This window comes from Lactuca sativa, chromosome 2 (genome assembly GCF_002870075.4).
Source record: "Lactuca sativa cultivar Salinas chromosome 2, Lsat_Salinas_v11, whole genome shotgun sequence".
Lineage (NCBI taxonomy): Eukaryota > Viridiplantae > Streptophyta > Magnoliopsida > Asterales > Asteraceae > Lactuca > Lactuca sativa.
Window position 1 is genome coordinate 172,629,617 of NC_056624.2, and position 72,089 is coordinate 172,701,705.

The following is a 72,089-nucleotide window of genomic DNA, read 5'->3' on the forward strand; positions in this document are numbered from 1 at the left end:
GAACAAACGGAACACTTGGAGAAGGAATAGAAGAGAAGTCTGAAATAGCGGGCTGTTCAGTCGCCCTGTTGATCCCTTCGAACTATTGCTTGTCATCATCTGGGATCACTACCACACCAGTTAGTGTGGAACTCACAGAACTCAGCAGGCGAGAAAAGCTGCGCCTAGTATGTACCCTCTTGGTAGCAGTGGGCGCGCCAATAACTGGCTCACCAATGGCTTGTACAGCTTTTCGTTTCGCCTGCATCCGCCGGTCATCAGCGATGATTCCCTCTTTGCTGTCCTCAGTATCCTCCATGGAGGAAGAAGGAATGCCACCTAGGGGCATGACAGCAGAAATAGGGCGAGCATGCAGCGGATTCTCCTCAGACACCGATGAACTTGTCGGAGGAACGGGAGGGGCAGCGGTTAAAGCAAGTTAATCCATCCGGCGAGGTGAAGGAATCCGATCGACCAGATCCACCTTGCGAAACTCCAACTTGCCCCGATAACGTTTTCGCAGCACCTCATCCATGGACAAAGAAGACTCAGCACCTAGGGAAAGCAGAACGGTAATATAAATAACACAGGAGTAATAAGGGGACGAAAAGGAAAAGAGGGATACAACACTCGCCGTCAACGACGGAAAAGAACACCGCCATTTTGCCATGCCACCTCCAAGAAGGGCTCATCTCTACCCCAAAAATAAGCGCCTTGGAGTAATCTTCAGCGGATACCTGCACACTCTTCAAGTAGTCGGCGACACCCTGGTTGTGGGGGAAGAGCTTAGGGATGGTATCGGCGAAAGCATTGGCATGATAGCGACCACTCCCAACCAGCTCCTGATTCACCCATAACCATTTATCTTGCTAGTTTTTTGGGGTACGCCCGTCGGGAACTAAGGCGTGCCCCCCTCGCCGGACCGAGAAGGTGCATTTATCTCCGGTAACACGTAATCGGAAGAAAAACTTGAAGACGAAGTAATCCGAAAGATACCCGTTGGCCCTGCAGATCATTTCAAACACAACCACATTGTTAACTGCATTGGGAGTCAACATCTGAAGACTGCAACCATCATTCTGGAGGACCTCCTCCTGAAAATCCGTTAGAGGAAAGCATATACCAGCATCTAGGGTTTTCAAGTAAACCTCAATCTTACCAGGGGGAGGGGAAGAAATGCTAGAGCCAGGAGAGGGAAACTCCACACCCTCTAAGGAAGACAATCCATAAGTGATTTCCAATTGACGATACTCGGCGGCGGATGGAATGACTCCGGGAAGGTTTGCCATGAAAGAAAAATGGAAGATAAACACAAAGAGGAGAATGAGGAATAGATGAGGCAAGAGAAACCGTGTAAATACCCTTATAAAGAAGTGGAGGAGGCGGGACATTTAAATGTCTGACACAATGACGTAACTACCAGTCATCATGCGCAGTCACATCGCCATTAAGGACGGAGTGGCGGATAAAGAAAATCGACACGCGTCAGTTAATTAAGCCCAGAAAGGCGTAACTCGCGCTGCAACGCTACAGCTACTAGACTGGGGAACTTGATGGCGTGCCTAGAGCCGCACAGCATAACCGCATCTAGCCCAAGAGTCGGGCACGCCAACTAGGCTTAGCGCCTGCTGGCGTCCCCGGGAGCGAAGCGATCAGGCGGAAGGCTCGCGCCCGCTAAGAGGCGTTCCTTGCTCCAAGAAAAAAGATACGGTCAGAAGACAAACAGATGGATCAGAGCATTACCTTCGGAGCCAATGAGTGCACTCTAGCAGTTGAAGGCGCACGACCCTCCAATCAGCGCCTCTGATCCTGTCTCCCCAAAAGCGATCCTGTCTGGTACGGCTCAGGCAGGAGCGCTAGGTATAAAAGGATGTGCTCTCAGACCTGCGAGGTAAGTTCTCTGGGCTTTCTAGAGAGAATACACACAAACCCTAAAACACCCTTTAACTTGACCATCAGAGCGTTCTTCCAGGAGCTCCTCCCGGAAAGCGGCTAACAACCTCTGTTCTTTGTGATCTTGCAGTGATAGCTAGACGTTCGAGAGAAGTTTGCGGATAGAGAAAGAGCAAGGTCGCATCAATAGCCTTCATTCGTCACATTGAAATCCACCATGAGGCGTTGAGTCGGCCTTTGAGGGTTTCTATAACAAATGAGCATGCGGTTTTTGCTACCGAGGTGTTCCGAGGTTGCATGCTGGAGATTTTTGGCGTCAAGTTTCCGATTGACCTGGTACCAATCGCGATGGGTGATGTATGTGTCACCGTGGGCATGGATTGGTTGATCCGTTTTGGAGCAGTGATCGACTGCGAGCGCCAGTTGGTGACTATACGATACCCTAGTGAGGGAGTTCTTACGGTGTATGGAGAGGGTACCAGATCTGGGTCAGCTTTCTGCTCTGCCGCTAGGGCAAGGCAGAGTTTGCAGTAGGGTTGTATGGGATTCCTGGCGTATGTGATGGATTCGTGAACTGTATCAGAGAGGTCGAGCTCTGTATCTAAGGTTTCGATAGTATGCAAGTTCCCTGATGTTTTTCCCGTGGAGTTACCGGGTGTGCCTCCCGAGAGGCAAGTGGCGTTTCGGATTGATTTGGTTCTGGGGGCGACGCCTATCGCCAAGGCACCTTATCGCCTTACGCTGCCAAAAATGCAGGAGTTATCCTCGCAGCTTCAGGAGCTGATAGGGAATGGATTTATTCGACCGAGTAGCTCGCCATAGGGAGCGCCGATCCTGTTTGTCAAGAAAAAGGATGGTTCGCACCGGGTGTGCATTGATTACCGGGAGCTGAACAACTTGACGGTCAAGAACCATTACCCACTTCTGAGGATTGACAATCTATTCGACCAGTTGTAGGGGGCATCCTGGTTCTCCAAGATTGATTTGAGATTCGGTTATCACCAGATGAGAGTGTGCGAGGAGGATATTCAGAAGACGGCCTTTAGAACTCGTTATGGGAATTACGAGTTTGTGGTGATGCCTTTTGGGCTCACGAACGCACCAACAACGTTCATGGACCTCATGAACCGGGTGTGCAGGCCCATGTTGGATCGATCAGTGATCGTGTTCATCGACGATATCCTTGTGTACTCGAGGTCCAGGGAACCACATGAGGAGCATCTTAGAGAGGTTTTGGGAGTTTTGAGATCGGAGAGGCTATATGCCAAATTTTCCAAGTGCGATTTCTGGTTATGAGAGGTCCAGTTCCTAGGGCATCTCGTTAATCATAATGGGATATTGGTCGACCCGACCAAGATTGAGGCAGTTATGCGATGGGAGGTGCCGAGATCCCCATCTGAGATCTGGAGTTTTCTGGGCTTGGCTGGCTACTATCGGAAATTTATCTGGGATTTCTCCAAGATTGCGGTTCCTCTTACCAAGTTGACCCGGAAGGGCGTTACTTTTGTTTGGGGGCCTGAGCAGCAAGCATCTTTCGAGACCCTTCGCTAGAGATTGTGCGAAGATCCGGTGTTAGCCCTTCCGGAGGGAGTAGAGGACTTTGCAGTCTATTGTGATGCATATATCTCGGGGTATGGGCGCAGTGTTGATGCAGAGGGATCATGTGATTGCATATGCATCGAGGCAGCTAAAGCCTCACGAGACGAGGTATCCCACCCATGATTTGGATTTAGGGGCGGTGGTGTTTGCCCTCAGGATTTGGTGCCACTATCTTTATAGTGTTAGGTGTACCATCTACACGAACCTCAAGAGCCTGAAGTATCTCATGGATCAGCCCAACTTAAATATGAGACAAAGGAGGTGTTTGGATGTGGTGAAAGATTATGACTGCGAGATCTTGTACCATCCGGGCAAGGCTAACATGGTAGCCGAAGCCCTGAGCCGTATAGCAGAGAGTTCTCCGATCCGAGATGTGTGCATGAGGATGATAGTGATGACTCCAGTCTTAGATACCATTCGAGAGGCCCAGGTGGAGGCCATGAGACCAGAGAATCAGAAGAGGGAGCGGGTGATTGGGCAAGTGTCCGAGTTTTTTCCTAATAGTCGAGGGCTTATGACCTTCCGGGGGCAGATTTGGGTGCCCTACATTGGCGGAACTCGCCGTATTTTGATGGAGGAGGCGCATAGATCGAGGTTCTCGGTCCATGCAGGAGCCACTAAGATGTACTTGGACATGAAGAGAGATTATTGGTGGACTTGTATGAAGAGGGATGTGGCTTGGGTAGTTGAGAGGTGCTTGACCTGTCGTCAGGTTAAGGTTGAGCACCAGCGTCCTCATGGTCCGTTGCAACCTCTGGAGATTCCCCAGTGGAAGTAGGAATAGATTTCCATGGACTTTAGCACCAAGTTGTCGAGGACCGCGCGTGGAGTTGACACGATTTGGGTGATTGTAGACCGGCTGACGAAGAGCGCTCATTTCCTCACCATTAGCGAGAGCTCTTCTGCAGAGAGATTGGCCGAGATTTATGTGAGGGAGGTGGTAGCTATGCATGGAGTGCCAACCTCGATAGTGTCAGATCGAGACGTGTGTTTCACTTCCAGATTTTGGAAGAAATTTCATGAGGAGTTGGGTGCCCGTTTACACTTTAGTACCGCGTACCATCCGCAGAAAGACGAGAAAAGCGAGCGGGCGATTCAGATGCTTGAAGACATGCTACGTGCATGTGTCTTGAATTTCGAGGGAAGTTGGGACACTTATTTACCCTTGGTTGGCTTTTCTTACAACAACAGTCACCATTCCAGCATTGGTATGCCTCCTTTTGAGCTCCTTTATGGGAGAAGGTGTTAGAATCCTATCTGTTGGGGAGAGGTGGGACAGCGAGTGATGGGTAGCACTGAGATAGTGCTCAAGACGAACAAGAAGATTCAGCGGGTCAGGTAGAGGTTACTGACGGACCAGAGTTGCCAGAAGAGTTACGCAGACAGGCGACGATCCGAGCTTGAGTTTCAGGTTTGAGATTTTGTCCTTCTGAAGGTATCCCCTTGGAAAGGGTGATCCGATTCAAGAAACAGGGCAAGCTTGGGCCCTGATACATCGGTCCTTTCAGGGTGACCGCTAGAGTGGGTAGGGTAGCGTACCATTTGGAGCTACCTGCGGAGTTGAGTCAGATCCATAACACCTTCCACGTGTCACAGTTGAGGAAGTGTGTAGCCGACGAGACGACAGTGTACCACTGGAGGACATTTAGGTAGATGCAAGCCTGAATTATATTGAAAGTCCGATCGCGATCTTGGATTGAAAGGTGAAGGTTCTGAGGAACAAGGAAGTGCCCCTAGTTCAGGTCCAGTTGCAGCATCAGAGAGGGTCCGATTTGACTTGGGAGCCGGAGTCAGAGATTCGGGAGCAGCATCTAGAGTTATTTGCGGAGCATGACTTCGAGGGCGAAGTTTGATTCTAGTGGGGGAGAATTGTAACATCCAGATTCCTAGGTATATTATTTTAATTACGTATTTTTGAGGTTCATTGATCTACTCGAAGAGTTGGCACTATAACTCACTGAGTAGAAGCAGGTGTGGCCATGTGAGTTTAATGATCTACTCGTCAACTAGGCAATGTGAGTGGAAACCCTAGATCCACGGGTTTGGGGCCTGTTTAAAGGCACTTATAGCCTCATTTGTGGCCACACATCACTGAGAAGAAACCCTAATCGCCCCCATTGAGCTTTTGAGAGAGTTTTGAGCCTTACTTGAGATTTGTGGGTGCATTTTGGTAGAGGAAATGAGGATTCCAAGCAAGGATTGTGAAGAGGTTGTTAGATCTGCTGCTTATACGTCCAAGATCTTCTGTTTGAGGTATCAAATTCAAACCTTTCACTTTTGTTTGTGTAGATCTCTCATTTTGAAGATTAGGGCTTCTTTCATTTATATTTTGGGACTTTGAGGATTTGGGGTTCTTGAGGAGGCTTGAACTCTAGATCTGGACCTTAGGAGGTCCCTAGCATCTAAAGGTTCCTACTGGTGTATTTGAGTGTAAGGAGAATATTAATTAGCAATATTATCCTTGTGATAGGAGGAGGTTAGATCAAGGATTTCGAGCACGCAATTTTACTAGCTAGCTTACGAGGTGAGTCTGCTCACTATACTTACCAAGAGTGGTATCTTTATGTGATTGAGATGTTTTATGTGTTTATTTGTGTATTGTAATATTCTACTTTATGTTTTGTGATTATTGTTGAATATTGTTGCTATGAGTTTACTGAGTTGGAACCAGAGGGTTCCACTGAGACACATTTACCAGAAGGTCTTATTGAGTTATGGCCTAGAGTGGCCGATGAGCAGTGTATGGTATTTTGGGGAACTCACTAAGTTTCGTGCTTACCGTGTTATGTGTTATGTGTTTCAGGTACTTTTGATGATCGTGGGTAGGCCCAAGCTTGATTGTACACACACTCGCTTTGGAAACATATTTTGGAGGATCCTGGTTTATGTGATAAACAACTTTTGATAAATAAATTGTATTAATGTTGATACTAAGATTTTTTGGGAAATATGACACATGATGTTTATGTTTGAAATGAAAATTTTGGTTTGAAAAATTTACGTCGTTACACCAACTTGGCTAGTCAAGTCAACCAGATGTTGACTTTGACCAAAAGTTGGCTTTAACCAAGGATTTGACTTTGATGCTGACTTGGATTTGAGCGACTCTTGTATGTGTTATGAGTATGAGTTGATAACTTAGAAAAGTTGTCGCGTAGAGATTGAGGATTTGGGGAGAGTCGATTTTCACACCAAGGACAGTGCAGACACTATACAATGTTGAGGTGAGTTACCCTTCTGTAGAAATGGGTCTAAGGCACCAAGGCTGACCCACTAGTAGTTGATTACAATTGAGATGATTGAATTTGTGATAACTTTCTGGTTTGCTATTACATGATGAGTTCTATGTGCTAGTATGATATGTTCTATGTGATAGAGGTAGTAGGAGGGGAATAGTCTCGTGATTCGGTCGTTAGGACCGAAGCATAGGTCGGACACCCCAGATATGTCTGACAACATGTTTATGATATATTCTTATGTTATAGTATTAGGAGTGAAATAATACCCGTGACCGGGTGAGATAGACCGGAGGGTAGGTAGGCACCAGAGAATGGCCTGACACGGGTAAGTCAGCACCCCAGAATGGTTGACATGGGTAGGTCAGCACCCCATAATGGTTTGACATGGGTAGGTCGGGCACCCCAGAATTTGCCCATCAGTATGTATGATTGTATGGTATGTGGTACGATGGGGGAACTCACTAAGCTTCGTTCGTACAGTTTTTAGGTTTGGTTTCAGGTACCTCTTCAGCTAAGGGGAAGGAGCCTACAGGGTAGCAGCGCATTGCACACATATGATTTCCGCTTTGAGAACCCTGGGATTATACTCTGATATTTTACTATTTGATGATATGGTTTTTGAGACTTGTGATTTGTGACTTGCTGTTTGAAATGATAACAATGATGTTTTCCGTAAACTATTTTCATAAGTAATATAATTAAGCAAAAACTTTTGGGTCTCGATTTTGGGATGTTACAAGTTGGTATCAGAGTCTTGGTTTGAGGGATTCGGGAACACCTTCGGGTGTTTCTGAACTCAAATCGAGGGCTTGAAGGATTTTTACAAGAGAAATCTAAAATTTGAAATAAGGAGTTTTGAGAAAGAACAAGGTGTGTGATGCATGTGACCGGCTGAGCTCAAGTAAGTTTTCCACAAGATACCCATACATGCTATGTTATGTTATATGATATGATTATGAGAGCTGCATGCTAGATTAGTGCTAAGGATCTAGGAAGGATGTCTTATATCCCTGTTGTATGAGTGTACTGAGCTATATGCTACGACTGGTTAGTTAGCAGTATGGTAGCCTGGTTAGGTTATGCTTGGTATTGGTTACTCAATGCATGAATGTTGCTTGCTTTGTGCTAATAGGGGTTCCGTCTAGCTTTAACTAACTAGTGAGCGGATATGTAATAGTGTCTGCAAGCTTGTTAGGGAAAGATGGTAGGGACTCCTCGTGCAACTGATGGCAGAGAGTAGGTCGGATAGTTCCCTAGGACAAGCCTAGGATGCGATTAGTTGGAAAGTAAAAAGGTACTTGGTGAAGTCAAGGAAATTCTTGAGGAAAGTATGGATAGATGAGGAAGGTAGTATGGGCTCGTACTACTGGAAGTAGAGGATCCGTACTCGAATCAAGGAGGGTTGAGATAGAACCAGGAAACTTGGAGAGTGTGTGAGACCTCTCGAGATTATATATGATCTTGACATCATTGTGTTTATTTTCAGTATGGCGATTACGCGACATGGAGCAGGATCAGGGTCAGGCTTGGGTGTGGGATCCGAGCAGGTTGATGACGGGCTATACGAGTTCATCGTGTCTGAGATCATGAGAGGTATCCTTGAGGCGATAGGGGGATATCAAGGAGGGTATTATTGAGCTGATGGAGGATCGCCTCCGAATATTCAGGAGTGACTTGGCATCCAGCTAGTTAAGTACGCGCACACTATCCTTCAAGGACTTCCGCGGGAGTGGTGCACCAAACCTTCACGGGGCGAAAGGCCCCATTACTGCTAGGAGATGGATCAAAAACATCGAGTATGTGCAGTTGACGAGCTTCTGCCCGGAGGGGTCGAAGGTCCGCTTTGTTATGGGTTGTTTGATGGACAAAGTTAGGGATTGGTGGGAGTCAGTCGGTGACTCACTGGGAGCCCCAACCATTGAGGCTATGACTTGGTCAGACTTTGTGACCAGGTTCAGGGCTGAGTTTGCGCCAGATGTGGAGCTTTAGCAGTTGGCCATGGAGTTCCTTGATATGAGACAGACTACGGAGTCAGTGGCGGAGATCACTTCCAAGTTTTGGGAAGAGGGCCTTGTTGGTACTTCAGTATGCAGGAGATGAGGACATATGGAGGACCCGCTATCACGACATGTTGAGGGGTGATATTCGAGACCATGTCAGCTTCTCAGCCTGTCCGACCCTGGAGTCCATGATTGTCAGGACGAAGGAGAGATAGATTGACTTAGAGCACCTCAGGAAGAGGAATGGAGAGACAGAGCAGAGTATTGGGGTTTCGGGGAAGAAACTGTAACATCCCCTCTGGCACGTATCACAATATTGTCCGCTTTGGGCCACTCGGCACGAGGACTTCCCAGGGGGTCACCCATCCTGGTACTACTCCCACCCGAGCACGCTTAACTGCAGAGTTCTTATGGGATCTGCTGCCCTCACGGCTTTAAAACGCGTTGTGATAGGAAAGGTATCCACACCCCTTATATGGAATGCTTAGTTCTCCTTCCAAGCCGATGTGGGATCAGATCTAACCCACTTTGTAACGCCCGGGTTCCAGGGCTAAGCATTTTTGTCAATGTAATAGTCTAGGTCAACTCTTGTAACTCTTTTTGAAGTAATAAAGATGAAATATTTGAGTATTATGTGAATTATATGTGTTTATTATTTAATTATAAATGTATAATTAATAAAGAATAAAAATGAGCGTCAAAATTAAAGTGTGAGATAATCCCGATATCTCTACATAAAGTTGTAGAATATGTCTCAAGGTTTCCGTGCATATAAGGAACGCCGAAATCCGAGTTATAACGAAGAAGTTATAACCCGTCGAAGTTTCACGACAGAACCGGCACGATACCGGGAAGCGTGAATAGTGAATTTACGATAGAGCGAGATTTAGCCTTAGTGATCTAAACGAAAGTCGTAGAATATGTTAAACTAAGAACATCGATAAAAAGAACGTCCAAATCTGACTTCGTATGAAGAAGTTATGAGATTTTAAACAGACCAATCCTGTCCCGGCTTGTTAAAAATATAACTTTAAAAATAAAGTCAAAATTAGCCGACGGAGTCTAAACGAAAGTTGTAGAGTACGTCTTCACCTACGCCTGGATATAAAGAACGTCAAAAACGGAGTTCGTATGAACGAGTTACAAATTATAATAGCATATTTACGTATTAAAATAAAGTATAAATCATGTATACGTACACATATATATATACATATGTATATATCATTAGAAAGGTATCGACGATGCGGTCATTATAAGACTAATGTTGAGTTCTTTCGACATTAGTTTAGTACAAATATCATTAAATCCATTTATAATAGTATTATAGAGGGGTGTTTAGTTGTTTATATAACTAAAAGGTCATTAAGTAATTATGGAGGGTAGTTTTTGAAAATTCAATTAGTATAAATAAGAGCCTTGGGCTCTCATATTTCTTGCACCATTCTCTTGATTCAAGAGTCTTTCTCTCCTTATCCCCCGAGCATTTCGGTCCCTCGTGATTCGACTTCTCTTTCTGTAGCTTAGTATAGTAAGGTGAGCGCTGAAGCGCTGCACGAATCTTTCTTAGAAAGATTCAGCGACGAAGTTCTGCCCCTGCAGAGCCCGACTCCTAGCTAAAACCCCCTTGTAAGTAAGTTATGATTACCTTATTTTAATATAGCTTATATTTAAAATTAGTATTGTTATTATGAACTTATAATAAATATTTGAGCTATTATTATAACTTATATAAGTGTCGTTATAATATTTTTTTTTAACTACTCGCGGTACGGGGAATCTGGTTTAAAGGGCCGCATAGGGTTGTTGGATTTCAGAAGTGCTATATGCCAAAATGGTCCTGCCCTCCGGTGTTGTATGTCTGGCCCCTGTCTGTACATAGTGGTTGTAAAATATTGTTTAACGCTTATATAATAATAATAATACTAAGACTAATAGTTGGTCACGGTAAATATTAGACTAAAATTTAGCGATAATAATGCTAGGTTTCGTCGAAGGAAAATAGAATCTTTAGAAGCAAGCGCTGCCCGATTTTGGAATCATCACCTTAACAAGTGAGTGCATAGTTACTTTCAACTTACACATAGATATGAAGTATTTTATATAAATTACGTGCTATGTGTGCATATTATCTGAATACTTGCTATCTATGCTAGATGAACGTTGTTATACATGTTTTCAATGATTTAAACTGTATATGTATTTTATATCTACGAAAATGTTGGGGTAAAACATGGGTAGATGTAATAGCTGATGTGTGATAAAATGATGAGAGGCCTCGATGTTGATGTTGTTGTTTCTGTCATCTAGCGGAGTATGGATGACGACCACGGACTCTTCTAGACAGTCCAGTGGAACGCTAGCAGGCTCGCAACCTGTAGGTGTTTGTGAACGACGTGTTCACCGGTGTACTCCATCCCCCACATGGTTGCCTTTAGGACATTTATTGCTGAGGAATCCCCTTAGCAGTAGTGTCCGTCCTGATGATGATCCTTAGGCTAGGTCCCTTATGATAGGTGTTTAGGGACGTAAAGTGAGGATAACGGGAACGGGTAATCGGGTTATTGTTGATTGAATTAGTAAACTTATTTATTGTGGGTTGAAAACCCTATGTGCTCACCAGGCTCCCAAGCCTGACCCACTCAGTTTTATGTATTACAGGTAGTGGCGCATGAGCATAGGTGTGATGTTTTGGACGAGGGATTACGGATATAGGCCTGTAGATATGAAATAATGTAGTAAGGCTTATATTGTACTGTTTATGCTTTTGATCTGTACGAACATGACATCCCGAGTCTTTTAATGAAATACATTTCTATGGAAATGCTTTTGATAAATCTTTATCATATTTTTGTTTTGGGACAAATTCCGCAACACTTTCATTTAAAATGTAACTCTGATTTTTAAACAAAGCATAAACAAACCGGTCTTTTGTCGCCGTGATTTTGGGGATGTCACAGTTGGTATCAGAGCATTAGTTTAAGCGAACTAGGAATTTGTAAGATTTCTAGACTTAAACTTAGAATGCTAAGCGATGATTGTGAGGTGTGAGCACTAGCTTATTTTAGGAATTGTGCCTAAAATGCTTTTATGTGCTAAATGCTTTGTGCATAATATGCTGTTAATTGTTCGGATCTATGGTCTGTTGCCGACCGGATCTGGAAACCTTATGTGTTTAGGATTCTAAACATACGACTATGATATTAGAACTAGCATGTAAATGTTTCGAGGAGGATTTAAACGTTTATCGTAAGTAAAGATTTCCCTATCTTAATATTCTCGTCTCAAACTTTGGCTTGGTGCCTATCGAACTCTCAAAGATAGAGAGGTTTGCTAATGGATTGTCAGCTGACTTTGGCCCAATGGTCAAAATGGCAACTACTTTGAAGACAACTGTTCGAGCAGCTAAGAACGTGGAGACCCAACAAAAGGAAAGAGGTCTGGAGAGGGCTGAGGTTGGTGAGAAACGGAAGTTCAATGGATCCTCGAAGTCCAACAAGAAGAGTAGATTCTCGAAGTCTGGTTCGAGGGGAGGAGGATCAGAAGCGAAGTGGTGTGACAAGTGCAAGAAGAAGCACTCTGGGAAGTGTGACGGAGGGGTCACTTATTACAAGTGCGGAAAGCCTGGGCACTACGCCAATGAATGCACCCTCAACCAGAAAGCCTGTTATGGGTGCAATGAAGAAGGGCACATTTTGAAGGACTGCCCGAAGAAGAAGGAGACAGGAAGACCCAACATACCACCGAAGCCGAAGGCGAGAGCCTTCCAGATGACGCTCGAGGCTGCAAAGGAGGCAGCAGACGTCGCTTCAGGTACCTTTCTTGTAAATGGTTTGCCTGCAAATATACTATTTGATTCCGGAGCCAACTACTCCTTTGTGTCGCATAAATTTGGTGGGAAATTAGCATTGCCTGTAGAAAAACTAGATAATGCCCTGATTGTAGAAGTTGCCAGTGGCAAATTCGTACCTGTTAGTAATCGTATTAGGAACATCGTCATTGACCTAAACGGAAACGAATTCCACGAAGAGCTATTACCCATAGAGTTAAACGGTTTCGACATTGTTTTGGGTATGGATTGGCTTAGCGCCAACGATGCTGAGATTCAATGCCGAAAGAAGATAGTAAAGGTAAACCCACCCGGAAAAGAATCATTTATGGTGTATGGGGACAAATGCAGAGTGAATTCTGGAATCATCTCCCTGATGAAAGCCAGGAAATGTTTGTCCAAAGGATGTGCATCATACTTGGCATTCGTAATCGATGCCAAGAAGGAGAAGAAAGAGGTGCAGAATATACCGGTTGTGTGTGATTATCCGGAAGTCTTTCCCGAAGATCTTCCCGGATTACCACCTGATAGGCAAGTGGAGTTTCGTATAGACTTGTTACCAGGAACAACACCGATAGCAAAGACACCTTACCGATTAGCACCGACGGAGATGAAGGAGCTCATGACGCAACTTCAGGAGCTGTTGGACAACGGTTTTATTCGACCTAGTTCATCACCCTGGGGAGCTCCGGTGTTATTCGTGAAGAAGAACGACGGAAGTATGAGAATGTGTATAGACTACCGAGAGCTGAATAAGGCAACGGTGAAGAACAAGTATCCATTGCCGAGGATTGATGACCTATTCGATCAGCTGCAAGGTTCGAGCTACTTCTCAAAGATCGATCTTAGGTCAGGATATCATCAGCTAAAGGTGAGAAAGCAGGATATTGAGAAGACTGCATTCAGAACGAGATATGGACACTACGAGTTCTTGGTTATGTCATTCGGGCTAACCAATGCTCCCGCAGCATTCATGGATTTGATGAATAGGGTTTGTAAACCATTCCTCGATAAATCCGTGATAGTGTTCATCGACGACATTCTCATCTACTCAAAAAGCCAAGAGGAGCATGGAAAACATCTACGGGAAGTATTAGAAGTGTTGAAGAAGGAGAAGCTTTTTGCAAAGTTCTCCAAATGCGACTTTTGGATACGGGAAGTCCAATTCTTGGGTCATGTTGTTAACCAGGAGGGAATAATGGTTGACCCCGCAAAGATCGAGGCTGTGATGAAGTGGGAACGTCCGAAAAGTCCCACAGAAATTCGAAGCTTTCTAGGATTAGCCGGATATTATCGACGATTTATCCAAGGCTTTTCTTCGATAGCTGCTCCATTAACAGCTTTGACTCATAAAGGAGCTACATATACCTGGAGTGAGAAACACGATGAGGCATTCGAGAAACTAAAGAAGAAGTTATGTGAAGCACCGATACTTTCTCTACCCGATGGAGTCGAAGATTTCGCGGTTTATAGTGACGCTTCTGGAGTCGGGTTGGGTTGTGTTCTGACCCAAAGAGAAAAGGTGATAGCATACGCATCTCGACAATTGAAAGAGCACGAAAAGAACTACCCCACTCATGATCTGGAGTTGGCAGCGGTAGTTTTTGCCTTAAAGATATGGAGGCATTACCTCTACGGCACGAAGTGCAAGCTCTTCACTGATCATAAGAGTCTCCAGTATCTCTTTAATCAGAAGGAGTTGAACATGAGGCAACGATGCTGGCTAGAACTTCTCAAGGACTTCGACTGTGAGATACTTTACCACCCAGGTAAAGCAAATATTGTTGCTGATGCTCTCAGTCGGAAAGTCAATCTGGAAAGGAAAAGGCCAAGAGCGTTAAGAATTGAAGTCGTCTCGACGATTGTGGAAAGTATCAGGAAAGCTCAAGAAGAAGCTTTAGAGAAAAATGACCGAAAGGAAGAACGTTTGGGAAGAACGTTAGTGTTTGGTACAAACAGTCGAGGACTGAAGGTATTCCAAGATCGAATTTGGGTACCTAAGACGGGAGGAATAAGAGATCTTCTGATGGAAGAAGCACACAAGACCATGTACTCGATTCATCCCGGTAGCACTAAAATGTATAGGGACCTAAAACCCTACTACTGGTGGCCGACGATGAAGCTCGATGTTGCGAAGTATGTGGCCGAGTGCGTAACATGTGCGAGGGTTAAGGCACAACATCAGAAACCGTATGGGAGTTTGGAACCTTTACCTGTACCCATGGGTAAATGGGAAGACATCACCATGGATTTTGTGACTAAACTGCCCAGGACGAAGAACGGTCACGACATGATTTGGGTAGTCGTGGATCGTTTCACCAAGAGTGCACACTTCATAGCAGCCAACGAGAAGTGGTCTATGGATAAGCTCGCAAATGCTTACGTGAAGGAAATTGTAAGACTTCACGGTGTCCCTCTTACGATTGTATCAAATCGTGATAGTCGTTTCACGTCAAGGTTTTGGAGGAGTCTACAAGAGGATTTAGGTACAAAGTTGTGTTTGAGTACTACTTATCATCCGCAAACTGATGGTCAGAGCGAAAGAACGATTCAAACGCTGGAAGATATGCTGAGAGCATGTACCCTCGAATTCCAAGGGAATTGGGACGAGCACTTACCTCTGGTAGAATTTTCCTACAACAATAGTTTTCACTCGAGCATCAAGATGGCTCCTTATCAAGCCTTGTATGGGCAGAAGTGTCGTACACCGTCTTGTTGGCTTGAATCCGGAGAGAAGCAGTTTATGGGCCCCGAGATAGTCCATGAGACTGCTGAGAAGTTGAAGGTGATTAGGGAAAGGATGTTAGCAGCCCAGGATCGTCAGAAGAGCTATGCTGACAAGAAAAGACGACCGATAACTTTCGAAGTTGGGGATTCCGTTTTGCTTAAAGTCTCACCGTGGAAGGGACTTATACGATTTGGGAAACGAGGAAAGTTGAGTCCAAGGTTTATTGGACCGTTCAAAGTTCTTCAGAAGATAGGGAACCATGCTTACAAGCTGGAATTGCCCGAAGAACTCAATGGTATTCATAACAACTTCCATGTGTGTTATTTGAGGAAATTCACGGGAGATGTTCCCGACATAATTCCAATCTCAGAGTTAAGGATGGATGAAAATAAAAGGTTGATCGAAGAGCCTGAGGCAATTGTTGACCATAAGACTAAGAAGTTACGACGCAAGATGGTCGACTTGGTGCTAGTCCGATGGAAACATTCGAATGGGCCGAATCTCACTTGGGAAACAGAGGATGACATGATGAGTCGCTATCCACATCTGTTTGCTGATGCATGATTCCGGGACGGAATCATCCTAAGGGGGAGAGAATTGTAACGCCCGGGTTCCAGGGCTAAGCATTTTTGTCAATGTAATAGTCTAGGTCAACTCTTGTAACTCTTTTTGAAGTAATAAAGATGAAATATTTGAGTATTATGTGAATTATATGTGTTTATTATTTAATTATAAATGTATAATTAATAAAGAATAAAAATGAGCGTCAAAATTAAAGTGTGAGATAATCCCGATATCTCTACATAAAGTTGTAGAATATGTCTCAAGGTTTCCGTGCATATAAGGAACGCCGAAATCCGAGTTATAACGAAGAAGTTATGACCCGTCGAAGTTTCACGACAGAACCGGCACGATACCGGGAAGCGTGAATAGTGAATTTACGATAGAGCGAGATTTAGCCTTAGTGATCTAAACGAAAGTCGTAGAATATGTTAAACTAAGAACATCGATAAAAAGAACGTCCAAATCTGACTTCGTATGAAGAAGTTATGAGATTTTAAATAGACCAATCCTGTCCCGGCTTGTTAAAAATATAACTTTAAAGATAAAGTCAAAATTAGCCGACGGAGTCTAAACGAAAGTTGTAGAGTACGTCTTCACCTACGCGTGGATATAAAGAACGTCAAAAACGGAGTTCGTATGAACGAGTTACAAATTATAATAGCATATTTACGTATTAAAATAAAGTATAAATCATGTATACGTACACATATATATATACATATGTATATATCATTAGAAAGGTATCGACGATGCGGTCATTATAAGACTAATGTTGAGTTCTTTCGACATTAGTTTAGTACAAATATCATTACATCCATTTATAATAGTATTATAGAGGGGTGTTTAGTTGTTTATATAACTAAAAGGTCATTAAGTAATTATGGAGGGTAGTTTTTGAAAATTCAATTAGTATAAATAAGAGCCTTGGGCTCTCATATTTCTTGCACCATTCTCTTGATTCAAGAGTCTTTCTCTCCTTATCCCCCGAGCATTTCGGTCCCTCGTGATTCGACTTCTCTTTCTGTACCTTAGTATAGTAAGGTGAGCGCTGAAGCGCTGCACGAATCTTTCTTAGAAAGATTCAGCGATGAAGTTCTGCCCCTGCAGAGCCCGACTCCTAGCTAAAACCCCCTTGTAAGTAAGTTATGCTTACCTTATTTTAATATAGCTTATATTTAAAATTAGTATTGTTATTATGAACTTATAATAAATATTTGAGCTATTATTATAACTTATATAAGTGTCGTTATAATATTTTTTTTTAACTACTCGCGGTACGGGGAATCTGGTTTAAAGGGCCGCATAGGGTTGTTGGATTTCAGAAGTGCTATATGCCAAAATGGTCCTGCCCTCCGGTGTTGTATGTCTGGCCCCTGTCTGTACATAGTGGTTGTAAAATATTGTTTAACGCTTATATAATAATAATAATACTAAGACTAATAGTTGGTCACGGTAAATATTAGACTAAAATTTAGCGATAATAATGCTAGGTTTCGTCGAAGGAAAATAGAATCGTTAGAAGCAAGCGCTGCCCGATTTTGGAATCATCACCTTAACAAGTGAGTGCATAGTTACTTTCAACTTACACATAGATATGAAGTATTTTATATAAATTACGTGCTATGTGTGCATATTATCTGAATACTTGCTATCTATGCTAGATGAACGTTGTTATACATGTTTTCAATGATTTAAACTGTATATGTATTTTATATCTACGAAAATGTTGGGGTAAAACATGGGTAGATGTAATAGCTGATGTGTGATAAAATGATGAGAGGCCTCGATGTTGATGTTGTTGTTTCTGTCATCTAGCGGAGTATGGATGACGACCACGGACTCTTCTAGACAGTCCAGTGGAACGCTAGCAGGCTCGCAACCTGTAGGTGTTTGTGAACGACGTGTTCACCGGTGTACTCCATCCCCCACATGGTTGCCTTTAGGACATTTATTGCTGAGGAATCCCCTTAGCAGTAGTGTCCGTCCTGATGATGATCCTTAGGCTAGGTCCCTTATGATAGGTGTTTAGGGACGTAAAGTGAGGATAACGGGAACGGGTAATCGGGTTATTGTTGATTGAATTAGTAAACTTATTTATTGTGGGTTGAAAACCCTTTGTGCTCACCAGGCTCCCAAGCCTGACCCACTCAGTTTTATGTATTACAGGTAGTGGCGCATGAGCATAGGTGTGATGTTTTGGACAAGGGATTACGGATATAGGCCTGTAGATATGAAATAATGTAGTAAGGCTTATATTGTACTGTTTATGCTTTTGATCTGTACGAACATGACATCCCGAGTCTTTTAATGAAATACATTTCTATGGAAATGCTTTTGATAAATCTTTATCATATTTTTGTTTTGGGACAAATTCCGCAACACTTTCATTTAAAATGTAACTCTGATTTTTAAACAAAGCATAAACAAACCGGTCTTTTGTGGCCGTGATTTTGGGGATGTCACAGAAACCCAAGGGATCCGACGCTAGGTCGAAGGGCCAGCCAGGCCAGAGCCGCTGCAGGAAATGCGGCAGGCCATATGAGGGAGCTTATAGAGCGGGATCATCAGGCTGCTATAAGTGCGGCAAGACGGGGCATTTTGGCAGGGATTGTACTGCTCCTGCCCCCACTGTTCAGACTTCGAATCTGATTTTCTTTCATTGCAATCAGAGGGGCCATAAAAAGTCCAACTGCCCTAGATTGACAGCGGCAGTAGCGCCAGTGGTGGCGCCGACTCCAACGACTGTGCGAGTTATGAATGACCGGAAGGTTAAGTCATAGGCTCTAGTGGCGAGGAGCCGAGAATTTCAGTTGACAGTCGAGGAGGCACGCGCCGCACCCGATGTGGTGATGGGTATGGTTTCTTTTCTCTAATTTTTATTATATGTCGCTTGTGATATTGATGTATTATGCTATATGTTTTGTTTTGGATCGTTCCATGTGAACGGTATCCTGGTCTTGGTGTTGTTTGATTTGGGTGCTACCCAATCATTTGTCTCTCTTGCGCTTAGGAAGAGGTTTCCTGAGTCTTTGGCCATGTTAGATTGCCCTCTAGAAGTCGAGATTGCGGACGGCCGGTCAGTGCGAGTGTCAGAGGTTTTCAGAGATTGTGTTCTAAGGTTGTACGAGGAGCGCTACTTAGTAGATTTAGTTCCCATACCATTGCGGGGGACAAGGTCGTCATAGGGATGGATTGGTTGAGCCCCAATGAGGAAGTGATTGACTGTGCGCAGTAGTTCGTTCGGATCAAGACCCCATGTGGGGGAGAGCTGGTGATTCAGGGCGAGAGGCCACAGTGTGAACCAGCTTTATGTTCAGCAGCGAGGGCTAGGTGCTACCTCCAGCAAGGTTGCGTGGGGTATGTCACCTATGTTTTGGATACCCGAGAGGAGGGTCATGCGACGGTGAGTGATGTGTCATCAGTATGATAGTACGCGGATGTATTTCCAGAGGAGCTGCCAGGGATACCTCCGGAGAGGCAAGTGGAGTTCAGGATCGACCTGGTTCCTGGTGCGGCTCTGATAGCCAAGGCACCGTATCGGTCGGCTCCTCATGAGATGTAGGAGTTGTCTATACATCTGTAGGAGCTGTTAGACAAGGGATTCATCAGACCGGGTAGTTCGCCCTGGGGAGCCCCGATACTATTCGTGAAAAAGAAGGACGTGTTGCATCGGATGTGTATAGACTAAAAGGAGCTGAATAAGGTAACGGTGAAGAACCGTTACCCACTCCCGATGATTGATGACCTCTTTGACCAACTTCAGGGAGCATCTTGGTTCTCCAAGATCGATCTATGTTCGGGTTACCATCAGATGAGGGTCCGAGGGGAGGATGTGCAGAAAACTGCGTTTCGAACGCGATATTGTCATTATGAGTTTGTGGTGAACCCTTTTGGGATCACCAATGCTCCTGCCGCATTCATGGATCTCATGAACAGACCGATGTTGGATCGGTCTGTGATAGTTTTCATTGATGACATCTTGGTCTATTCCAAGACTCGGGAGCAGCATGAGGAGCACTTGTGGGAGGTATTGGATACTCTTAGGAGGGAGAGCTTGTATGCCAGGTTCTCCAAGTGTGAGTTCTGGTCGCGCGAGGTGTAGTTTCTTGGACACCTTGTCAACCAGGACAGGATTTCAGTCGATTCGGCCAAAATGGAGGTCGTGATGAGGTGGGAGGTCCTGAAGTCTCCATCTGAGATTTGGAGCATCCTGGGATTGGTAGGGCACTATCGGAGATTCATTCAGGACTTCTCCAAGATAGACATGCCTTTGACCCGGTTGACAAGGATAGCGGTGGTCTTTCACTGGGGGTCAGAGCAGCAGGATGCATTCAAGACTCTAAGACAGAGATAGTGCGAAGCGCCAATCTTAGCCCTGCCAGAGGGCATGGATGATTTTGTGGTATATTGTGATGCATCCATCTCAGGTTTGGGCGCGGTATTGATGCAAAGGGGGCATGTTATCGCCTATACTTCGAGGTAGCTAAAGCCTCATGAGGCGAACTATCCAACGCATGATTTGGAGTTGGGGGCAGTTGTTTTTGCCCGCAAGATTTGGCGTCATTATCTTTATGGGCTCCGTTGTACCATTTACGCGGACCATAAGAGTTTGAGGTATCTTAAGGATCAGCCAAATCTAAACATGAGACAGCATCGATGGCTGGATGTGGTGAAGGATTATGATTGTGAGATCCTTTACCACCCGGGGAAGGCCAATCTTGTGGCCGATGTGCTTAGCCGCAAGGCATCCCCAATTAGAGACGTTTGCCTGAGGATGACGGTAGTGACCCCACTGTTGGAGCAGATTCGCGAGGCGTAGGTCGAGGGCCTGAAGGAGGAGCACTGGAAGTGTGAGTTGATCATAGGCCATGTGGCCTCATTTGACTATGATAGTCACGGATTGTTGACCCTGCATGGGAGGGTCTGGGTACCGTACTGCGGCGGGGTACGGCAGATCTTGATGGAGGAGGCCCACAAGTCCAGGTTCTCCATCCATCCAGGGGCGACGAAGATGTATAGAGATCGTCGACCCGATTACTGGTTGCCCTGCATGAAGCGGGGCATCGCCGGGTATGTTGAGAGGTTCTTGACCTGCAGAAAGGTCAAGGCCAAGCACCAGAGACCTCACGGCAAGACTGCACGGGGAGTGGATTCGATTTGGGTCATCATGGATCGGTTGACCAAGAGTGCCCATTTCATAACGATCCAGGAGAGCATCTTGGCTGAGAAGTTGGCCGATATCTACATCCAAGAGGTAGTAGCTCGACACGGAGTGCCAGTCTCAGTGATTTTAGACCAAGACATGTGGTTTACTTCCAGATTCTGGAAGAAGTTTCACAACAATTTGGGTACTCGTCTGCACTTCAGCACTGCTTTTAACCTGCAGACGGATGGTCAGAGTGAGCTGACCATCCATACTCTAGAGGATATGCTACGGACGTGTGTTTTAGTATTCGGAGGTAGTTGGGATATTTACCTTCCTTTGGCTGAGTTTTCCTATAATTATAACTATCATGCGAGTATTGACCATCCTCCCTTTGAGATGTTGTATGGGAGGAAGTGCAGGACCCTGATATGCTAGGGTGAGGTTGGCCATAGGGTCATGGGGAGTACCGAAGTTGTACTCAAGACTACGGAGAGGATCCAGTAGGTGCGGAGCAGGCTTCAGACTGCTCAGACTCGCATGGTCGTATCTATATATACTCAAGGTAGGTCCTAGGACCTACCTTTTTTCTTTTTTAATACAATAATTCTATATAAAAAAACATAAGGAACTAGCTTATTTTTGCAAAAAAAAAAAACATAGATTTTCATACTTTTTCCATTTAATTTATATAAGGAACCACGTTGATTTTGGTTCTAGATTCGCCACTGCAGACTCGGCAGAAAAGTTATGCCGACAAGCATCGTTCGGACCTGGAATTCTAGGTCAGGGATATGGTGCTCCTGAAGGTGTCACCTTGGAAAGGTGTCATCCAGTTTAGGAAGCAGGGAAAGTTGGGCCCCAAATACATTGGACCTTTCAGGGTTGCATCCTGGGTGGGCAAGGTGGTGTATAGGTTGGACCTGCCAGTCGAACTCAGCCAGATTCACAATACTTTTCACGTCTCCTAATTGTGGAAGTTCCTGGTGGACGACTCGGCACAGGTGCCTTTGGAGGATATTCAGGTGGATGACAACCTGAACTACATCGAGCGGCCAGTAGCTATCCTCAACAAGAAGTCGAAGGATCTGAGAAACAAGAGGGTGGAACTAATGAAGGTGCAATGGCAGCACCGAAAAAGCTCATAATGGACCTGGGAGCCGGAGGACGAGATGAGGGAGCACTACCCCAAGCTTTTTCCGGATTTAGCAACAGACTTCGAGGACGAAGTCTAAAATAAGTGGGGGAGACTTGTAACACCCGGTTCCTAGTACGTATGTAAATTCAAGTAATGTTGCAATTTACTTTGGGACTCGGCGAGTTGGAGGCCCAACTTGTCGAGTAGACTCGACTTTTGATCGGGGGTTTAAGTGACCTACTCGATGAGTCGGGAGACCGACTCGACGAGTAGGAGTTGTCCGGACAAAACCGTAATATTTAGGGTTTGCACCCTATTTAAGCACTTTATCTCATCTCAAACCAGCCTCCATCACCCTCCCAACTCAGGGAGGCCCTAGATTGAAACCCTAAACCCTTATTGTGTGTTCTTGAGCCTATTGGTGCCCTTTTGTGTGTGTTTGAAGTTGGAGAAGAAGAAGGAAGCTTGGAAGTTCAAGTAGAAGCAAGAAGATCCAGAAGTTTTACTTCATTCTCCGCTCATTCAAGGTAAAAAGCTGGAACCTTGACTATCTATCTCTTAGATTTTGATTTGGGGCTATTTCTACCCTTTTTATGAGTATAGAGAAGCTAAAATCGGATTTTTTGGGTGTGCTTGGAGTTGCACTTCGGATCTGGAACTATTAAAGGTCCTTATGGCATAAAGGTGCCAACTTTGTTGCCATAAGCACCCCATGCATCTTCTAGACCTCCTATTATAGCTTTTTGAGCCAAAGGCCCCATGCATGTACATCAAGTTTGTAGCTTTACGTATAAAATGGACCGTAGGGGGCCAGATCTATGGTTTTGATGCGTTAAGACCCATTATAATCGACTGTATATTTTGGACAAAGAGGGACTCAACGAGTGGTTCATGGGACTCGGCGAGACGGGGTGTATTTTCCACCAAATCCTTTCTGTTTATGGAGCAGATGTTAAGATCGAAGGTTCCCCAGTTGTTTAGGTTCACTAAGGACCTGGAAGTCATAGGACTCAGCAAGTGGATGAATAGACTCAGCGAGTTCAAGGCAATGTTCCAGCCACATGAAGATGGACTCGGCGAGTTCAAGGGGAACTCCGCGAGTCATAGACTGAACACCTTATTAAGGATGAAGATGAACTCGGAGAGTTTAAGGACGAACTCGGGAAGTCCGTTTAAGATAGTATGATGTGTTGTTGAAGGCGAACTTGTTGAGCTCTTGCTAGACTCAACGAGTAGGAATGGAATTATGGCATTTTGTAGATATGGGGACTCGACGAGTTGGCGGGCCAACTTGGCGAGTCGAGTCAACCAGATGTTGACTTTGACTAAAAGTTGGCATTGACCAAGGATTTGACTTTGATGTTGACTTGGATTTGAGTGGCTCATGTAAGGTTTGTGAGTATGAGTTGGTAACTTAGAAAAGTTGTCGTGTAGGGATTGAGGAGTCGGGGAGAGTCGATTTTAACATCGAGGACAGTGTAGACACTACACGATGTTGAGGTAAGTTACCCTTTAGTAGAAGTGGTTCTAAAGCACCAAGGCCGACCCACTAGTAGTTGATTACAGTTGAGATGATTGTCTATGTTATAATGTTCTGGTTTGTTATTACTTGATGAGTTTCTATGTGCCAGTATGATATGTTCTATATGATAGAGGTAATTGGAGGGGAATAGTCCCCCGATTCGATCGTTAGGACCGCAGGGTAGGTCGGACACCCTAGATATGTCTGACCGCATGTTTATGATATGTTATTATGTGATAGTAGTAGGTGGTGAAATAGTCCCCATGACCGGGTGAGATAGACCGGAGGGTAGGCAGGCACCCCAGAATGGCCTGACACGGGTAAGTCAGCGCCCCAAAATGGCTTGACATGGGTAGGTCAGCACCCCAGAATGGCTTGACATGGGTAGGTCAGGCACCCCAGAATTTGCCTGGCAATATGTATGATTGTATGGTATGTGGTATGATGGGGGAACTCACTAAGCTTCGTGCTTACAGCTTTTAGATTTGGTTTCAAGTACCTCTCCAGCTAAGGGGAAGGACCGGCAGGGTAGCAGCGCATCGCACACATATGATTTCCGCTTTGAGAACCCTGGGATTGTACTATGATATTTTACTATTTGATGATATGGTTTTTGAGAGTTGTGATTTGTGACTTGATGTTTGAAATGATAACAGTGATGTTTTTCGTAAACTATTTTCATAAGTAATATAATTAAGCAAAAAAATTTGGGTCTCGATTTTGGGATGTTACAAGCAGTATAGAACCGTCAACTTTCCAATGCAGTGAGTGGATGGTGTCACGATGTATCATGAACCATCATGGATATAACTTATGTGAGTTGGAGCTAGTAGGCGATAAGTTTAGTTTGGAAATTAGTAGGATGTTGGCTTGTTTGAAAAGTCATGGTCGTATATCAGTAGTTCGTTGTTAAGTTTCTTCATAGTGGATCCATGTCTATTTTATGGGAATCGTTTCGTATGAGTTAACTTATCAGTGATGGAGTTCGTAGTGGGTCCCTTTGATGATCTATCAGGTGGTTATGCACCTAAGCCATGATGAAGTCTGGACGTAACGAGAGAGTTTTCTTCATCCATTGTTGTGCTCGTGAGAGTGGTGAGTTAGTGAGGAAGACATATTTACTTTTGAGGTCACTCGATCATGAATTTCTAGAGTGGAGATTGGTTTGGTTGTTATGGTCAGAACATTTTGTGTGTTCGTGTGGAACATCCAAAAATAGTAGTAAAATTTTCATTTTTAAAATATCAAATCCGTATAGCTATTAAGGAGTCCAAAGGTTCATAAAAATGTCAACTTTATGTACATGCATATCCTCTACCCTCACCTAGGTCAAAAGGAAAGAAATTGACCTAAAACCCATGCAAGTTCCACAATCCACACCCAATCCTTAGATCCATAAGATATTATGCTCTAGAAATTCTAGAGGACCATAAATTTGCCTACTTTAATCCATTCATTCACTCAAATCAAAAACATGAACCCAAATTGACTTAAACAACTTAGATCTAAGAGGATAAACCATAAAGGTAGAAGCTTGACTCCTTACAAACGGTCCAGAAGGTGATACTAAAGATTGGAAGATGTTGCTTGCTTGATCCTAGCACCAATTATCCTTTTACTCCTTTGAAAGAGCACCAAAACCACCAAGAGGGATTAGGGTTAGGGTTTTCCTAAGGTTTGATGGAGGAGGCTGATAATGAGGCCTAGATTCGAGTTAATGGGGTTTAAATATGAAGGAACCCCTAAAAGATCATAGGTTTGGCTTGCATTCTTCCTCACGATGTGACCATACTCTTTTCACGTCGTGACATGCTTCCCCGATCAAAGTCAATCCTTTGGCTTGTAACATCGTGACCACCCTATGAGCACGTCGTGACACCCTGTTTTCCGCAAAAACCATGCTTTTGACTCCCTAATGCCCTAGACCGATCCATTCTGGAAAACAGGTGTTACAACTCTCCCGCACTTAAATTAGATTTTTGTCCTCAAAATCATTCCTTACAACATTTTCTACCACAATAGTGGATTCAAACAGAACTTCCTCAATTCCAAATAGAACTTAGAGCTCATTTCACACAGAAGACCGCCTTCCGACACTGCTATCGATGCCTAATCTTAGCAGAAATCACATACCCTGATGAAGAACGATCCTTAACACTCTGACCTTAGCCAACAAAAGAAATCCAAATTCTCTGCCCGAAAACGGCTAACCCTAAACCATGTCTGACTTCCATACAGACAAAACCATTCAAAACCACATCCATAATGACTCCATTCCGCAACCCGAATTGAAAAAAACCCCAATAATCCTAACTTATATTTCTGATAAAAGAAAAAAAAATAATCCCAGACCACTAACCGACGCCAATAACTTTCCACCTAAAAAACGGCGACTCCCAACGCGAGTCTCGACCATTGGCGCCAAACCAATACATAACTCACATCCCGATAACCAAAAATTTGCAAATTTGATCTATCTGAGATTTTCTGATTCCACGCTGACCTTTTAATAAACCGGGATGCAGAGTCCTCAAACATTTGTTGAGATTGACAACCTTATGCACGATCACAAAAAGAGACTTCGTCCAAAAGTCTAACAGATAAAGGCTACCCTAGCCTACCAGCCACACAGATCCAATCTGCTGATCACTAAGCTTCCCTACTCCAAGCTTGTTCTAAAGTCCTTACCATGCCAGTCCCTACCGTGTCCCACCTTCATGATTCATACACTTACTGATTCTCGATACACGGTGACACCATTTAATCCACTTGAACATTAAGATTACATGACACCCTAATCTTACCAACATTCCATCATTGGCTTGGGGACTCACGACCAACACCTTGTTCCCCGTGCATAATCTCAAACGTGTGAATGATCCGCTCACCCAAGATAACATAACCAATAGGGCTTCACCTATGGGTCTCACCCAATCTAGCATAACCAAACAGGACGCTCCCACGTGTCTCACCGATACAAGTCTAACAGCCCTCCTGCCTAATCACAGAGTGGCTAAATAATAATAACAAGCCTGACTTAACCCAAACTAAGGCTATGATCCCCTCATAGGCTTACAACCATTCTCACGACAGCCAAATACATCCTAGTAGATAATATGGGTCAGCCCATAGTCTCTCCATGCATATACTATAGCCATAAACCTAACCCATGGTCTTGCTAACTATCTAGAAAACCTATCCAACATGGGCCAAAACCACAACCTCTAAATCCCAAACAGGCATTTGGTCCTGTTTCGAACTCTAAATCCTTCATCAGACAAGAACAGGAAGAGAGGTTCTAACACAACCCTCAACCTAAACCTAGTCATGAATCCAAAATACGCCGTTGCCGATGCTTTACGTCCTCGGACGAGATAACTCAAATCTCTTCGCTTGGATCACTACAGTCTAAACTTGACCCAACTCATGCTTTATTCAAATCTACAGGTCAATCTCCCTTTCTCGGGCACTAGAAATAATATCATCCAAAGTCTTGCAACTCAACAGGCCTATAAACTCCTTAATATCATCTTGTAGCATATCATGGTACCTCGCCTTCTTTATCTCCTCATCTGCACCGTACTGCAAAAACCAGGAAAGCCCTCTCCCTGAACTTGGCGGTGATCTCCTCCTCGGTCTCTGTCATCTGGAAAACGTCCTAAAACTCCCTCGCTAGCTACTACACCTCAATGGCTGGTGCAAAGATACCCTGAATCTTGTCACAAAATTTTTCCAAGACATGGATGATACAGCCTCAGCTCCCAAGGAGTGACCAACCTTTTCCCACCAGTCACGACCTCCATCCTACAAAGCATAAAGATTCATCCTTCCTACGAGACATCTTTCCTAGTAGGAATTCTAGCATCTAAAACTGAACATATCCATATGTTAACTTCTAGCATTCAAAACATATCAACATGTATGGGTATTTTGGGAATCATTTAGTTGAGCTTGGTTGATTGCACGCATCGCAAACCTTTCTTTGTAATAGTCTTTTTAGAAAATTTATTTTCTCTTAAAAAGATTACCAATTCCTCAACTTGAGTTCAGAAACCCGAGAGTATGCTTGAATCCCTCAACCAAGGATTTGATACCAACTTGTAACGTCCCAAAAATAGTAGTAAAATTTTCATTTTTAAAACATCAAATCCATAAAACCATTTGCTTAAAACCAATCAGAGAAAACTGTTTTTTCAAACATTAGACTAATATAATAAATTTGATTTGGAAAAGCTATCAGGGGATGTTGTGCAGTCAATCTGAGCCCTTTGCTTTGGAGTTGGAAGTACCTGAAGATGTTTAAACCATAAACTGTAAGAACAAAGCTTAGTGAGTACTACAAAATACCACATATCATATATATCCATGGGCTCAACCTGCATCTTGGGCCCAACCCATAATAATAGTCCCAACCTAACATCACTACTAGAAAAAAGGCCTTTTACAATGCTCATTTCGCATCGTAAAACGCTCAGACGACGCGCAAATACGCGTCAAGGAAGGCCCTGTCATAACGAGAGACGACGCGCTTTTGCGAGTCGTCTATAGACGACGTGCATTTATGATGCGCATTTACGACGCACGGTTATGACACGCAATGCGTATCAAGGAAGACCCTGTCATAAAGGAAGATGAAATGCATTCGCCTATCGTAACCTTACGACGTGCATGTTTATGACACGCAATGCGTATCAAGGAAGCCCCAGTCAAGAAAGGTCATGTCATAAATGAAGATGACACACATTTTTGTGTATCATAATTTTAAATGTTCTAAAAAATATATTTATATATTTATTAATTTTTAAATTACATTTGCATTTAATGTCTCATAACAGAAATAAAATATCATATACAAAAAATACAATCCATTGCATAAAATTTAATGTACATTGCTAACATGGATTATACATTCCTATAAAACTAACAAATAATCATCCAACTATGTTTCTTCCTTTAAAAGCTCAACCTTCAAATTGTAGTTCACAATTGAATTCAAATCCTTACTTATATACAACCAAACACAGAAATTATTCGGAATTGAATTCCAATTCTTGATAAATCCTACAAACCAAACGCCCCCTAAAGTTGATATGTAACAAGTGTATACCTTCCAGGAATCCAAGGACCTAACCAAGCATCTCTGTTGTCCAAAAGTATCCTTAAGTAGGAGCTTTCTTCATATTTGGAACACTCTCTGTTCCCCAAATCCAACATATAAGGCCAAACACACATAAATATTCTTACCTGAAGGTACTTGTGCATATTTGAATAAGTTGTGGGTGATTATTCTTTTATGATTTTGGATCGAAAAGTGACTGATAAGCTATCAATATTCTGCTGATGAATATGTCCATAGAAGCTTTCACATCAGGCAACTTGGTTGTTAAGGAGGAAATAAAGTTTAATGCCCTGTTTTTCATGATACATTATGTTTGAAAAATCAGCAAATAAATATATACTTATGATTTGAAAATAAAAGGAAAAATCATCAACACTTTTAGATTCCAGTTGTACCGAGAAAGGTATAATAGCACTGGTTGGAGCAAGATCCCCTTGTTCACAGCATCTTTATATACAAATAATCTTATAAAGGCATTTAGTGCTTCAAGTGCAGCAGACCACACACTAGAAATAAAGAATGTTAATGTAAACATCATAACTTCACTGAAAAGGTTATCCTTATAAAATGGTAAATAATGAATTTCAATAATGAACTACAAACTATTTCATAAGTACAAGGTTTAGATAACAGTAACAAAAGAAGTCATATGCTTTCAATATATAATGGCAAAGATTATAGGGAAATGAGTACAAGTAACAAAACATGACTTACCTTAGTTTCAATATACAATATCACTAAAGTTTTATACATTTTAGCCCATTAAACAACCGAATTTTGTTTCAAATTAAGACAGTCCACTAGGTTGACTTTGACTTATAAGTTCAAGTTGGAAGAAGGAGCTGATGTGAACAAGGGGATCTTTATTTTTTAACAAGGTATTTTTATTTTTTAATCAAGTCATTTCCTTGCTATAGATGTCATATTTTTTAATTATTAATTTATTTATTATTACAGCGTGTGTACGCCATGGGTGATGTGTACCCGGAGTCGGCAAAACTGCCCAAGGGTGACTACAGTTTGCAATTGTTGTTCATTGAGAGAAAATTGGACAAGGTAGTAATAAATTTGACTAATTTCTATTGTTTCTTCATACAAAACTTAAGATCTTTTTATTATATTTTATTATTGTGGCAGGAGGCTGTGCAATTGAGCTTTTATACACAACCAGATGGTCCAGTGACACGACATGAGTTACCATATGTGGTTACTTTGGGGAGGGACCAGCCCATCTATTTTTCCATCCCGACCAGCTCATTTCTTTTTCACCTGCACTCACAACCAAATTTTGACAGGTGCTGTTGTGATATTACATAGGTGGTAAATCCCAGAGGTGGAACAAATGCTATAAATGCAAGTGAATGTACTGAACTGAACCTCTGATATGATGCCTAGAATTCTTGCTGAAGAGCTTCGTATTTGTTCATCATCGTTGTAGATCAACTCGTTTGAGAGATCAAAAACACGTGTCTTAACGGGACTACTAACACTCTTTCCAGCATGCTTGATAACACCTTTTAGGGCGACCAATATTGCCTCACGGACCCCACCTTCTGATGCATGTAGGTTAGATAGAAGACCCCGAACTAGGGGATCAACTCTTGTGCTTAGTACACTAAGCTTACCAAGTGCAAGAGCAGCACTTGAACGAACACTCCAGAAAATTGACGAGAATGCCCTTGTAAGTCGAATAGTCAACAAAAGACAGTAGTATAAAACAAGTCTTACCTTGGGTTGTCCTGCAAGAATTTGACAAAGGTGGTTTGTGGCTGTAGGAGAAAAGGTTTAAGTGCCATCCCACCTTTTGCTATTATGATGGTCAAAGTTGACAAAATAGCACTTTTCACTTGCCATGGGAATCGATCGCCTATAATTTGGATCAGAGGTCTGGAATCATCATAAAATAGACAACACAAGTCGAGCAAAAAAAACTAAAAAGGAAAAATAGAATTAAAATAAAAGACTCTTATGCATAAATGGTAGGATCTTGATATGTGTCTAGCCTAGCTAACAGTTCCGTAAACATAAACATGAACACAGAAAAGAACAAAAGTCACAGTTGACAATTCTACAAAATTGAAAATAATTTTGACTCTGATGATCAAACAACTCCTAAATAATAAATAAATAAAATAAAATAAAACTAAAAAAATGATATTACAAAATTAGGTTGTAACTTAAGAACGTGCGCTGATAAAATACAGTGTGCATTTGACTATTACTTTTACATATCAGGGGGAGAAAGAGAAAAGAGATTACCTTCAATTTTAGTTGCAATTAAAAATAGCAACAAGTGAAATGGAAAGTATTGAACCTTATGAACCTTAAGAACCCTGTAAGAATAGAGGTTTCATCCCTAAATAAAAATATAAAAAATTAATTAAAATTAAATAATTGCCAACTTCAAGCATCAAAACAACAGATAACCTGTGTAAACTGATAGAAGAATCTGATGAAAACTTCCAAATCAAAGGATGCACCCAAGAAGAGAAAATTGCACAAATCACAAACAAAAAAGGTTTAAGGGTTTCAATCTTTCAAATTCCAAAACTGAAACGGACATAAAATTCCGATTTTAAAATTTACATACCTGATGGCCGACATGAGAGTATCTTGTTCTTCAGTACATCCCTCATTCCTGGGCAAAATTTATATACACGCTTCCTCTATATATCTACAATTTTGTATCTATATCTATACATGCAGTTGGTGTTTACATACAAGATTCATGTCACAAGGTACAACTTAAATGTGCAAAACTCTACCTTTAATACCTTTAATACCAGTTTAATATGCCAATGAGGCTGATGAGAAAAAAAATAAAAAAGAACAACTGTAATTTTGACAAAATCATCATCATTGTATGTTTGAAAGGTCCATGGATATCATATTGAGTGTTCCTAAATGGATGTCAAATCCATGGATAGAATTTCACGGAATCAACCAAGATATGAAGACTTCTAAACGAAAAAATGAAGACTAGAACATCTTGTTCTAAATGAAAAAATGAAGGCTGATAAACACCTTGTAATACACAAAATTTAATTTGGAAAAACTAAGATGTCAGTTCCTTATATGTAAGCTAGAAACACTGGATTCATGTAAGTTACCAAATCTTGAACTGAAGTGTTAAGGAAATCATCCTTGATTTTCTTCCCCTGTAATAGATAGGGGATGTAATTCTTGAAAATCTTGCATATTGGAAAGGAAGAAAGTTACCAAATGTATAATAAAAGATCAGATTTTAACATCAACTATCAAACAACACCTATCAAACATGATCTGCTCATTCTTCTCAAGCTCCAAATACGTGTTCATGTCCAAACATCCATCATGGCTTTTGCTTTTGCTTTTCCTTCTATTCGTTGAATCAACACTTTTATTATGTAGAGGTGGGTCCCGACTTCCATGGTTGCTGCTGTTTGCCCTGTTGTTCTTGGATCAATTCCAAATCCTGCACCATACAATCCAAAGTTGAAAATTCAATGGTACAGGGTTGAACATTTAAAAAAGGTGATTCTTGTGTTTTACACAAACTAACAAGAGATGATGAATAATTTAATTACCTGAGATGGGTCCCACAGTTTTGGAGTCTGTATTATTGGAGTCGAAGGAACAACATCAGTGTCATCCCATTTCAACCAAGGTAGATTAACGTATTCCATTTCAACAGGAAGATACTTCATACTATGAAACTACTTAAAAACAAAGTCTGGGGTTTTGAAATTGCATATGGTCGAGATTACCCCTGAGCAGGAGCCACCATTGTTAGAAGAAGTGGAAGAAGAAAAGTTGGTTGAGATCGAGAGTATTGAAGTAGAAAACAATGGGTCCCATTCCAATTTCAAAAGTGAACAAAAACCGGAAAAGGAAGCCAAAAAAATACCTGATGATCCAAAGTTGAAAGAAGTTGAAATGGACAATTGGTTGTTTGAATTTAGTCAGTTATTCCCGAACCCACATCAAAATCGACCCGGATGCTCATATCGACTTACACGAGATCGGAATGGAATTGTGTTCCAAAGCTTTGGAAGAAACCGTAACAAGTGAAGAAGCTCAAACTCTATTCGACAAAGCGGCTTCAAAGTTCCAAGAAGTGGTGACTTCAAAGTTCCAAGAAGATGCTCTGCTGCAATGGTTGATTTTAACCTGGATACGGTAAGAAATTAGAACACATCAAAGGAGTAGGGGTTGATTTTTTTCATCTAGGCTTTCGGTATACAGAATCGCGATTTGCTCCCAAATTAAACACAAAATAGGTTCATTAGCAGCGATCAGAAAGAGATGAGCCGAGGTCAGAGGTGAGTTGAGGTAGATTGGTAGTGGTGGAGGCGGATTAGGGTTTATAGAGAAAAGGAGAAGGAGAGAGTGAAGGTTGTCGGTTGGTGGCATGCTTGATCGACGTCGATAATTAGGGCAGAGAGGGAAAGGAAGAAAAAGGGAGGCATGCTTTTTAATTTTTTTAGGATATCATTCCCCCCCCCCCCCCCTCCCTCCCCCAGCTATTAAAGGATGGAACGCGCGTTTCCATTAAAATTTATAAAGCGACGTCTTCAGACAACACACATTTTATTATAGGCGCCCTCCGTGTTTTTTTTAGACACTAATTTAAAGGCACGCAAAAATGCACGTTCTAAATCCTTAAAATTTATAGAGAGATGACGTTATTTTTAGGTCACACATTTTTACGTATCGTACATCGATGCGTATCATAAATTGCGCATCGTAAAAGGTTGTTTTTCTTGTAGTACATATAAATAGGCCCAATCCATCATACAAATAGGCCCAGACCAACATATCAATGGGCCCATTTCGATATATCAATAGGCCCAACTTAACATGCATACCAATGGGCCCAGTTTAACACCTAATGCAAGAGTAACGAAGACAACTAGCATCCTACACAGTATAGTGAGAAAACTCATCTGATTCACAAAATAAATAAAACCACAGCTCAATGCTATGCAACTAGTGATACAACGCATTATCAAAACAGACAAGGTCCAACCATGCCATATACCTTGAATCCAACAATTTGACCAAAATTCAACCATACTAAAAAGTTAACGGTCAAAGTCCAAGTCAATAGCCAATAATACCAATAAATAAACCTCATGTCATGACCATCCCTTGCTCATATCATGTGAATATACTCGGTCTGATTCCAAACTCGGTCACGTGCGAACTTAGCCAACTCGGTCACACAAAACTATAGCAAGCATCACAATGTGAACCCTCCTTGGTCATGTCGTGAATGCAACAGGATAAGATAATCACATAAACCTCTGTCGTCACGTCATGACATCCTCTATGTAATGTCGTGACCACAGTCTGAGGCAATAACTTAATTGTTTGAGCCCTTAATCCTTTAAGGCTTCAACTCTAACTTTCTAGAAAGCTATTAGGGACTCTAAAGGTTCATAAAAATGTCAACTTTATGGAAATGAATGCTCCATGCATGTCCTCTACCCCACCTAGGTCAAAAGGCATGAAAATGACCTAAAACCCATGCAAGTTCCATATTCCATACCCAATCCTTAGCTCCATAAGATATGATTCTATAGGGACTCAGGAGGACCATAAAGTTACCCACTTTAATCCATCCATTCATTAAAATCAAAACCATGAACCAAAAGGGACTTAAAAAACTTACATCTAAGAGGATAAACCATAAAGGTGGAAGCTTGAATCTGTATAAATGGTCTAGAAGGTGATATCAAAGATGAGAATATGTTGTTTTCTTGATCCCTACACCAATTCTCCTTCTGTACCCTTCAGAGAGAACTAAAATCACCAAAATGAGCCTAACCACGAAGATGGATTAGGGTTATGATTTTTCTATGGTTTAAGGGTGATGGAGGTTGATAATGAACCCTAGATTCAACTTAATGGGGTTTAAATATGAAGGAAACCCTAAAAGATCATGGGCTTGGGCTGCAGCCGTTCTCACAATGTGACCATACTCTTTCCACGCCGTCACATGCTTCCCGGTTCTACGCTTCTCCTTTGACTTGTCATGTCATTACCAATCTGTGGTTACATTGTGACACCCGAGTTTCCCAAAAAACCATACTTTTGACTCCAAATTCCCTAAACCGGTCCATTATGGAAAACAGGTGTTATATTGTATCAACATAGAGTGGAAATGTTTCTAGTCATAAGGACTAAGGGAGGAGTATATCAAGAAATTGACCTTCAGTCTCAGAGTATGATTTCAATGGTTTCAAACAGATGGATCTCCGGTTTTGGGAAGTATATCATTAGAATTGTTAGTATTTTTAGAGTTGCGAGCTTTCCCGCTTTGGGTGCTCTTGTTAGAGTGTCTTCACTAAGTAATTATTTGAGTTGTTGGTGGTGAGAGAGGAAATTTTAGTAGTAAGGGCTTGGGCAATTGATTTGGGTTTGTATAGTCAACATTTTTTCTATTCCGAGTGGCCTTGGGAACCCGAGCAACGATGCATCAAATAAGAAAGTGGGTTGATGAAATCATAAAGGTTCTTCATAATGGGTTGTCTTCTTTATTTTAGCCAAGGCATATTTTGAGGACAAAATCTAATTCAAAAGTAGGAGAATTATAACATCTGAGTTTCAATTATATTTTCCGTTCCTTTCATGGTGGTTTTAGTAATCCAAGAAAAGGCCAATGTGAGAAGAAAATAGTGAAGAATTAATCGTATTAGAGTGGAGATATCAACCTAGGCGCGATACGCCAAGGAGGGACACGAATCATCTCTTAGAGACGGGATTAGGCCTTAGGTCTTAAGATTTAGGTCTATTTAAGTGCATTAAACTCAAGGGTTTTCCATTTTCATCCTCCATCACCTCTAGATCCTATCTATAGAATCCTTAGCCTCCCTTGTGATGTTTGAAACCCTTCCTTTCTCTTAAACCCATTTTGATGCTCTTTTGGTGGTGTTTTGTACCCAGAAGGAGGATATCAAGAAATATTAGCCATTAAAGCTTTGCAAATGTTGTAATCAGCCCTCACACCACTTATAGACCTTTATAAGTAACAAAGATCAATGTTTTTTGGTGTTTCATCTTTGGATCTAAGAGTGTTTAGAGTTTTGGTCAAGTATTTGGTTTTTGTTCACTTTTTTGGTTTAATCTTTAAAGTTTGGGCAACTCCATAATCTTTGAGAAATTTGTTACTTTAGATCTGATATTTGTATGGAGCATGCAATGTATGCAAGAGCTCTCTTTTCTCCACACTCGAGGTAAAATGAAATATTGGACCAATTGGATGTAACGACCGAATCGCCAGGTAAAAACTCTTGCAAATTATTTCAATTATCCATGGACTAGACTTGAGTACGTTGGGCATACACAAGGTACACACGATGTACTCCTATGCATGCACGAAGTAGGGATGTGTCGTACATACATTGGGCGTACCCCTGAGTACGCAGGACATATGCAATGTGAGATCCCCAAAATCTCGGCCAGAAAAGACCGATTTTCATTTATGCTTTTAAAATAATTTCAGAGTAAATCCTTTTGATTTGAAAGAGTTGCGGAATTTGTTCCCAAAAACAAAACGTGATAAAATAATATTTACCAAAGCATTTCATAAAGAAATGTATTTTCATTATATAATCAAAAATCGAGATGTCATGTCCCGATATAGACAATAAAGCATAAACGATAATCGGTCTTTTCTGGTCGAGATTTTGGGGATGTCATAGTTGGTATCAGAGCATTAGTTTAAGTGAACTAGGAATTTGTAGGATTTCTAGACTTAAACTTAGAATGCTAAGTGAAATTTTGAGATATGTGTCTGCTATGTTTTAGACACGAGCACTAGTTTATTTTAGGAAAGTTGCCTAAAATGCTTTTATGTGCTAAATGTTATATGTTGCCATATATGATATTATTTGTTCGGATCTATGGTCTGTTGCCGACCGGATCTATAAACCTTATGTGTGTAGGATTGTAAGTGTATGTCTACGAATTTAGAACTAGCATCTAAACGTTTCGGAGTGATAAGGATGATTTGAATATCTATCGTGAATGAGGATCTAATTTCACCTTATTCGGTGTATAGATCAAAAATGGTGAGAACAAGAAGTGGAGTTGGAAATGCTGATGAAAACAGGAATCAACCACCAGTGATTGAGCAAATACATGTCGTAGCAGCAGCACCTGAGCCAATAACCATGGGTGGTGTGAAAATGATGATTCAAACAATGTTGGATCGTCAGATGGATGAAACTAGGCGGTTGCTTCAACAGAATCGTGAAGAATTGTCAATTCGTGTGGAAGAGCCCGAATTAAATGAAGGGCACTCAGAAGGTGGAAATTTCAGTGGGTCTGTTGGTCAAGCCAACCCACCGATAGTTAGGCAAAACAACCATGATGGAAGGAATGATGGAATGGGATGCAAGTACAAGGACTTTCTAACTTGCAAACCATCGACCTTCAATGGAAAGGAGGATCCGATTGGAGTTATGGATTGGATCTCCGAAATGGAGTTAGCCTTCATGACTTGTGGCTGCAGAGGCAAGTTGCAGACTATCTATGCAGTGCGTCAGTTCCGAGGTGGAGCCGTTCGTTGGTGGAACACTCTAGGGAAGACTTTAAGCCCTAATAAGCCACTGCAATTGACATGGGCAGAGTTCTTGGTGCAGTTCAAGCGGAAGCTCTGCTCAGCTCAAAATCTGTGGGAGTTGGAGAATAAGTTTTTGGCATTGACGAAAGGCAGCATGTCAGTTGATGAATACACTAATAACTTTACAGATAAGATGGATTTTGCTTTGCGCATCGTTCCAGATGAGCTGACAAAGGTGGACCAGTATGCGAAGGGACTCCCATGGGAGTACGAGGTGCCAGTACGTCAGGCACATACTCTAGACGCAACTATCTGGGCTGCCAAGTCTGTTGAGAACATGATTAAGGGGAGAACCACCGACAAGGTTGAGGTTGGTGAGAAGAGAAAGTTTGAGGGAACATCTAGTTCCAGTAAGAAAAGCAAATTTTCGAAGTCTGATTCGAAAAATTTTGGTGGAGGAAAAGGAGGCGAAGCGAAGTGGTGTGATAAGTGTAAGAAAAAGCACTTTGAGAAATATAGTAAGGATGTAACCTGCTACAAGTGCGGAAAAATTGGGCATTTTGCCAATGAGTGTCCGAACAAAAAAAGGATGTGTTTTGGTTGTAATGAAGAGGGGCACATTTTGAAAGACTGTCCGAAGAAGAAGGAGGCAGCTAAGCCCAACATTCCACCAAAGCCGAAGGCGAGAGCCTTCCAGATGACACTTGAAGCTGCGAAAGATGAAGCTGATGTCGCTTCAGGTACCTTTCTCGTAAACGAATTACCTGCTCAAATTTTGTTTTGATTCTGGAGCCAACTACTCCTTTATTTCGCATGAGTTTGGTAGGAAACTAGCTTTTCCTGTTAATAGACTAGATAATGCTTTATTAGTCGAAGTTGCTAGTGGCAAGTTTGTACCTGTTAGCCATCGTATGAAAGACATCTTAATCGACCTTAATGGGAATAAGTTTCACGAGGAATTATTACCTATCGAACTTAATGGTTTCGACATCGTTTTGGGAATGGATTGGCTTAGCGCCAATGATGCCGAAATTTTATGCAAGAAGAAGATAGTTAAAGTAAACCCGCCTGGGAAAGATTCATTTATGGTGTACGGGGACAAACGGCGAGTAAATTCTGGAATCATTTCTCTAATGAAAGCCAGAAAGTGTTTGACCAAGGGATGTACATCATATTTAGCATTCGTGATCGATGCTAAGAAGGAAAAGAAGGTGATGCAGAGTAAACCAGTGGTGTGTGATTATCCGAAAGTATTTCCCGAAGATCTTCCTGGATTACCGCCTGATCGACAAGTGGAATTCCGTATTGACTTGTTACCAGGAACCAAACCAATAGTAAAAGCACCTTATCGATTAGCACCGACGGAGATGAAGGAGTTGATGATGCAACTTCAGGAGTTACTGGACAAAGGTTTCATTAGAACTAGTTCATCACCCTGGGGAGCTCCGGTGTTATTCGTTAAGAAGAAAGATGGAAGCATGAGAATGTGCATCGATTACAGAGAGTTGAACAAGGCAACAATAAAGAATAGATATCCGTTGCCGAAGATTGATGATCTATTTGATCAATTGCAAGGTTCGAGCTATTTCTCGAAGATCGATCTAAGGTCAGGATATCATCAGCTAAAAGTAAGAGAGAAAGATATCGAGAAGACTGCATTCAGAACTAGATATGGACACTACGAGTTCTTGGTTATGTCATTTGGACAAACCAATGCTCCGGAAACATTCATGGATTTAATGAATAGGGTTTGTAATCCGTTCCTTGATAAATTCGTGATAGTATTCATAGACGACATTCTGATTTACTCAAAAAGCCAAGAGGAGCATGGCAGACACTTATGAGAAGTGTTAGAAGTCTTGAAGAAGGAGAAGTTGTATGCAAAGTTCTCTAAGTGTGATTTTTGGATTCGTGAAGTCCAATTCTTGGGTCACGTTGTCAACCAAGAAGGGATAATGGTTGATCCAGTGAAGATTGAAGCTGTAATGATGTGGGAACAACCGAAAAGTCCCACGGAGATCCGAAGCTTTTTAGGATTAGCCGGATATTACCGAAGGTTTATCCAAGGCTTTTCTTCGATTGCTACTCCATTAACAGCTTTGACCCACAAAGGAGCTACTTATGAATGATAAGCATAAAGAAGCATTCGAGAAGCTAAAAAAGAAGCTATGCGAGGCACCGATACTTTCTCTACCCGATGGAGTTGAAGACTTCGCTGTCTATAGCGATGCGTCTGTGGTTGGATTGGGTTGTGTTTTGACCCAAAGAGAAAAGGTGATAGCATATGCGTCTCGACAACTGAACGAGCATGAAAAGAATTACCCGACTCATGATTTGGAGTTGGCAGCGGTAGTTTTTGCTCTGAAAATATGGAGGCATTACCTCTATGGCACGAAGTGTAAACTTTTCACTGATCATAAGAGTCTCCAATATCTCTTTAATCGAAAAGAGTTAAATATGAGGCAACGAAGCTGGCTAGAGTTACTTAAGGACTACGACTGTGAGATACTTTACCATCCTGGTAAAGCTAATGTTGTTGCTGATGCTCTCATTTGGAAAGTCAATCTTGATAGGAAGAGGCCAAGAGCGTTGAAAATATAATTTGTCTCAACAATTGTGGAGAGTATAAAGAAAGCTCAAGAAGAAGCTTTAGAGAAGGATGACCGAAAGGCAGAACGTTTGGGTAAAACGTTAGTGTTCGGTATAAACAGTCACGGACTGAAGGTGTTCCAAGATCGGATTTGGGTACCTAAGTCCGAAGGAATTAGAGATCTTCTGATGGAAGAAGCTCACAAGACCATATACTCGATTCATCCGGGTAGCACTAAAATGTATAGGGACCTGAAACCCTACTACTGGTGGCCGACGATGAAGCTTGATGTTGCAAAGTATGTGGCCGAGTGTGTGACTTGTGCGAGAGTCAATACACAACATCAGAAACCATATGGGAGTTTAGAACCTTTACCTTTGCCTATGGGTAAATAGGAAGACATTGCGATGGATTTTGTCACTATACTGCCCAGAACAAAAAGTGGTCACGACATGATTTGGGTGGTCGTTGATCGATTCACTAAGAGTGCGCATTTCATAGCAGCCAAAGAGAAATGGTCTATGGAAAAGCTTGCAAGTTCTTACGTGAAGGAAATTGTAAGGCTTCACGGTGTTCCATTAACGATTGTGTCGGATCATGACAGCCGTTTCACCTCACGATTTTGGAAAAGTCTACAAGAGGAAATGGGTACCAAGTTATGTTTAAGTACAACTTACCATCCGCAGACTGATGGTCAGAGTGAAAGAACAATACAAACACTTGAAGATATGCTAAGAGCATGTACCCTGGAATTCCTAGGTAATTGGGATGAACATTTACCTTTGGTAGAATTTTCCTACAATAATAGTTTCCACTCGAGCATAAAGATGGCACCTTATCAAGCTTTGTACGGACAGAAGTGTCGTACGCCGTCTTGTTGGCTTGAGGCTGGGGAAAAGCAGTTTATGGGTCCCGAGATGGTCCATCAAACCGCTGAAAAGTTGAAAATAATTAGAGAAAAAATGTTAGCAGCTCAAGATCGTCAAAAGAGCTATGCTGACAAGAAGCGAAGGCCAATGACCTTCGAAGTTGGAGATTCGGTTTTGCTTAAAGTCTCGCCGTGGAAGGGAATTATAAGATTTGGTAAAAGGGGAAAGTTGAGTCCATGGTTTATTGGACCGTTTAAAGTTCTTCAGAGGATTGGGAACCAAGCTTACAAGCTTGAACTACCAGAGGAACTTAATGGAATTCACAACACTTTTCATGTGTGTTATTTGAGGAAGTTCACGGGAGAAGTTCCCGATATAATTCCAATTTCTGAATTGAGAATTGATGAAAACAAGAGGTTAATTGAAGAACCTGAGGCAATTGTTGACCGAAAGACTAAGAAGCTTCGACACAAGATGGTTGAATTAGTGCTTGTTCGTTGGAAACATTCGAATGGGCCAAATCTCACCTAGGAAACTGAGAGTGACATGTTGATTCGCTATCCGCATTTGTTGTCGATGTGTGATTCCGGGGACGGAATCATCCTAAGGGGGAGAGAATTGTAACGCCCGCGTTTCCAGGCTAGGCATTATCATTGATGTAATAGTCTAGGTTAACCCTTGTAACTCTTTTTGGAGTATTATTGATGAAATATTTGAGTATTATGTGAATTATGTGTTTATTTTCTTAATTATTATAATTTAATGAATTAAGAATAAAATAAGCGTCAAAATTAAAGTATGAGATAAGCCCGATATCTTTGCATAAAGATGTAGTGGTCGAAACAAGGATTTCGAAGATATAAAGAATGCCGAAATCCGAGTTATAACGAAGAAGTTATGGCCTGTCGAAGTTTCGCGACAGAACTAGCAACGCTGAATGACGTAAAAAGTGAAATTTACGTTAGAGCGATATTTAGCCTTAGTGATCTAAACGAAAGTTGTAGAGTTTGTTAAACCGAGAGTGTGCATAAAAAGAACGCCCAAATCTGACTTCGTATGAGGAAGTTATGATTTTTCGAAGTTTCGACTTAGCGGTATGCAGCCCGAATACTCGATTTGAGACCGAACGGTTTTTAGCCGAAACAATCTAAATGAGAATCGAAGATCTCATTAATTGTAGTAAAACGATAAAAAGATAGGCAAAAAACGGACGTCGGATGAAGAAGTTATGATTTTATAATGGAGTTTTCCTGTCCTGACCTACTAAAAATAAATAATAAAAATAAATTCAAAATTAGCCGACGGATTCTAAACGAAAGTTGTAGATTGTAGTCTCACCTACGCGGGGATATAAAGAACATCAAAAACGGAGTTCGTATGAGGAAGATATGAATTTTTGAAGTTTATTAAATATTTTCGATATTTAATTTAAATATATATTAACTGATATTATCCTTGGGGGAGTCAGCGACCTTATCGTCATTACGCCCAGTGTAATTTCATATTATGCCCAGCGTAATTTGAAGTTCCAACCCCTATAAAAGGAGGTCGAGGGCAACCGAGTTGTTTGCTCATTTATTCCCTTTTTCTCGCGTTTTTGCATCGTTTTTCGTGCAAGAATTATCTCGAAGCTCCGGTATCATTCCCGAGCCCCGAAGAAAGTCCTGAGGTCCCGAAGATCCCGAGAAGTAAGATTCCCGAGCCGAAGCTCTGCCCGCGAGGAGTCCGGTTTTTGTGAAGATCTTCCAGATCTGCCGAAGAATACTACTTCTACAAGCCGTAGTGCTGTCCGATCATCTTCTGATCAAGTGAGTGTGTAGTTACTTTCTTCTAACGCATAATTATGAAGTATTTTATACGAAATACGTGTTATGTGTATATTTTGTTGTTATATGTGTGAATGTATATTCACTTTCTTCTATCTTATAGATCTGATTATTTCTCTATGAAATACGTGTTATGTGTGTGTGCCTCATCTGTTATGTGGAAAATGTATTGATTGAGCATGCTATACAGGTTTTAAAACTATGTATAAAAATGTATATTTTATCTACTAATATGTTGGGTAGAACATGGGTAGATAGTTGGTGTGTAATAAACAGATGAGAGGCCTCGATGTTGTTTTGATCCAGTCATCTAGCGGAATTTAGATGACGACCACGGACTTTTCTAGATAGTCCAGTGGAACGCTAGCAGGCTCATAACTTGTAGGTGTTAATGAACTTGGGTGTTCATTCGTTGTATTCCATCCCCCTCATGGTTGCCTTATTTGACTTATATTGTTGAGGAACCCCCGAAGCATGTGTTGTCGCCCCGATGAAATATTCTTAGACTAGGTCCCTTATGTTAGTTGTCTTAGGGACGTAAAGTGAGAATAACGGGAATGGGTAATTGGGTTATTGTTGGTTGATGGAAATTAAATAAAATTATTTATTGTGGGTTGAAAACCCTATATGCTCACCAGGCTCCCAAGCCTGACCCACTCAGTTTATTTGTATTACAGAAAACCCTATATGCTTTATGGTCTATATCGGAACATGACATCCCGAGTTTTGATTATATAATGAAAATACATCTCTTTATGAAATGCTTTGGTAAATATTATTTTATCACGTTTTGTTTTTGGGAACAAATTCCGCAACTCTTTCAAATCAAAAGGATTTACTCTGAAATTATTTTAAAAGCATAAATGAAAATCGGTCTTTTCTGGCCGAGATTTTGGGGATGTCACACGCAAGCCAGGGGAAAACCCTAATTTTTAGGGTTTGCACCCTATTTAAGCTCATTAAGTCGTCTAAGTCCTTCACCTTATGAGCCTCCATTGCCTTTTTGAGCTAATCTCGAAACCATAGCTATCTTGAGAGTATTCATGAGCTTACTAAGAGTTTTTAGGTGTTCTTTTGTGATCTTGAAGAAGATGAAGACTTCAGGAGAAGCATTGGACAAGAATGAGCTTATAGATCCAGAGGTTGTTCATCATTTGTAGCTCATTGGAAGTATAAAGTCTGAAACTTCTTCATTCTAAGTCTAGATCTAAGTTTGGGGAAGAACATAGCATATTTTGGTCCCATAACTTTAGTCACATGGAGTTTGGACTACTCCAAACCATTTGAGCTGTCCTTTTGGGCTCTTAAGGGTGCATGAAGTCATAAAATCGAATCTTGGAGGTTAGAACCCAACCATGCATGAGTTGGTGACCACTTAAGGGAGATAGAAGGCTTAATCCATGGTTTGAGTCCCATTAAGTCATGTAGAAACATAAATTTTGGAACTTTATTGCTTAATACAATTTAATGAACTTGGATCTAAATTTGGACGTTATAAGCTTAATGGGTTAAGACATTTGGAGTAAATTTGGATGTCTGACCAGTACGTTGGGCGTACTCTTGAGTACGATGCGCGTACTGGTCCAGCGTCCTGATTCTGGATCAGCAACGTACGTTGGGCGTACGAGCCAGGTACATTGTGTAGACATCTGTCTATGGGCCTTTGGAGTTTGGGCTCGGGATTAGTTGAGCTTTTTTCGTTGATTGCATTTGGGCCTTAGGACTATTTGTGGTATCAGATCATTTGTGGGATTTAGGCCATCATAGAGCTCTTGAGCCCATGTTAGGCCTTAGAGTCTTTTTTAGTTGGACTTAGAATGCATTTTGGGCTAGTTTGTATTTAGGCTTGGTGGGGTAGGCCCAATAAGTCAAGGATTAAGCAGCCCATTTTCCCTTAAAGTCAGGATTTAGGGTTTGGACTCACGAGTTGGATTATTGACCTAATTTCTAATTAGGATTTCATTACTTGTGATTTAGTGAGAGGATTTTACGAGTCAACAACCTGAGTATGATTTGATATCTTCAGTCTTAGGTGATTTTCCTTCACTGTATCCATGGGTCGAAGGCACCAATGCCTACCTACTAGATTATTCTTGTAGGATGATGATTGTCTTCGTGACAATTATTTGTTATGACTATATATGCTTGATGCCTCTGTGACTCTTATTGTTATGATTATATGTGTTAGTTGTAATGGGTGAAATAGATCCATTACCGGTTGAAAGATACTGAAGGGGGTGAACTAGACCCAATATTGGTTCAAAGATACCGGAGGGGGTGAAATAGAACCAATACCAGTTGAAAGATATCAAAGGGGGTGAAATAGACGTAGTACGAGTTGAAAGATACCAAAGGGGGTGAAATAGACCCAATATTTTTTTGACTGTTATGTATGTATGGTATGGGGGTATTTTGGGGGAACTCACTAATCCTTGTGCTTACAATTTTCAATTTATGTTTTAGGTACTTCCAGCTTGAATGGCAAGGGGCCGACTTGATCGCACCGCATCCGCCCATGTTTCTGCATATACTTGATTTTGGGACTTATACTCTGATATTATTTTACTATGATAAACTTTTGAATTTTTTGATATGATTAGGAAGAATTTAAATGAAATTTTTTTCTGGAAATTTTAGAATGTAACATTGGAGGCTATAAGATCTTTTCCACATCAAATTATGGTCAAGGATTCTGCCTGCCAAGGGTATCAGTTAGATAATGTAGGATCGGAGGGATGTCATTCAGTTCAAGTTGCAGATCGAGGTCTTATTGATTGTGTTTCGGAATGGTTCCGCTTGTGTGGAGGTCAGGTAAAGTTTTGGGGGTTTCAGGCTTATAGTAGAAAAGTGATAGATTTTTCGAATTATAAAGGTTAGTGGATTGATAATTCGACCTCCATCAGATCGTGTGGGTCCTGCTATGTTTGGCTTTTGATGGAAACGATGGAAGGTCATCGTGAGTATGAGTCAACCTTTTCGTCGAAGTAGGGTTCGAGAGGAATTGGACGGATCTTCTAATTTCCTGGAAGGTAGTAAGGAGTGATTTCGAGGAAAAAATTTAATTTAAGTAAGGGAGAGTTGTAACACCCTATTTTGAGTTGTTCCATAGTTCGGGGAGATGAAATGAAGATCAATTATAATAAGTCTATGGGCTTTAGGGAAAGAGAGGTTTACACCCATTTGGATGAGGGTAATGTAGATTATGTGATCCAAGAGTTCGGTTTGTGTTTTGGAGCCCAAGGGTATAATGGTAGAAGTGGTGGTTCAGGCCTTTCATGAATTAAGGATTTTAGTTCGAGGTGTATTAAGTCAAAAGTAATTCGACAGGGTTATATAGCTCTTCAATACCTTTTTGTGGATATAATGTTCGTCGAAAATGAAGTTGGAATGAAGAAGTTATGATCGTTAGAAGTTAGGAAGGTTTTCGGCTTAGTCTAGTATGCTAGGCATACAGGAAGTATGTTTGGCATACTAGGCATCCATGGTACGTTGGGCATACCAGGAGTACGTTGGGCGTACGCGCTTAGTATCCAAACCCTATTTTCGTTGTTTGATCCCTATTTAAGTTCCTTAACTTCCCTAGACCCATTCCATTCCTAGCATCCACCTCTCCAACACCCTCCCTTGAAACCCTAACCCTAGTTTGAGCCTTATGAGCAAAAAGAAGGTGTTTTTAAGTGCTTTGGAATGTTCTTGGTGCATCTTGGAGAAGAAGGAGCTCATTGGAGAAGTGTTGGTTGCATTGGAGCTTGTAGATCCAAACTTTGTTCACCTTGATCTTTCTTCTAGAGGTATAAAGCTTGAATCTTGATGATGCAAATGTTAGATCTAGCTAATTTTGGGTGTTATGAGATTTTGTTCATTTAGTGCATAGAGTTCAGATCTTGAAAATTTCTGACCTTCTTATGGATAAATTTGGAAAGCTTATCCATCTAAACATCATATTGATTTAGATCTGAATGTTGGAGACTTTGACTTAATGGATTAAGTTGAAAAAGATGCACTTTTTATCCATTAGAGACTTAAAGACTAAGTCTTGGTTTTTTGGACCATTCTAATGGATAAAGTTGGGAACTTTATCCATTATGGAATTATCAAGAACCATAAAAATGTGATCTTGAACATCCTATCCCTTCCATGCAAGATTTAAGATGTCTTAATGGATAATAAGTTATGGTTTTAGCTTTTGGACCTTTTCTAACCATGGAAAGTCATAAAGATGGAAACTTTATGACTTAAGTTGATATTTTGAGATTAGATCTGAGTTTTGACATTTTGGTCTTAAGCATTAAGTCCTAAAATGATAAATGGTCACCAAGAGGGTACGCTGGGTGTACATATGTGTACACTCAGCGTAATGCATGTCTTCCCGGTTTCATGTTATGACAAGTTGTACCTTAAGCATCAACAAGCAGTACGCGGGGCATACGAGTTTGATATGTAACATCCAAAAATCATAATCATCAATCGAGGAAGTGTACGGTCACGCCTTCGCCTTCCCGCGGCCATCCGCTGAACCTAAAACAATAAACTGGAACTGTAAGCCCAAAAGTTTAGAGAGCTACCCCCAAAATACCAATCTCATATTACCATAATCATATCATATCAACAAATATAGAATAGCATGGATAATGAGCCTTTAGCCTGATTGGACCACCTCGCAGGGCCTTCAGCCTATCTGGACCGCTCTCGAGCTTTCGGCATGACTGGACCGCCTTGCGGGACCTTCAGCCTATCCAGACCGCTCACCGGGTATGTTGGCCTTCAGCACAAAGCAGTACCGCCTCAACCCAACCCCCAATAAACAAACATGTGCACATATATATCATATACTAGCTCATATCATATAACAGTCAAACCGATCTATTAGATCACTAATCATAGCAACATCCCACTAACCGGGATACAGACCTAACTGGTCACTAACATAGCATCATCCAATGACCAGGACACTGACCTAACCAGGCCACGAAGCATAAACATATCACCATCCTAACTACCAGGATGTAATCAATAAACATATCATACCATAACTGGATAAAATCCATAAAGGGCCGGCCTTGGTGCCTTAGACCCATTGATATAGTAAGGATAACTCACCTCGCAACTGACGCGCATAAGTGATAAGCTCCACTCTCGGATCACTGACACAACTCCACCACCTATATTCACCATAGAACGATACTTATAATTTCCAAATTCCCAAAATGCTCCAAGAAGTCAACTAGTCAACCCTTGGTTAAAGTCCAAGTCAGTGGTAAAGGTCAACAGTCCATGTTGACATCAACTCGTCAAGTACAACCAGCCACTCGTCGAGTTCCTTTCATAGCTCGTCAACTCGCCGAGTCACTTGAGTGACTCGTCGACTTCCTAATGTTTGCGGTCGTAAACTCCTTGGCCAACTCGTTGAGTTTCCCCTGCAACTCGCCGAGTTCATGCGTGCCGAAAATCGTGAAAACCCTAACTGACTCGCCGAGTCACCCCACTGACTCGCCGATTCGACGACAATCTTCATCGGACTCTCCAAGTTGACCATGTAACTCGTCGAGTGCCTTCAGTCCATTATACATTCAGATTCTTTTTAAGCCATCTTAAGGTTCCATATTGCAAATCCAGCTTCCCAAGGCATGTTTATCACGTAAAGTTGAAAACTTTACGTGCATGTAAGGCTCTAAAGTCTTATAATGACAAAACCAAGCTTGCAATGGAGTTTTACACTTAAGGAGGGGTTCACACTTGCTAAAGCTGAAAGCTTTATAGGCTTAGAGACAAAAGAGAGTTCAGATCTGAAGTTACAACTTCAGATCTTAGCTCATACCCAAGAATAGCTTCTTATTATGCTAGAAAGCCCAAATCTTTAACCCAACAAGATCTAGAAGGAAATGAGGTCAAGATAATCGAATTGATACCTTCAATTGATGCTAACTGAGGTAGATTTCAAATCCCATACATTTCTTGCTTCTAGTTACTTGTTCTTTAAGCTTTTCCCACCAAGAATCCTCTTCCAAAGCTTAAAACACACAAGAAAGATGCACACACGGATTAGGGTTTATGGACTATCAAGAGGTTGCAAAGGGAGGCCGAGGAGGCCAATGATCCTTTAAATAGGGTACAAAAACCCTGGAAATTAGGGTTTCATCCTCCAGCTCCTACTCATCGAGTCCCTTCTTGGACTCGGCGAGTAGGTCACTTAAACACGTGGACCAACCCGCTGCTACTCGACGAGTCGGGCAACCAACTCGTCAAGTAGACCTTGAAATCATGAGAATTCATAACCATAAATTGATACTCGAGAATCAGGGCATTACATGGTACATGGGGCGTACTCGCAAGGTTCTATCTTTAGGCCTTTTGGGCCTTAGGTCTTTTGGAAGTTGGACCATCAGTTGTTGGGTCATATATAGGAAGGGTAAAATGGTATTTTAACCATTGTAATGATAGAAAATGAGTTAGACTTTGGATTATGGGGAATTATCCTAATTATTGACTAAGGATAATTTGGTTGTGTTCAGTGTAAGGAACCTGGTAGCAGCAGTGCGTATGTTTCGGTTATCTCGGTTTGAGGTGAGTCTCCTCACTGTGTTTGGGGGGTCAAAGGCACCAATGTCGACCCATAGATTATTGTTACAAGAATGCTAGCTGTCTGTGTGACTCTTGCATGTATTGTGTGTGTTTGTATGTATACCGGGTGGGGCCTGATGCCAGGCAAGGCCTGATGGGTAGGTTAGGCAGGGCCCATCGCACGTTACAGACAAATATGTACTTTTCAGGGCCCAATAGATGTAAATATAGATGGTATGTGTATTTTGGGGAACTCACTAAGATTTGTCTTTATAGTTTTATGGTTATGGTTTCAGCTCCTTCTGGTTCGAAAGTGAAGCGCATGGCTTGATCGAAACGCATCCACCCATGTTTCTGCACTTTATGATTTTGGGATTGTACTCTAATAACTATTTTTACTTTGATATGCTTTTGAATGATTTAAAATGATAAATGGTGTTTAAGGTTTAATTAGAAATAAAAAATTTACCTTATAATTTTTAGGATGTTATAAATTGGTATCAAAGCCTTGGTTTGAGGGATTTGGAGACACTCTGGGGTGTGACTGAACTCAAACTGAGGAATTGATAACCTTGTGAAGAAAAAAACAAATTTTAAAAAAGAGTTTAATAAAGAAAAAGGGGGTGTGATGTGTTCAATCAGTCGAGCTCAAGTAAGTGATTCTCAAATTATTCATACATGTTTGTTATGATATAAGTTATGAGAATTGCATTCTAGAATAGGGCTAAGAATATACTCTAAATATGATGATTAGGAGAGATGTCTTTATATGTCTATTGTTTTAGCTTTTAGAATTACATGCTAATATGGATTTTAGATGATTGTTAATATAAAGGTAAGTATATATACTTAAAATGGTTCATAAACTCCTTTCATGATATATATATATATATATATATATATATATATATATATATATATATATATATATATATATATATATATATATATATATATATATATATATATATATATATATATATATATATATGAAACACGCGCGCGCGGAGGTATACATATCATGAAAGGAGTTCGTGAATCATTTTAAGTGGGACATAACATGTGAAGTTTCGTTGATTTGTTCAACTCTTACTTTTCTTTTTAGTTTGGATTAAAGTGAAAAAAAACAGATATTAAGCAAAAAGGTTCTAAGTTTTTTCTTTTTAAATTTAGTCAAAATTAAATTGTTTTTTTTTCAAATAACCGTTAATTTTCCTGGTCAAATCTTAAGAAATAATTGTTGTACATGTCAAATATATCAAACATTGTCACTTTGAAAAAAAATATACGTTTGTATTTGATACGTTTGGTTTCTTTGCACCGGATGTAATGAAACTTCTTAGTAGAGTAGTACAACGGATCATGAATAACAATGTTATATCCGAGATCTATGGATGTAGTCTTTAAAAGAATTAGTTTTATCATATAAAAAGGTTTAGCGGCACAAGTTTGTATTCTCATTCTTTGTACGATGATAACTAAGATTATTAACTTAATTTAAGAAATAAAAATAAAAACTCTACAAAAATACCAAAAAATAAAATTAGAATTCATTGGTTTGGCTGCGAAAATGAAAAATTAACAAAATATTCAAAAAAAAAAACTCGCAAAATTACTATCCACTTACTAAATTCAAACACTACTAGAAAAACAACCTTTTACGACGCGCAATGTGTGTCGTAAAACGCTCAGACGACACGCAATGTATGTCGTAAAACGCTCAGACGACACGCAAATGTGTGTCAAGGAAGGCTCTGTCATAACGAAAGATGACACGTTTTTGCACATCGTCTATTTACGATGCGCAGTTACGACGCTCATTTATGACACGTAATGTGTATCATGGAAGGCCCTGTCATAAAGGAAGACGACACGTATTTGCGTGTCGTAACCTTACGATGCGCGTTTAGGGCACGCAATGCGTATTATTAAAGTCCTGTCATAAATGAAGATGACACGCATTTGCGTGTCATAAATTTCAGCAACCATTTACAATATGCATATACGACGTGCCTTTACGATACTCTTTTACGCATAATACAAAAATATAGAAACAAATATATACCAAAACAATCAATTTCATCCAATAACATCATGTCAAAAAATTGTAATACATTGATATTAAAGGGATCTGATTGTACATTGCTATTAAGTGGTTTTCCCTAACGAACCTAATACTACATTGCTATAAAGGGGCACCTTCTTGTTTCTGTAATTCGTCATTAAGCTGTCTGAAGAAGCTCTGAAATGTTTCCTATTTCTGTTGTGTCTTTTCCTAATTCCTTAGTTTGTGTACATTGTTGTAAGCAAGTGTGTATTGAAGTCCCCAAGTTTGCATACATAAGCCTTAAAATCTAAAATACAAGAAATGAAGTAAGGTGGTGCTAATATGTTTGTTGTTGTTACTGCTCTAAAGGTAAGTTTTTATCATTCCTATTGAAAAATAAATAAACCATAAATTGTATGTTACTTGACATAGAAGCACTAGAATTACATTACAATGAGCAATAATAATAACCATCAAATAAGAAAATGAAACTTTTCATAGAAAAAAAATCAAAGCATTAAGATTCCATAGTTATAGAGAAAAAAGATAGATTTAACATGTTCCCTCTATCCATTTTAAAAGAAACTAGGCGTCCCATGACTACGACATGCAGCTGCCTCTTGGTCAAACCCAACAACCAAATCCTAGAAAATGCAAAAACCAAGTTTGAATTTCGGTTAAACAATAATTAATAATTAATATATCAACATTTGAAGCACTAGAAAAACGGTTACAATTGAAGTTGGGAAGAAAGGATGTGAAAAAACTATTACAGAAACATAACACAGAGAAAGTGCAAAATTGATATCATATGTAATAGTACAAACATAGTACTAAAGAAGAAAGTTCATATATGTTGATAAATTAACAATTAAAGTAACTTATAGGATAGATGAATAAGCATGTCTGTATGTTTCCGGGACCTGTGATCCCCTTTGACCAATACTAGTATCAGAACATAAAGCACCTTTTTGCACAAAAAACAACAATCAGTCAACAAAGAGTCAACATTCTTTATAATACTATATGAACCTTCTCAAGTGATGCACATGGACCAAGAATACCCTGAATTTTGATTTCCTTTGAAAAGTTTACTTGAAATATACCAATGCAGAAAGTGAGAAGTTCATTACAATTTACAATTTACAGCAAAAATAAGAACTTATTGAGTCAACATTAACATATGACATATCAATGTGTTAAGGATTAAAGAGATTAAACCAAACCTTACTTTGATGATAAACCCAAGTCAGTGTCACCCGATTGGAAAACACGCAATAAATAATCTTTAAAAACTGAATGACCAAAGCTTTTTGCTAACACAACAAGTTCTCCAGTTTTTTCAACTGCAACTTTAAGCTCAGCTACCCCAACCTAGAAGAATAAACTGCTAGGTCAACTTAGCTAAGTATTGAATCCATATGTAATGAATACAATCACAAATGCAAGTGAATAAACTGCCCTTGTCTTACCTTTTTTTAGCACCATATATCTCGTCTCATTTCACCTCCAAAATCAACAAATTCAAATATCTATGATTTGGACCTAAGAACATGGAAATACAAAGATAAAAAATAATATTTAATAACATTATCCCAAATATAAAACAAAAACAAGAATTAATATTTGTTGAAGCTTTCTCACTTTGGGCCAAAAGTAATGGTGACAGCTGAGTAAAAAAGATCATAATAGAGTGAGCCCACCTTAGTTTTCTCTACCCGTTAACATACAATCTTTCTTGGGGAAAAGATCACTCACTACTCCAAAGTTAGAAAAAAAAAGTTCTTCTAGTTTAAATTTTTAGAATATAACATAAGGAGAATCTAAAATAGACCTATAGAATTCCATACCTTTACAATAACATCATATATGTAGTTTTTCATGCCATCCTGTTGTTCAACAGGTAATACATATGTTTGTGAGATGCAGTAATCTTGTAATAGAAACAAATGGTTGTGAGATGCATATCCCAGAAGTAGAGATAATCACCTGTAAAGAAAAGAATTTGGTGTCCAAGCTCTGTGTATGTCTATTCTTTTGCAATTCCTGCAATATTTGATCAACATCAATCCTCTGTATTATTAACATGCACGTATCAATATGCATCTCATCTGATGATGTAACACAGGTCATATATTTGTGTCAACAAACATTGATCAAACAGCCACTCGTATATGATAACATATCAATATATGATAATATTATATGATATGATGACGACTCACTTTTACCTTTTACCTTTTACCGATTACCATACTAAAACTCAAACACCCCACCCATGCAAACTTGTAAATAGTCGAGTTCACCACTAACGGGTACCCAAATACCAGAAATACCCCTCGTGCCAACACGTAAGGGAAACACAGAGTTGTTAGCAGCTTCATCACAATCGAGATCACAATCTCCCGCAGCATCTAAACTCCCTGCAGCCAAGAGAACCCGTTTTCTCCAACCAAGCAGCTTGTGAATTGAGCACAATTTGATACTCCATTTCATAAATAAAAGATGGTGTTATGTCTTATCTGTTTAAGATAAACTTACTTGATTGGTGTTGTAGACGATGTACTTATTATACATCAACTCATATGCACTTAACATTTGATGATACCGGCTTTCTACATGGCACAACAACATCATCCTTCCACTTAATGTGTTCAAACTAGTTCGGGATCTTCTTCCCAAGTCCTTTAGTCGATTCCTTCCCTTTTAGAGTTTTTTCCATATACTATAAATATAAAAGGGAAAATAAATAAGTTAATTACTTCAACATACTAAAGCACAACAATTATTACACATATAAGTATAACATAGAAAAAGGTTACTTTCTTCATCAATATATATATATATATATATATATATATATATATATATATATATATATATATAGAGAGAGAGAGAGAGAGAGAGAGAAGGGGGGGGGGGGACCATGTAGCCGGTTGTAGGAGCTTCAGGGGGAGGGGGAGCTATTCGCAATCCTTGGCTTAAAATACCAACATAGTTTGTCAAATGAGAACCTAGTAAGAACAATAGATTTCATTAACATCCATTCAAGAGACATGAATGCCCTTCTTATCTTGCATGATAGATGAAACTTAAAAGAAAAGGTTTGAAGCTACTATACCATGCCAAAAGAGCATCTTGTTCTTGAGTTTATTTTTATGTGGAACAAACTTATCAAACTCTTCTTGTCATTCAACTATGAAAACTTCTTCCAGTTCAAGTGCCCAATCCTACAATTTACAAAGTACAAACAAGGCCAGCCTTTCAACATAATGTCAAAAGACCAAAAAGCCCAAGAAACTGCAAGTCAAAAAAAAGACACACCGTATGTGTATGGTCGTGTGTAGTTTGGAGATACTTCTCAACTAACTGATAATCTTCACTATCATGAGGAAGTAGGACCATTTCACATTGAAGCTTTTTATATTTATCGAGTGAATCATCATTGTCCACATCAAACCCTACTAGCCTTGAAGCTATTTCAATATCCTGAAGTGCTTCCAACATTTTGACCTACCAATATAACAAGAATAAATGTCATCATATTTATCATAACCGATCAATGAATTCTTATTAATATAAACAAATAGTCACCAGTACCTTTAATTTGAATTCATCCTCATCCTTGATTACATGTGGATGAACAGAAGGAATGACTGTAAAAAAATCGGTTGCTGGCATCAACAATCAAGCTTTCTTTTAGAGGATTATCAGTTGCCTCTTTCAATAGATTCTGAAGCTCTATCAGTACTTCGAAACCTTCAAGAAAAATAAACATATTTTTCTTGTAAAACTAATACACAAAATATGCACATATTATAATGACATCATACTGAAATTCATTAGCAATCTTCCTTACCTTTCTGGATATTACTTTTGCTAAGCTTCCCAAGTGGCATTTCTGCCATGTTAATCTTAAACTCCATCATCGCAGCTCTGCAAATTTCAATATTTACTAAAAAAGATTCCTCTTTTAAGCATATAGACTAAAATAATGAAGATAAAAATCATATTAACTTGTATGTTTCCATGTTAAACAACATCTTCATCAACTCTTCTGACGTAGAAGCAAGTTGTGGCATCCAAGGAGTACGCTTGGGGTTGTGGTTGTGTTGAGAAGTGAAGGAAGAAGGAAAAAGAGAGGGACCTTGAGAAGTGAAGGAAGAAGAAGCTTCATCCCTTGAGCAGTAAGTGGAGACATCATAGCACGAGCAACACATTCAGCAACTTCCCGAACAGCAACAACTTGATCAGAGAACGAAACCTGCAAATGAGGTCTAGGGTTTACATTGAAACCCTAAAAGATGGATGACATAAGCAAAATCAGAAAGATATGAACATAACATTCGATGACCAGAATGTGGACTATGAGGAAGGGGGCTGTTAGGGCTAGAAACTAGCTTCCAATCTCCTTTATCAACATCATATCGATAAAGATCGCCATAAACATATGTTTGTGTAATATATCAACCATTTTCAAAGTAAATTCAAGTATAATTTCAGAGGGCACATGAATTAATCTATAAGACATAATGTCCAATTGTTTTTATCTTCCATCCCTAAAGTCACCGGCATGGCATCTTTTTTCTTTGGAGCCATCGGTGTTACCCCATAACTTCGGAGATGACATGCCTACTGTTGCCTAGATCGACGTCGACGACCGGGAATGGCAAGTAACGATGTTCGAAGTGCGAGGGAAGAAGTAGGCAGCAGTCAATGTCGGGAGGGGGAAGGAAGGAGTGTCGATAATTAAGGCAAGAGGGAAAGGAGAAAAAAGGAAGGCGGGGTTTTTAATTTTTTAGGATTTCATTTTCCCCCTGGTTATTAAATGATGGAACGCGCGTTCCATTAAATTTTATAAAGCGACATCCATAAACGACACGCATTTTATTATAGGTGCCCTATGTGTTTTTTTAGACACTAATTTAAGGGCACGCAATAATGCGTGACCTAAATCCTTCAATTTTTTGAAGAGGTGGCACTTTTTTAATGTCATTTTCTTTTGCGTAACATAAATCAATGAGTGTCGTAGTTTGCACGTCGTAAAAGGGTATTTTTCTTATAGTGAAAACTTTTTTGTAATATATATATATATATATATATATATATATATATATATATATATATATATATATATATATATATATATATATATATATATATATTAGGATGTTCTTTTATTATATAAACTTTTAAATATCATTTCTACAACCAAAAAAATGTTTTATATTGATAAAAAAAATTTAGTTGAACACGAACTTTTAGTGGTTTATATTGTTAAAGTGAGCTTTATATTGTCTTGAGCTTATTGAAATTTATGTTACGTTTAATGTGTTAACCGAAAACCCAACTTTTAATCTTTAAGCTATATTATCAATAAATTATTTCAAAAAAAATAGTTTATCCAAAAAATAAATTTATAAGTTATTCTAATGATTTTACCGCGTGCTAAATTACAATAAACTAATTTATTTCTAGCAAACAAATTTATAACTTATTGTAATTTAACATTTATAAAACCATAAAAATAACTTATCGTAACTTATAAATTAGTTTATAAGTTAAATTTTTTTATAAACATATTATAACTTCTTCGATACAATGAATATTTAGTAAAAACTATTGGGAGCATCAATCTTATAGAACCGTTTCAATTCTCTCTCATTAGCGACTTCACAAAGGTTAAGCACTAGCGTCTAGCGTCGGGAGACAAAAATAATGTTATCTCTTTCTATGTCAACAACATCCCTCGAAATTCTAATCGGAACGATCTCTGGAAATCCTGCGCAAAACTTGGGAACCTTGTAGATGTGTACATCGTCGGTAGGAGAGATGCAAGTGGTCTCTTTTTTGTGTTCGTCAGGTATACCAACATTATGAACTCAGAGGAGGTTCTCAAGGGTTTGAATGGCTTGTTGATCGGTGTCCGGAAGATTAAGGTGAATGTGTCCAAGCACCCTTGTATCTCAGGAGATCACCCAAAACCTAAGGTTATCCCGAAATCCTAACCCCCCCCCCCCCCCAGGGCCTGACGGTTTCACATTCCAATTATTTAGAAGATATTGGACTATATTGCAGGATGACGTTATAAGGTTCGTTAGGAATTTTGAAGCTTGTGGGTCTGTTGCTAAGGGTGTTAGCTCTTTTTGTATCACTCTAATTCCTAAAATCACGGATCCACTCACTCTAAATGACTTCCACCCCATCAGTCTTATCAGAAGCCTTTATAATATTATTTCTAAGGCTATGGCAAATCGTATTAAGTAGGTCATCGGCATAGTGATTGACGACATTCAAACTAGTTTCATGTAAGGTGAAACTATTGGATTAGGTGTCTCAACCCATAACTATAATTGGTATATACTTCAATTGATAGTAGCACAGTCTTTTTGAGTTGTTCTCATACTAGCAACTAGACAAGATAAATTTTTGAGAGAGAGATTATATTTATTATTTGGATAATAAATTGAGATAACTGATTTATTAATTTATTATGGAAATAATGTATTAATTAGAAATCCTATTATTTAATTAATATTTAATGATAAATTTTTAATTTGGAATTAATTTTGTGATTAAAGGAATTAATTAAAAATGTAGGGGTTGTTTGGTAATTTATTGATAGTAGTGGAATTGGGCTATAGAACCCTCCTAGATGGGTTAGAAAAAATCTTCTAGGAAGGCCTAGAAATTTTGTCCAAGGACCTGTGGGATGGAATTCTTGGGCTGCTTAGGCCTTAACCTAAGGAATTAGGGTTTCCTCCTTAAAACCCTAGCTTTGGCTCTAAGCTAACACAACTATATAAAGGGCTATACCCCTCCTGATTTCGTCCACTCCAACCCTACGAATGATAGCCAAAATTCTCAAGTCTTTTCCTCCTCTCTCCTTTCTCATCCTCTTTCTTAGTTTTGATGTGAACCATTAGAGGCTCGACATTTGTGCTGCTTGCTCTCGAAGCTTCAACAACACTAAGGATTCAAATTGTTATTACTACATAACAATTAAAGGTATGTTTACTATCTTTTGTTATGATTTTTGAAAATAGTAGATACCTCCTAGGGTTTTCCTTTTGATGTTCAACACTTGTATGCTCAATTCGAGAAAAAATAGATCTAAGTATATTAGGGTTGCATGCATACATAGGGATTGTTTGTTATGATCAAAACTCATCAGTGGTATCAGAGCCTAGATTTATTTTCTATTGAATGTGGCGTAATTGGTTGAATTTGATCAATTAGGGTTTATGGAAAATAAACCCTTTTGGACTTAGTTTTTTTCGCAATTTAGGGTTTCCTAACCCTAGATTTCGAAATTTTGGAAAAGGGTTGTAACCCTTTCCGTTGGCCTACAAGATTTCGTTTTTAGGGTTTCCTAACCCTATGTTTTTTCAAAATCATGGCAAGGATTTGAAATCATTGTCTTCCTCCCCAAGATTTGCCCATGTTTGGAAATTAGGGTTTTGGTAGGGATTTCTTAGTTTTGGCAATTATCTCCTTATTTGTTAACTAGATAATTGCAAGATTTGTTTGATCCCTTCCATATTTTTGAAAATTTCTAGATATGATAGAAATTTCTTATTTTTGGTAATTATCTTCATACTTGTTTAACTAGATAACTGCAAGATTTTGTGGATCCCTCCCATATTTTCGAAAATTATTAGGGGAGTGGATTAGGTTAAATTTTGTTGATTAATTTAATGGATAATTCTAAAATTGATTTAATAAATTAATTAAATGTTTAATTAATAAATAGTTATTAAATCATTTGGTGTAATTGTAAACTTAAATTATGATTGTTTTAATTTTTGAAATTTAGTAATTAAACCTAGTATTTTAAAATGTTTTAAAATACACCTTATACTATGTATATAATTAAAAGTTTAATAAATATTATATGTATAAGAAAAGTCAGTCAAATTGCTAGTACGCCTCATTCACGAAGCCATACTATAAGGGGAGTTTACGGAAACGGTTTATAAAATGACCGTCATTCGGTATCCATTCTTACCCACCGCTCTCTTGTATGGTGGAGGGTCGTTAGCCGAACGGGTTTGATAGGACATAATCTCATTAAAAGTATAATGATATAAAGTTACTAAACTATTTTCTAAAATCCTACTCTTGATTACTTTAGGAAAAATGTGAATTTGATGCTAATCCACGAAATTGCACATTGCACTTTATATAAGTCGTTAGTGAAGCGTGTGTGGTTAACATGCACACTAATATGGACTAATAAAGAGTGGAAATGAGTGTCTTGTAAATTATCATTGGTTAATAGAGTGTGTGTGGTTAACCGACACATTGATTAGATGATAAATGATATCGATAGTACCAAGCTAATTTGCATGGTTACTCACATCTCGTTTTTTATCCTTGACATCCCAGTCACAAAGTGAGAGTATAGTCGAGATTAAACATGCCATTGAACATTTCAATGAATCTCAAAGATCTAGGAGTTTCATGAGACTGAAATTGGTAAAACCTTACCTACCTAAAATAGATTCGAATTTGATTACGCCATCCCTCTTTAAAGTTCGAAGAGAAAATATGGATCATAAACTTAATTTAAATTTATGGGTTAATAATTAAGGATTAAAATCAACTAACTTGAATTCTCCTTTCTCCTATTATAAAGTTCAGACAATAATGGTCTTCCTCGTTCTTTGGGAAGTGGTTTTCCTCTTCCTTCTAAAGATGATCTTCCACATGTTGATCAAGGTGAAAGAATATTCCTTTCTTCAAGCAATGGTGGAACTCGAGATCATGCTTCTCCAACTCTTCCTCCACCTCCTCCAGTGACTCTCCCTTAGTCATGCTTTCTTCAAGTTGAAAAGTATGAAGTTACTCAAGCATGGTGGCATGTAAAAATCAAGATGGAATATATGTATGTGCGCATGTTCTGAAAATGAAATCATACATTGACATATTGGGGATGTTGGGTGTCATTTTCCCAAGGGAGCTAGCCATTGACTTGGTTCTACTTTTGCTTCCTAAATCGTATAGTCAGTTTATTAAAGACTACTATATGAGAGACCACGATGTTACCCTAATTGATCTAACACATATGTTGATTGTTGCTGAAGCAGAATGCTTAAGGGCACAAGTCAAGCAAAAGTGTTTGAAGGCTTTGTCTCCCAAATTTACATGGACATTGACGATGACAACAATGGTAGTCCAAAAAAGATTTATCTTCCCAATGGAAGGGGATCGGCCAAGGGAAAACCTTTTGACCATTTGGTAAAGAGAAAGGCTAGTTCTGAGATAGTTCCATGTGCTAATCCAAAATGGTCCATATGTTTTTATTACCAATTGGAGGGGCATTGGTTGTGAAGTTGTCCTGACTACCTAAAAGATCTTAGAGTTGGTAAAGTCAAGTCGTATGGCTATACTTCAGGTATATCCACTATTTAACTCGATTATTTTAATAAGTTCATATTCATAGATTCTTAATACATTATGTGATGATCACATTTTGATGTTTCACATGATCTAAGAGAAAGAATGAAGCTTAAGAAGAGTTAAGTTGAAATTGATCGTGAGAGATGGATTTCTGTCGCATAGTTTGATGATTAGATTTTTGAGCTACTGCTTAGGAGTTATGATATATTAATAGATTGTGTAGGAAATGTCTAGATACATTGTTTTCATATTTTGCATTGTAAGGACAAAGTTTTCCGCTTATTATCAATAAAAGTGAATTGTTGATTTATCAAGTTTACTTTGTATTTCCTTGCAATGGCATTTATGAGAGTATTGTTTACATTTCTATTATTAACAATATTAGTTGTGGATTTGATTCTTGTTATATCACTTGTGGTAATGTCATAATTGACCAAGTGAAAAGGAATTCTCATCACCCAAGTTTCAATTGGATAGAAACTTGGAGTCATGCAATTTTAATAGTGTGATGTATGAGAATCTTGATCGTTGGAATATTATGACTAATTCGTTGATCATTTGTTTATGTGAGTCAAGTGAAAGACTAAAGGATCTAGTACACATTCATGTAGACTATTCAGATCCACCACAAAGGATGATGATTTTATTCTTCATGATTTATGGATTCTTTCAATAAATATGGTTGTGTTTATAAGATTAAGCATAATTCTGATATTTGAAAAGTTTCAACGAGTGACAGAACGAATAAGAAGAATCCATTAGGCAGAAAGATAAAAGTTTCTCCAATCTGAAAGGAGAGGAGATTACTTTAGTATCATTTTTTATAATCATCTTAATGGTTATGGAACTATATTATAATTGATTCTTGAAGAACATATAAGTGCAATTATTTGACTAAGAAGAGGAATCAGCTATTGTTGAAATAGTTCAATCGAGAGATGTGTCATACTTCATTTCCAATCAAGTTTTAGAGTCATACTCTAGTTACTTTGATTTGTATCTTGAAGCTAGTTTCGTACTAATGTGGATTAATATTGTTTTCTTACTCTAGCACATTTGGAATTGGTAGTTGTGATGTTTTGGTTAAAACAAAGGATAAACTAAGACAAATTTTGTGAAGTGTTTTTCTTGTTGAGAATTCACACTAACTTTTGAATATTTGGTTTTTATTGTCGAGGAATGTTCCTTAAAAGAAAATTTTTTATATGTCAAGAAGTCAGTGGGAGTCTTAATGATCTTGAAGATTTTCAGGAGTCAATCAAGAATAACCTTTTAGTAATCACTATCACATGACCAGAGGTTGATAACCTATGGTGTTAAGTTGACAAATTCTTGTTTCTGTGCATCTTCCAGTTAAGTTGGTAATGCTTATGAGTTCTATTGTTCTCATTTGACTAAAAAAGGCACAGCACGTTGGTCAGTGAATGTACATTGATCAATATGAGTGAACTGCTTAAACAACATGGAAGCACTGGTAAACCCTTGTGCTACCATATGGCAGGAAATTAAGAATAAGTAAAGTTTAGTCCGTGAAAGTTAAATTTGAATTTTTCATAAACCTTGTCTTATGATTGTAGGCTGAAATTGATAGATTCACATGGATAGGAACACATACACCATAAAATATAGGTGGCAAAAGGTTTCTCTCTAATTCATGAAAATGATTATGAGGAAACACCTTTGCTAGTAGATTTTAAAGATTTGATAAATATCATTGTGGTTAATGGTTGTGTTAATTGCGTTCTCAAAATTCGCAATATGATTACGACATCTCTTTTCATAGTTTGAATTATGAGAAATGGCAAGAAATAGTTTGAACGTTCGGGACTTCTATATATATATATATATATATATATATATATATATATATATATATATATATATATATATATATATATATATATATATATAAGTTCTGAAATGGTTTAAACATACACATATGCTATCTAATGAAAAGTGTATGAGCTTGAGAATTCTGACTAAAGACTTATCGAAGCATTACATATTTGAAATATGCACTTTAGTAAGAAAGTCAAAAAGTATTGATTTCTAGAAGTCTAGTTGATTTCTGGATACATGTCAAATGTAGTGGGAGCATAGTTGTTATGCTAACGGGAGAGTAAGTGTTATGATGAATATTGTAGGTTGGTAATATTGGTTGTAGGAAACAAATATTTCAATTTGCAAGTTGCAAAGTTTGGAAATTGTTTCGCTATAGAAAGATTTAGGGGAGAAGGCACTCATACTTCATTTCAAATCTAAAAGTTTAGATTGAAGCTTTAATAAAAAATGTTGAAATGATTTAACAAAGGAAATTAGATATATGGAAATATTATAGCAGGAGAATGATCAGATATCAGGACTTTATGTAAGACATTATGAATCGAGTCTCATATGCTTCAGATATAGGATAGATATCATATGCAATAATATTCACTTGTTCTGATTTTTCCAAATGTCTGGGCATTGAGAGGGAAAAGGACTAGAACAGGATGCAACTAAAGTTGTTGAGTAACTGTCAAGAACATTCTGAGGTTTTACCAAAGGATCGGTTCCTTGTGGACAGTTGGAAGTATGGTTAGGTTTGGAATAACCATATTGACATGTTTTAGATTGGGATGATTCTTGATCAAAATTGATGGTCATATGAGAATTTGGAAATGTTTCCATAGGGGGAGTTGATCTACATGTGAGTTATGAACTTTAATGCAAGGAAGTGTTCAAGGTGTATACCTTGAATTTGAGACTTCGTTTCCATATAATTGTTTTAAGTAACAAAGTTTCAAAGGAACATTTTGTAATATCGTTGGCAAAGTCTTTGTGACTTTGAAGCCTCGACATCACAAAGGATATTGCATGTAAGGTTGAACTCTAACACATTTAGTAGTAACAAGAATTTGGAATTGTGAAATGAGCATCATTTGAATGGTGTCCGATCAATCTGTTCACAAAGGAAGGACCATAAAGAGACATGGTATGCATGTTTATAACATGGAATGAATGATGCTTAAATCAAGTGTTTAGTTGATTACTCAAAACATTATACAATGAATAAAGAATAGTTAACATGGTGATTAAATAATAAGAGTTTTATTTATATTCAATATTTTTGAGACCATAGTTAATTGGGTAATAATTGTGTTTCACATTGCATGTTTTACTTCCCGATTAATTAGATTATTCAAAACTTCACAGTCGATCGTACTTTTGGAAGTAAGTAGCGAATTAAGACTATCATGAATTGAATTGTAGATTGTCTAAGGGTTTAGACATAGCAATAGTTTTGCTGCAATGTTCATGAGTACTTGAAAAAAGGGAATTTTAAGTATTGGATAAACCCACGCTCAGAGAATTACTTCATCGATTTTATCATGAGTAATTTTGAGACGATAATATCTTATATTCTTAAAACAGAGATATATGAGTTGTTGTTTACGAGTAAGTTGTGCATTAATCATACATAAATACATCAGTAACTTGATGTTATAAAACGTATTGTTGTGCATGATTTGATGAGTGAATATTGCAAGCATATAAGTCGTAGTTTATCCGTTCCTTTTTCCCTAACGGGAAAACCGATATATGTGGACCCCTCGATGATTTGATGTCGACATCTAAAGCGCTTGGCCAAGCCTGGACTGAATTGGTGTGTGCAATTGCTAGTCTGAATCAGTCGTCATAAATCAGAAATCGGGAAACAAAACTTGGACAATGAGATTGATTATAACCCATATATCATGTCTATATAATATCTTGTAGAACGGAGGAATATTTGATCACTTATCTGAGAACACGTAACTGACTGGTTCAGAGTTCGACAACGACTTTGAGAGATAAAATTTGCTAGTCAATTTTTAAATTTATATTGGCAAATATAGTTATTAGACTTATCCAAGTGGTAGACTATTGGATTAGGCGTCTAAGCCCATAACTATAATTGGTATATACTTAAATTGATAGTAGCACAGTCCTTTTGGGTTGCCCTCATACTAGCAACTGGACAACATAAATTTTGGAGAGAGAGATTATATTTATTATTTGGATAAAAATTGAGATAATGGATTTATTAATGTATTATCAAAATAATATATAATTAGAAATCATATTATTTAATTAATATTTAATCAGAAATTTATTTGAAATTAATTTTGGGATTAAAGGAATTAATTAAAAGTGCAGGGGTTGTTTGGCAATTTATTGATAGTTGTGGAATTAGGCTATAGAACCTCCTAGATGGTTTAGACGAAATCTTCTAGGAAGGCCCTAGAAATTTCATCCAAGGGTCTCTTGGATGGAGTTTTTGGGCTGCTTAGGCCTAAGCTAAGGAATTAGGGTTTCCTCCTTAAAACCCTAGCTTTGGCTCTAAGCTAACACAGCTATATAAAGGGCTATACCCCTCCTGATTTCGGCCACTCCAACCCTAAGAAAGGTAGCTGAAATTCTCAAGTATTATCCTCCCCTCTCCTCTCTCAGCCTTTTTCTTAGTTTGGGTGTGAACCATTAGAGGCACAACATTTGTGGTGCTTGCTCTCGAAGCTTCAATAACACTAAGGATTCAAATTGTTACTACTACATAACAATTAAAGGTATGTTTACTATCTTTTATTATGATTTTCGATAATAGTAGATACCGCATAGGGTTTTCCTTTTGATGTTCAATACTTGTATGCTCAATTAGAGAAAACGTAGATCCAAGTATATTAGGGTTGCATGCACATATAGGGATTGTTTGTTATGCTCAAAGCCCATCAGAAAAATCCTTGGCGGTCCACTCATCATCAACGAGTTATGCTCTTGGGCCAAGAAAGTCAAACAAAAAACCTTCCTCTTAAAGGTCGATTTTAACAAGGCTTTTGATTATGTCAATTGGCACTACATGAATTCAGTTATGTCTCAAATGGGCTTTGGTAATCGATTGCGCTTCTGGGTTACAGGTTTTCTCGCCTCTTCACGGGCCTCAGTTCTTATCAACGGGTCTCCAACCTTGGAGTTTCTTATCATTAGGGAGTTCGCCAAGGTGATCCTCTCCCCCCCCCCCTTCTTATTCATTATTAACATGGAAGGCTTAAGTGTTGTTATAAAAATTGATTGCCTTCAATCCTCCTACCATGGCATTCAACTACCTAATTTATGCCCCACAATCTCTTACATTTTTTATGTTGACGATGTAATCTTCATTGGTAAATGATCATGCTCCAATTTTACTAATCTATCCTGAATCCTTCGTTGTTTTCATGTTGTTTCAGGTCTTAATGTTAACTTCCTCAAATTGTGTGTCTTCGGTATTGATGTCCATGATAGTGAGGTGGCCAATTGTGCATCTATTTTATGATACATAGCCGCCACTCTCCTTTTTATTTGGGAGTCCCCGTCAACGCAAACATGTCTTTGAGGCAGAATTGGAAACCTATCATCGATCGGGTTCAATACAAACTTTCATCGTAGAAGTCCAGAACCATCTCCTTTGGTGGGCGAGCCACTCTCGCCAAGTATATGTTGGATATCATGCCGCTTTTCTGCTTCTCTCTCTTCAAAGCCCATATAACTGTTATTAATGACCTTGAGAGGATCTGTAGACGCTTCTTATGGGGAGGAACTGAAGAAAGAAATAAAATATGTTTGGTCAATTGGAAAACGGTTTTTGCTAGAAAAGATAATGGTGGTTTGGGTTTGGGATCTCTTCAGAGTATTAATTTATCCCTTCTTTTAAAATGGATTTGGCGTTTCAAAATGGGAACAAAGATCTTCGGAGGTAAGCTGTTAGTAGTATTCATAATCTCGTGGGAAAGCCTGTGACTAAACTTTCCAAACTCTCCATTCCTGGCACCTAGGGGAATATCGTTAAATTTATTAAGGATCTTGGAGATATGGGTATTAGCCTTGACATTATCCTGAATTACAGAGTCGATAACGGGAGCAATACTTTATTCTGGCTCGACAACTAGTTTGGAGGTGGTTCTTTGCCACCAGATGTTCCCATCTCCTTAAATTAGACCTCAAACAATCTTGCTTTATCTATGATAGAATTTCCCCCTCCGGTTTTACCTGGCGGTGGAAAAGAATCCCTTAGAGGCCTCCTGAATCTTTGGAATTTGATCATTTATGCACCGCTTCTTTCCAACTTCCCCCTTGCTGATGTAGGTGATGCTTGGGATTCCAAACCTAATTCCAATGGAGATTTTTATGTGAATAATCTCAGGTGCCTCATTGATTCTAAACTTACTTGTGTTGTGTCAAATCCAACTTCGTGGCTCACGGTGGTTCCTCTCAAAGTCACTTGTTTTATTTGGAGAGCATGTCTTGATCGTATTCCGACTGCCATCGCCCTAATGCATAGAGGTGTGAACATCCCCTCAGATTCATGTCATTTGTGTCCAGGTGGTACCGATTCTAGTGATCACATTCTTTATGGGTGCCCCTTCACCCGTGAGGTCTTGCTTTGGATATTTAAATGGTGCGGCATTCCTCTCCCAGTTTTCGACTCTGTCACCGAGGTCATTGCTTTTGCAGCTAATTGGGGTCGTTGCCCAAAGAAGAAAATGATTTTTGTTGCGATTGTTTATTGTCTCCTTTGGAATGTGTGGAAAGTGAGGAACGACGAACTTTTCAACAACGTCCATTATTCTCCTTCCAAAACGACGGATATTATTATTTCTATGGTGTATAATTGGATCACATGTGGGGTAAATTTAGTGTTTGTAGTTGGTCGGATTTTTTTTATGTTTTTTTTTATAAAATCGCCGTTTAAAAAATAAATAAATAAAGTAAAAATTATTGAAGTTCGAACCCAGGCAACTACTTTTTAACATTGAGAAAGTATACAGGAGAAAATGTGAAAGAACACGATATATTATATATTGTCCCTTCTACTGCCAGTCAACTCAGTTTGACCAGCTTTTATATTTATTTATACATCCACATTACAATAATTTTTGCAATGATTGCCTTTTATTTCAACTTTTATAAAGTTTGATTGGAAAAAAGAATCTACAATGCAAAACATCACCAGTGTTGGGACTCATGACATAACACCACCAAACGCAATTAACTTTTAAGCGATATTCATTGGAATAATAAAAGTTTTTAATATCAAAAGAATACATATATATAAAAGGTAAAACTTTTGCTCCTTGTTTATTGATACGATTAATAATTCATAGGTTGTTTCATGATTAGAATTTAGAGTAGTAATTTTTTTAATTGTCATAAGATCATCGTATGAATAAAAGACTAATATCGATCATGAAAATTACTCTTATGTTCAACTTCTATTTTCAAAAGGAAGAACAATATTCCTTCTTCACTTAATATTCAGTCCATTTGTAGTTGGAGGACTCGGTTCGGTTTACAAGAGATCAATAGAAGGCTTTTGATGCAGTGGTTATTTCATTTTTATGTATTTGTGGAGTTTTCAGAACTCTCTTCTTTTCGGGTCTTGTATTCCTATGAAATATGATTTGTTTGATAATTTGGTTGATATGTCATTTTTTGGATTTTAAATAGGAGTAGAAAAACTAATATTAACTGTGTTATTTGATTTGAAAATGCAGTTTTAGCTTGCACTTTATTGTAATGGTTTTTCTTGCTATAGATTTTTAATATAATTCTGTCATTCAACAAAAAATAAATAAATTATTAAAATCATCATAAGTGGTACAATAAAGGATCAAAAGAATTAGTAACGAATTGAAACAAATTTGGATACAAACAAGAATATTCTTATATAAGGTTAATGTATTTTCAGTTGAAGATTTTTGTCTTCTGTTCAAAGGTATTGTGTGGAATATATTTGTAGTATTTATAATATTTTAAAATTTTTATAATTTGCCCAAAATAAATTGATCGAGTTAATGATATCCTGACATGTTATTATCATTTGAATATTTTTAAAAACAAAAAGATAAAAACAAAACTGAAACATGAAGGGAGAGGTATTAGGTAAAATCGTTTGTGGGTCATGCTTCTTCCATGGTAATTTTGGCCCTACAGAATCTGATGCTAATCTCTTATATAGTGTTTGTTACGAGCCTACTGGGTAATAAAAAGAAAACCAAACAAAAAAATGATGTTTGTTTGTGGAAAAAGGAGAACCGACGAAAAATGTCTAATTGTATTATTAATGTCCGTGCCTTTTGCTGAAACATTATATACTTGAAATTATGTGTGTTCTGTAGAAATGAAGTCTTTAGAAATATATATATATATATATATATATATATATATATATATATATATATATATATATATATATATATATATATATATAAATATAACAATAATGATGTTGTTAAATTTGATATAATAATTTGTATGCTAAATTGATTATTTTGAATTATATGATAATATACAAATCTATTATAACTGCATAATCTCAATTGCTTGAATTACTTTTACTCGCGAGTTACACATGAATAAAATTAAATATAATATATGGTTTAATGTTATTTATATTTTTGTTATTGTTAATTAATTCTTTAGAATTTATTTGTTTAATGTTTTAATTTCTATTATTATAATTATTTAAAACATCAAACATTGATTTTTTAATTTAAAGGTAATAATATAATCATTTATATAAAGTTATTTTTAACTATTGTAATTGTAAGTTATTTAAGCTACTTATTTGAAAACTTTTAACGATTATAAAAATATTTTTAGGAAATATTTTAGTTAAATTGAGATTACAATTTAGTTTTTGCGTTTATCACTACAATTTATCATTTTTAACTATTTACAAAATATTCTTTGGGTTTTTAAGTGGAACTGAAACTTATATTTAAGTTAATAGGGATGGAAATTTCACCCGACCTGACAGGGAACCCGGTTGACTCACCCCAATCGGGGACGGGTATTCCCCGTTAAAATGGGTACCGGGTATGGGGCCGAGGATCCCCATTATGTTAAAACTAGGGATGGGGCCTGGCCGAGTATAACAATCACCAATCCGCCCCGCCCCCACTTTGATATATATATATATATATATATATATATATATATATATATATATATATATATATATATATATATATATATATATATATATATATATATATATATTTCATTTATTGAATTTGAATTAAGTCCACTAAAATGAATTAATCTATATTAGACCATGATAGAGTCTGTATAGCTAATTATGTTCCCAATTTCAATAGTTCGTCAATCGTCACTTCATTCGACGATTTGTATACCAAATCGTCACTTTTCGTTTTGATGTTTGTTAAACTTTATTATTGATGTAAACAGAATTTGATTGTGGCATCTGGTTTTGATCGTTTATTAAACTTGGTTTCTTTGTGTAAGTTGAGTTTATTATGTTGATAGATTGGGGATGAGTTGGGGATGGGTCGGGGTTGGGTTGGGGAAAAGTCCAAAATACAAAGGGGATGAGATTTGATTCCCCGCATCCATCGGGGATGGGGATGAGGTTAGACACTCAGGGATGGGGACAGGGATGGTCAACCCCGCCCCATTTCCATCCCTATAAGTTGACACTGTAATGTTATACTTAAATTAACAATTTAAGTATTTTGTCCAAACTATTCAAAAGTTGTAACTTTAAACTGATAATGGTTACATACAACAACATTTTAAATCTAATAAATAAGTATAATATGTTAAAAGTAAAGAGATAACATTATAAGTTGAAGTAAAGATATTATTTTAAAATTGAAATTTAGTTTATTTATGATTACACTTTAGGTTTGATATATATATTTAACCTTATTAACCAACTTATAATCATTATTAGAAAGACACTACAATTTATTACTTTTAACTATTTACAAAATATTTTTTGGGTTGTTTAAGTTAAACTAAAATTTATATTTAAGTTGACACTGTAATGTTATATTTAAATTAATAATTTAAGTATTGTATACAAATTGATCCAGATTTGAATCTTTAAAATGATAATGGTTTACATCCAACACTTTATTAAAACTAATAAATTAAGTATAATATGTTTAAAGTCAAAAAGCATAACTTTATAAGTAGAAGTAAGATATAAAACTAATAAATTAAGTATAATATGTTTAAAGTTAAAAAACATAACTTTATAAGTAGAAGTAAGATATTATTTTAATATTGAAATTTAGATTATATATGATTACACTTTAAGTCTGATATTTATTTAACCTTATTAACCAACTTACAATTATTATTAGAAAGAAATTTAAAAGTCATGGGAGTTTCAAGTGAATGTGGTGAAAGGCAAAATGCATGGGAGTTTCAAATGAATGTGATGAAATGAAAAATGCTTTCTTTATAAGTATACTAGGCGAATGCCCGCGCGTTGCGCAAAATAAAATTAAAACTTTTGGTAATCTTATGTTATTGAAAATAGTTATATCATTTATATTAACTATAAAATAATAATTATTACATTTAGTTTATATAAAATTATAATTAATCTGAACAATATATAAAATAACGCTTATTAAAATCAAATCATTTAATGGTATCTATTTATGTTTTACGTGTGTATAACATTAGTTATATTTGTCAACTATTTTAATTTACTATTGCTATGATTTATTAATTTAAAAAAAATGACGGTGTTTTAATTTCATCATGATAATTATTTAAATTATCAACAACTGTTTGTAATCTGACATAATTTAATTTCTAAGTTTCGATTATTTTTAACTATTATTATTATAAATTAATTAAAAAAACAACTTAATTGAATTTTAGTTATTATAAAATATAGTTTTCAGACACCTTTTAGTTAATTTGATTTTTCAATTTAGGTTCTTTTATATTTATTATATTCAATGTTTTCGTTTTAACTATGTTAAAAAAAATATATTGAATTTTTTTTAAACATTATTTGATATTTTACTTTAGGTTTTAAATTTTACACTAAATTTTTAAGCTTATTTGATATATTAATGTAGGTTATTTATTTAACAATATATTCAAGTTAACAAATTAAGTATATCATATTGATAAGTCATAAAGTGTTCCATTTATGATAATGTTTACAACTAAAAACATATTAAATTAATAAATTAAGTATATTATATGGAAATATGAAAAGTTGAGAGTTTCAAATGAATGTGGTGAAAGAAAAAATATTTTCTTTATAATCTAGTATGATATGATATAGATGGATATAGATACTCGGAAATTGATAAAAAATTATTAGGATTACTTAAATAGTCATCTTTTTCGTAGATTACATTTGCAAAAAAGATCGGGCATCTATGAAATCGTCAAAAAGAAATTGTTCTTATGATTTTAACAAAATGATCAACTCTTTTCTTATGTCATCTGTGAAAAATGATGCATTGCATATACATATATATATATACATACATATATATATATATATATATATATATATATATATATATATATATAACACAAAATTATAAATTTGGTCCCTATGGTTTGTCAAAAATTAAGATTTTGGTCCAAAATGTTTTAGAGTTACAACACTGGTCTAAAATAAGCTTTTTGTTATATTTTTTGTCCATTTAAGAATTGAAT

General features: G+C 38.5%; 1 protein-coding gene across 1 annotated transcript; it reads right to left on the reverse strand.

The window, feature by feature from the left end:
* Window positions 1–28,484: 28,484 nt before the first annotated feature.
* On the reverse strand, window positions 28,485–31,371 carry LOC111900237 (protein ILITYHIA-like). Its single transcript, XM_052768511.1, has 5 exons — window positions 31,344–31,371; window positions 31,181–31,212; window positions 31,013–31,086; window positions 30,482–30,620; window positions 28,485–30,407 (listed from the first exon to the last, which is right to left on the reverse strand). The coding sequence occupies exons 4-5, from the start codon at window positions 30,547–30,549 to the stop codon at window positions 30,029–30,031; spliced, it is 447 nt and encodes a 148-aa protein (XP_052624471.1). The 5' UTR covers window positions 30,550–30,620; window positions 31,013–31,086; window positions 31,181–31,212; window positions 31,344–31,371; the 3' UTR covers window positions 28,485–30,028.
* Window positions 31,372–72,089: the final 40,718 nt, after the last annotated feature.

Bases quoted from the DNA above. Each gene is read 5' to 3' on its own strand.
- LOC111900237 (XM_052768511.1), bottom strand. From the start codon at position 30,549: ATGGCACTTAAACCTTTTCTCCTACAGCCACAAACCACCTTTGTCAAA. The intron at 30,408-30,481 runs GTAAGACTTGTT...AATTTTCTGGAG, and splicing joins TTCTTGCAGGACAACCCAAG to TGTTCGTTCAAGTGCTGCTC.